The following is a 72,089-nucleotide window of genomic DNA, read 5'->3' on the forward strand; positions in this document are numbered from 1 at the left end:
TGAGGCCAAAACAGATCACCAACTTCTTAATTGTCCCTTCATCCCAATATTTAAAAAAAAAGAAATAGTTTAAAACTCTCAAAATAACTTTTGCCAGACAATTTGTAGTTCACCCATATAACTCTATCTGGACAATACTCACTTGGATGTCTTGGGCTAAATCACCTTATCAGTGACTTTGAGGCACTGTCAATTTCTTAAGCCACAGATGTAGAGAGTTAAATAATCATCTTACAACATGAAAGAGAGATCTACTGTACAATTTAGTGCCTCGGGTAGTCAGTCAAATTATTACTGGCTCTAATTATCACCCCCATAGCTGTTAAATTCTTTACCTGCAGCAGAGTAGAACTGCAGAGGTGAGAAATTCTTTCCTGCCTTTGAAAATGCCAAGGAAAAAACCCAAAGGAGTAACTTCCAATATGAACCTTAGAAATCAAACCTACACTGTACACAAAGACAGGACAGGCAAAGGGAAAAGCACAGAAAACATGGAAAATAACTTATTGGAAAGTCAAAGTCTAATGTTGATTTTATTTAGAAATTACCTCCTACTGTGACTTGGGTGTGGGAATTTGGGGGCTGTAGCATTCCAAAGCAGCAAATGGTGGCAAGGAAGGGAAAAAAGCAGAGGAGTAAAAAGAAGTGGAGGGTAGCCAGTCCCGATAGTGTTTTTGACTCATTCAAGCTAAATTAAGATATGAACAGGGAAAGTTGTGTTGTCAATCAGAAACACAGAGAAACAGAAAGGATAGAAGGAAGGAGATAGAGAAGGTACAGAGAGAAGATAAGATCCTGTAGAAGGACTCTTAAGCAGAGAGGGAAAGCTGATTTGATGATTACCACTATCTTTTAAAGAAAGATTTAAATGAACCCTGTAAAGGAGGAGCCCTTCCCACCTTTTCTGTGAATGACCTACCTTACCAAATACTTCTCCCTCCCACCCCAAACTCATCATCTGAACGTCCCATTAGCATCAGTCTCATAGGAGACATCAGCATCCTAACTAAATTAAGAAAATATACAGGGCCAGCAGACTCCCCAGCTACCCAGAGATCTCTCATTTTCAATCAACATTGCCCTCTGACCTATGACTGCGAACTTTCACTTTCCATCTCCACTCAAGCCTGCGGTAGACACTCAAAAGATGATCTGGTGAGTCAAATGGACTATGAAGAGAAACATTGGAAAGATGATGGAAAACCAAAATCTCTGAGTTCTCACCTCCAAACTCCTGAAATGTGATGATATCCCAGGAAGCTTCAGCCCAAGATGGAAGCACAAAAAGTAAGGAGGTGGAGAAGAGAGAGAAGAAAGGAAAGAAAAAGAAATAAGAGAAAGAAAAAACTTGAATGCATATTCACAAGGGAAAAGATTAGTGGTATGTGTGGTTACCTGAGTCCAAGTCTATATGAAAAACTGAAATGATTTTTTAACTCTGTACATGTTATAATAAGAGACAAAGTGTCATCAACATATGACAAATGACCCTAATTTTCCTTATTAGTGTGTTTGTATTTCTTTTTTTTTTTTTTAATTTTATTTTGTCGATATACATTGTAGCTGATTATTGCTCCCCATCACCAAAACCTCCCTCCCTTCTCCCTCCCCCCCCCCCAACAATGTCCTTTCTGTTTGCTTGTCGTATCAACTTCAAATAATTGTGGTTGTTATATCTTCTTCCCCCCCCCCCCCCGGTTTGTGTGTGTGTGTGTGTGTGTGTGTGTGTGTGTGTGTGTGTGTGTGTGTGTGAATTTATATATTAATTTTTAGCTCCCTCCAATAAGTGAGAACATGTGGTATTTCTCTTTCTGTGCCTGACTCGTTTCACTTAATATAATTCTCTCAAGGTCCATCCATGTTGTTGCAAATGGCAGTATTTCATTCGTTTTTATAGCTGAGTAGTATTCCATTGTGTAGATGTACCACATTTTCCGTATCCACTCATCTGATGATGGGCATTTGGGCTGGTTCCAACTCTTGGCTATTGTAAAGAGTGCTGCGATGAACATTGGGGAACAGGTATACCTTCAACTTGATGATTTCCATTCCTCTGGGTATATTCCCAACAGTGGGATGGCTGGGTCGTATGGTAGATCTATTTGCAATTGTTTAAGGAACCTCCATACCATTTTCCATAGAGGCTGCACCATTTTGCAGTCCCACCAACAATGTATGAGAGTTCCTTTTTCTCCGCAACCTCGCCAGCACTTATCGTTCAGAGTCTTTTGGATTTTAGCCATCCTAACTGGGGTTAGATGGTATCTCAGTGTGGTTTTGATTTGCATTTCCCGGATGCTGAGTGATGTTGAGCATTTTTTCATATCTCTGTTGGCCATTTGTATATCTTCCTTAGAGAAATGCCTACTTAGCTCTTTTGCCCATTTTTTAATTGGGTTGCTTGTTTTCTTCTTGTAAAGTTGTTTGAGTTCCTTATATATTCTGGATATTAATCCTTTGTCAGATGTATATTTTGCAAATATTTTCTCCCACTAGTGTGTTTGTATTTCTACAAGGAGTTCAATTTCTATCCTGTGAGCATTTTCAGCATCTGTCCAGAAACCAGGCAGAGAATAATATTGGATAAGATCAAAGTATGAAAATTGACACCCTAGAAGATTATCTACTGGGGAAGATGATAATATCATGGGCTGTGGCAGCAGATTTTTCTCGGCTGCTGTGCCCACTGGCATGACAGACATAAAGCAGTATCCCCATGCTGATTTCTTAAGTCATCTGAGCCACATGACATGGAAATCAGTGTGTGCCAAGTTAATTTCTATTTAGGGGTACAATTAGATCATTTCTTCTTCTAACTTTGCTGATTTGGGGTGAGGGTGGGGGAAGAAGTCCTTATACTACTGATTTGCCATGTAACTAGATTTATCATAATGATCTAGGGTTTCTTCTATAATTATGTCCCAGGGCTTAAAATCCAGAAATTATAATAATTAACAAAAGCAATTATATGTTTTTGCTTCCGTATCTCAAGACTGAATAGAATGTAACAGAGTTCTTGATGCTGAAGTAGGAGATGTACCAGAGGATGACAGATAGCTCTGCTGTGGCTGCGTGTTAACAGCAGCGACGCAGAGTCGTAAACCACAGGAAGGGATGCAGAAGAGAGCTGGGATAGTTAACAGCATGGATTTGGAAGCCATAGGGCCTATCCTGCCTTTTGCTCACTGTGTGGCCTCCAAGGTTCATTTTCTTTATTTGTCAAAGTTAAGGTAAGATAGTATTTACTTTATTTGGGTTGGGGGAAATAAATTAAACAATATATGTGAAAGTCGTAGTTGCTGGTCCATGGTATGTGCTCAGTATTAGTTACTATTACTGTGTCACTCAGGGTTCTGGCGAGAAACAGAGGGACAACTGGAGGAGACTCTAATGAAAGGATTTTTTACCAAGGTGATAGGGCGGGGTATAGGGAAAGCTTGGGGATAGTGCAGAAACTCAGGGCTAGTAGTGGCTGCACCTGTTACAACCCCTCAGCCTGGAGGAACCCAGGAAGACCATGCAGAAGGACATCTAACAGGAGCTGCGATTCCCCCCAAGGAAGAAGCCAGAAAATAAACACCCCAACCTCACTCTCTACCTTCCCTCCAGTCCTCTGAGGGGACATTGGCCAACACCGCAAAAGGACAGAGGGTAAGTCCTTCCACATAGTCTACACAGTTCAGCCTCCAGAGGCTCAGACCAGGGGGAGGAGGCGAGGAGGAGACAAACGGAAGATATCAGCACAAGCACAGTATTTTGGAGGCTGTAACATTAAACGACCAAGTTCAGTCATTTACTGAGTGCTTAAAACAGTGTCTAGCGTGTGATGGCTGCCCAAGAACTATTTTTAAATGGTTAGATAAATTACCTTGAGTCAGATTCTGATTCCTTTATGTATATCCTGCTTTTTCCAGAATATGTTCGACAGGTAAATCATTTCTAAGGGGTCAATCCATCCGAAAGTTTAAAGTTAAGTTTAAACTTTAGTTGGAAAATACAGTCCATCCCAGAGGGTATCATAGGTCTGGGGCCCCTGGGATCAGGAAGAAGGTATTTCACGGAGGGCTTTACAAACGGGCTGAGGATGGACATCCCCTCACCCAACACACACGCACGCACGCACACACGCACGCACACACACACGCACACGCACACATGCATGCACACCCAAACACGCACACGCGGACACACACACATGCGGACACACACGCGCGTGCACACACGCGCACGCACACACACGCACGCACACACACACGCACACATGCACGCACACCCAAACACGCGCACACACGCGCGCGCGCACACACACGCACGTGCACACACACACAAACGCACACACACACACACACACACTCGGCTGCAATGCTGACAAAGCCTGGGTGTGTTTTCAGCCTCTCAAGCTATAACGTGTGGATGGAAGACTCATCACGGTCACACCAGCTGAGCCAGTGACTGCAAATCCCAGCCCGCTCAGCTCAGTGTCCTCTGTGAGGACAGGAAGGGGAAGTCGCCGCTGCTGCCTTCGGAGTCAAGGCTGACAGACGATTCACATGAAAAAACAACACCCATGTAACGCTATAGCTCGGTCTGGTGGGTGCTGGAGTAAAAACATTATTCAAGAAGATAAACAAGTGGGGCTAATTGTACTACTTGGCACAGCAAGAGTCTTGAACTAATTAAACACAAATAAAGCCCTGCACAAAGAAACCCAGGCGAACTTTGAGATTTACTTGAATTCTACGTGTACATTAGTCCATTGTTTAATTTTTGTTTTTAAGTGGGTGCACAGAGTACAACTTTAGGAAGGGGAGGGGTGGACATGAGGGTGAAGAGTGCTAGGACCGATCTCACACATGGACCATGCTTCCTGCTAACATCTGTAGCACAAACTACCGCAACTCAGGGAGGGGGACTGTCCCTATCTCTCTAGCCACTTCCTCACCTCACCAGACCCATTGGAGAATCTCGGACTGTGGGAAGGATTCTTCCCAAACAGTAGGGGGAGAAAAATCAAAAAGAAAAAAAAAATGTAGGTCTTCTAGTCTATAAACCATATACTGTAACCTACATCCATGTAATCTCTGCAAGCAAATGGCTATTACAGAAGGAACCGTATCTTTGCATTTCCGCAACCTCCGGGCTTTATTTTTTTTTTTTTTTTTTTTTTTTTTTTTGGTCGTTTTTTCGTGACCGGCACTCAGCCAGTGAGTACACCGGTCAGTCCCATATAGGATCCGAACCCGAGGCGGGAGCGCCGCCGCGCTGCCAGCGCAGCACTCTACCAAGTGCGCCACAGGCTCGGCCCGACCTCCGGGCTTTAAAGATAACAATGACAGCCATCAACGTTGTGCTGTTTAACAACACCAGGCCTCTTCGATCTGGGTTGTTAAGGCCCTCTCTTGCTCTAATGGATTTCAATCATTTCCAGCACTATCTCCTGGCCCTCCTGTGACTCCACGCTCTTTATGGAGAGGAAGGAAACGAACACTTTCAATATTTGCCTTCTTAACCTCCCTTTACCACTCACCTTGACCTACAGCACTTCCTCCTTAAAAAATATAAAGATTTCACACCAATATTTCAACAAAGTACCAAGACTCAGTTTTAAAAAATAAATTTAAAATTTTAGAATAGCTTTAGGGTTTCAGAAAAGTTGCTCAGATGGTACAAAGAGTGCCCTCCTACCCTGGCCCAGTCTCGCGGTTGTTAAGATCGCACCCATGATCCATTTGTCACAACAATGAACCAGTGTTGACCAGGGGACAGAGCGTCAGTCTGGAGAAACATGTTTCAGCCTTATTTCTGTTCTGCCTGAGAAAAACCACTCAGCCTTTTTTGGGGCTTAAGTTCTATTTCCTGTTAAATGAAGAAATTGAATTAGATGATTTCTGAAACTCCTTCCAGCTTGAAATTCTACAATTCTGGAACACCTGAAAACATTTTAATGGTTTCATAGCAAAAATCCAAATGCCAGGTTGGAGGATTATAATTCTGGCATTGTTGCAAGGTTTTAAACTAGTTTTTGGGTTTCTCAGTTTCCAAACTTCCCTAGAGGAAGTGAATAGTACCAACAGGTCTAAGAAGCATCACATGCACAAATATCTTCACTTAAAGACTTTGGCTAAAATTTATAAAATTAACAATATCAATAACAGCACAGAATACCAGGGATTCTCATTTAATATTGACTTGAATTGTCCCATTCTCTTAGGGTCTTCTAAAGATTTTTTGTGTGTCATTTCATTTCCTTTTATTACTAACCCAGAAAGGAATTTAATGTTGATATTTTGTTTCTTTTTATTTTTCTTTAAAAAAAATAGACTGTAAATTCCAGTCAAAAGTTTAGTTTAAATTATTCAGCATTGATACAATAGTGCAAAAACATCACACTAAAATTTTAATTACAATATAAAAGTCAAATTTTTTTGGACTAACTATGGACAAAATACCAATACCTTATCAAGAGTTAGGAACTGTTATAAAGGTAATGCACATTCAGCATGTACAAAATTTTTAAAAGCCACCACGTGAAAGCATTCCAAAGCTAGGAAACTTGAGGGCAAAGTAGGAGAAACAACATTTTCACTAACTTGAAGAAAAGAAAGAGCTCAGTTAGAGTGCAGTGTTATAACACCAAGGTCAAGGGTTCAAATCCCCAAATAGGCCAGCTGCCAAGAAAAAAAAAAAAGAAAAATATATTTGGTTTTCATAACAAATGAGCATATTTTTGGAACTGGAGGCCATATAGGAAGAACACCATATCACTGTCCAAGAAATGGAGTTTGTGACAGTTAGAAGGGAAAATTCCAACTCTTTCAAGGCCTCTCCTATGTCCTCAAAGGGAATATGCATTTGAGAATTTTTTTAAGTGATATGCACTGCCTGTGGAAATGAAAACACTTTTTCTTTGAGTGAGCTCTTTGAACAATCTCCCTCCACACAAAAAACTTGTGTGCATGTGTATGTTATAATATAATATAGATATTATATATTATAAATAATGAATACATTATATAATATATACAATAATATATAATGTATACAATAATATATAATATGTATGATATACACAATATATAATATACACACATATGTATATACATAATACATAACATAAACATATGTATATATATAACTTTTGCTCATGAGTACACTCAAACTTATTCCTAATGCCACAGCACATCCAAGTCAGGGAGTACTATTTAATTTAATCCTAACCATGCTGGCAAATTTAACAAACAAGACACAGACAGTAATGACCATCATGTATAGTCTAATCTGTTCAATTCATGTTCCCAAATATTCTTCAGTTTTACAGGCTTAGCATCTAGGAGGGCCACAGAGTAAAAGGGAAAGTTTGTGTATTCTGGAAATAGATCTAGGTCCTATTATTTACTGGTTGTATAATATTGGACATTGAATTTCCTCTAAAAATTGGGAACAGTGAATCCCTCACAGGGTTCTTGTAAAACCTAAATACAAGCATGTCACATGCCTGACAGAGTGGCCCGCAGAAGGATGGTGTTTTTATTACCTTTCTCCACTTCTCATACTCATCATTTAATTAATGATGTAAACACTAGCAGAGATCGGGCTGAATACCTCTCAGGTTTCGTGGTATGCTTACCTCTCCCTCCTTACTAGTTTTTATCTTCTTATTAATTTATGAATGCTTCACAGAAAACTCTCAGAGAAAACAAAGATTCACGCTCTATCTCAATATTGCACAAAGACTTAATTAACTTTTTAAAAGTTCTTCCTCTAGAGACAGGGCATAACTTTGAAACAAATACTAAATATTTTTTTTATTTAGTTATAATCATTAATTATATTTACTATGCACCATAGGAGCTGTGGATTAAAAATCACAATGGAATAAATTACATGTTGAATTAAATTTCTCCAGATAACAACGTCACAATTTTTTTTTTTTTTTTTTTTTTTACAACGTCACAATTTTGAAACACAATACCTGAGGCCCTGAGGTTTTAAATATAACTTCAAAGACTGGCCGGTTAGCTCACTTTGTTAGAGCGTGGTGCTGAAACACCAAGGTCAAGGGTTCGGTTTCCCATACCAGCCAGCCGCCAAAAAATAAAAATAATAATAGTAACTTCAAGAACAAGAATTCAACCAACAACCAATTTCTCATAATAAAAGGGACAATGAGATAGCATGAAAATCCACATATATTCCAAAGTTTGGAATCCACAGATATTCCAAAGTTTTTCCTTTTATTACTTTTTTTAATAAAGTAATGAAAATAACTGATTGGAATACCACATTTTTTCTTTTAGGTGATAAGGAGTTTCAAAATGGTCACTTTTAAGTGATAAGAAGTTTCAAAAAGCAAAAGAGAAAAAAGTAAACTTTCTACGCAATACATTAAAAAACTTTAATTTTTTTATTGTTAATTAAAAAAATAAGCAAAAATTAAACCTTACAGAAAAATACGAAGAAGTAGGGACAAATCTGAAATGCTAACACCTGGAGCTAACCATTGTTAACATTTTGGTGATCATCTTTCTGGATAAATCTCACTGTCCACATAAATGAGATCACACTACTTACACTATCACTTGCAATTTACACTTACCATGTTTGGGACATTTTCAAGGTCAATAAGTATAGATTTTTAAGAACATTTTAACACCTACCTCATAGTTATTTCATTGTAGCTATTTTTTGACATGATTTATATAACCAAATCCTCTTTGTTGGAGACTTTTAGTTTCTTTCCCCAATTTTTTGCTTTTAAAATAATGCTGCAATTAACAACTTTATGTAGACAGCTTTTGGCTTGTACTTTCCTCGAAGATGGATTACTAGGCACAGTGTTACACACATTTTACATTTTGGTACATATTTCCAAAAGGGCCTGTTAGAAAAGCTTATACCAATTTACTCTAAGCATTGGAGAAGAATTCAACCAACAGCTACTACAAGTTTTTTTAAAAAGTGAATTAGAGGGACTGGCTGGTTGCTCATTTGGTTAGAGTGTGGTGCTGATAACACCAAGGTTCAGGGTTCAATTCCTGTATCGGCCAGCTGCCAAAAAAAAATTAAATTTAAATTTAAAAAGTACATTGCAGTGTTGGGGTTTTAGGATGAAGGATAAAGTAATAAGGTTTGATAGAGTAACACAAAAGGTTTGATTTGCCCATTTCTTGCCCCCTCTTAAAATCGGGTCATATTAAATGTCATTGAATAGATACAACAGCAATAAAAATAGCTTTAGCTACATTTCAAGGACAATATAATGGGAGGTACTGATAATAACAACTTCCATTTGGATTGTACTTAGCAATTACAGAATACTTTTACTACCTACTTGATGGTTTCAGAAATTCTGTGAGATGAGCCAAGAAGGAATCATCCACATTATTTTACAGATAAAGAAACAGAAGGCAAGAGATATAATGTCCCAATATCACACTGCCAGGAAATGTCAGCCATGGGGCCAGCCATGGCGCTCTGATTCCTGACTCTCTCTTCTCTGCACTGGGCCGCTCCTTTGTAACTGCTGCACTATGGCCTCTACTCTAACACAGGGGACAGTGGGAGGGTGGCCACGATGGAGCTGGTGCCCAGGCGCTAGTGTCAACCTAGTCCCTATACCAATACCCCTTGAAAGAGATCTGCGTACTCCCCTTTCCCAGCGTAGGTCCCCCTGGGGGAATCAGTACCATATAACACTGAAGTGATGTTGCAGGGACCTTCCTCATAGGAATCTGGCCTTTCCTTCAGTCAACAGATTTGGGGTCTACATACAGGTTAGGTAGAGAAATTGGGCAGAGAATCCTGGCTTTCCATGGGAGAACCTAACGTTAGCTTTCTGTTCATCCTTTCTTGACTTTTTTTGATTATAGAAGAGGTCTTCAAAAAGTTCATGGAAGGATTCGTATTATCTTTTGATTTAATTTTTCCATAAACTTTTTGAAACTACAACCTTGTATATTTTAAGCAGTACCCTTTTAGGCTGGGCAATAAGATATCAAATCCGCAGGGTCTTGTGAGTCAAGCCTGGGGTTGTCGTTCCAATCCTTGCTGCTCATTATGATAATTACTTACATTTCTTTCTGAAAGGTTAATATAGCCACCTGCCATCTGTTATTAGGAGACCCTATCATCCCCATTGTAAGCAGAAAGTAGCATCTCCTATCATCAACCCAAGCCTACAGAGGGCACCTATCACTGGGCTTCTCAACAATGCTGTTGCCCCTCAGGTGGAGATTAGCTTCAGCCTTATTCTTTGAGAGCTCTGGAGCATGTATTATACTGAAGAACGTCACCCTCTCCCTGCAGCTTTGAGGCAAGTGTCAAAGGCCTTTTGAAACCCCACTTAAACTGGGGACTGTCTGATGCTACATCTGGTGTGGGGGCAGCATAACCTTCTAGGACAGGCAATTGCCATTTGCCTAAGAGCAATTCTCCAGAAAAGGTAGAAGATGCCTGTTAGCACAACTCACAACAGCTAAGGTTGAATGAATTAGCTCTGTAAAGGGATCTAGGTGGGGCATCAATAGGATGCACTATATTCACAGTTGGCACTTTGGAGAGTGCTGAGGAAACCACACAGTAATCTTGAAAACTAGTAAATAAAGGCAAAGAAACTAAGCATTTATCCTGCCTTTCCTATAGGATCGTACCACTGGGTAATCAAATAGTTGATGGAAGTAAGTCTCTCTTTAAATAAGTATTATAGCTAATAAATGAAGAAAAATGGAAAAATTAGTATATGAAGGGACTTCAAAAAGTTCATGGAAAAATGGACATAAAAGATAAAACTAAAAAATATAAACTTTATTTATCACCATAAGCTCCATCAATTTCAAGACACTTTTGTAAGTGATGATACCAGCCATTTAGTCCATCACTAGCAAACTTGGGGGCCTGGGGATTTAACCATGTCAGTATAGTCTTTTTTACATTATTAACTGAAGAAAAATCAGTACACTTTAAAGATTTTTTTTTAATTAGGGGAAAAAAAGAAGTCGGAAGGAGTCACATCAGAATTGTAAGGTGGATGCCTAATGAATTCCCATTGAAGTTCATGCAAAATTGTCCTTGTTTGATGAGAGGAATGAGCAGGAACATTGTCATGGTGGAGAAAGACTATCTGATGATGCTTTTCTGGTTATTTTTATGCTAAAGCTTTGGCTAACTTTCTCGAAACACTCTCATAACAAGCAGATGTTATTAGCTTTAGCCCTCCAGAAGGTCAACAAGCAAAATGCCTTGAGCATTTGAAAAACTGTTGCCATGACCTATACTCTTGACCAATCTGCTTTTGCTTTTACTGGACGACTTCCACTCTTGGTAGCCATGGCTTTGATTGTGCTCTGTCTTTAAGACTGTAGCGGTAAAGTATGTTTCATCTCCTGGTTCAATTCTCTGAGGAAATGCTTCTGGACCTGGATCTCACTTGTTTAAAATTTCTATGGAAAGCTCTGCTCTTGTCTCCAGCTGATCTGGGTGCAACAGTTTTGGCACCTTCGAGTGGAAAGTTTGCTCAACTTTAATTTTTCAGTCAGAATTGTGTAAGCTGAACCAATCAAGACATCTATGGTGTTGGCTATTATTTCTGCTGTTAATCATTGGTCCTCTTCATGTACGGCACAAACAAGATTAATGTTTTCCTTGGAAATAGATATGGATGGTCTGCTGCTGTGGGTTTCCTCTTCAACATTGTTTTGTCTCTTTTTAAAACAAGCTATCCATTGGTAAACTGCTGATTTCTTTGGAGCCTTGTTGCCATTTTATAGAGCATGAATGATTTCACCATTCTTTCACCCAAGCTTCACCATAAATTGGATGTTTATTTTTGCTTCAATTTTAGCACTAATTCATGCTGCTCTGAGGGGGGCTCTTTTCAAAGTAATGTCATTCTTCTTAGTGCCTCAAACTAGATCCTGTTCAGACATGTGATAACAAGTTAGTACAAGTTTATTTTGGAGCAAAAAAAAATATTTGCAATCCATGCATATTTCCATAATACTCATTTTTCATGACTTTTTGATGACCACTCAAATCACCATTTTGTAACTTCTATTAAATTAATAGATCTAAGAATTAAGCATCAAAGCTACAAACATCATAGAAAGAGTGACAACCAATATTATGTATCTCATAATGGAAGTAAGACATAATTACCTATGAAGTATTCTTACCAATAACATAGACCCAGACTCTGATGAGGCCTCTAGATCCAACTGCCAATTTACAGAGAATATAGGTACTTTTTAAACAATATCTCAGCAAAATTCAGAATATGAGAAAATACACTGGATCAATGAACTTCTTTTTTCCCAGAAAATAAATTTCAAGAAAAAAGATGAAGGAAAACCCTATATATATTTAAAGAGACTTAAAATCATATCAATTACAAGGTATGAACCTTATTTCAATTCTCAACTGGACAAATTGTAAACAAACAAACCATTCTGGGCTCCTTGCTGTTCTTCTAACAGGCCAAGCACACTCCTGACTCAGTGCCTTTCCACTTGCTGTTCCCTGTGCCAGAAATCCTCTTCCCCAGATATCTGCATGGCCACCTGAGGACTGCTCAGCAGTGAGGACTGCTTTGAGGTTTACTCTGAGAGTCACTCTCTTAGGGAAGCCTTCCCTTTGTCCCCATCTAAAAGTTCAACCCTCCCATTCTCAACTTTCCATATCTTCCTTGCTTACTTGATTTTTTCACCTTAGCATGTATCACTATGTAATGTTCTTTATACTTGACTTATTTATCTTGTTTATTGAATATCTCCCCAACTAGAATGGAGGACAAAAAAAAAAATTTGTCTCTTTTGTCCACCTAAAAAAATTCCTAGCTTATGTTATGTCCTCAGTAAATATTTGTTGAATATTGAATGATTATGAATGAATTCTAGAAAAATTGTATTTATAGAAAAGCAAATCCCAAAATATACCATATTACAGAGTGTAAGACAACTAAATATATATGTGTGTGCACCCATATGCACATGCAGGGAAATGACACAAACAAAACTTACCAGGTTGTTACCACAGTCAGAGTGAGACATAGGGACAAGTGGATCTTAACTTTGTAGGAAGAAGTAGGTTATTGTTAATATTCTTTATCTCATGTTGCTAGTGGATTCATAGGTTTTTATTATATTTTTATTTATTAAGAACTAAAATAAAACCAACATAGAATGATAAATTCTAGCAGACATATCATTCATAAAAATGAATTTTTAGGGAAGTATTATTTACAAATATTAATATAAATCCTAAATTAAGTACTATTTTTAACTCTTGTAGCATCTTAATAAGAATAATATACTACATTTGAGAAAGCTTTAACCCAGGAATACAAAGTTAGATGAGAGTTAAGAAGTCTATTCATATAATTCAATGGAGAAAAAAAAATAAAGTTCTCCCCGTATATGCTACAAAAGCATTTGATAAAATTCAACATTTATCCCTGATAATTTTTCTTTTTTTTTTTTTTAACAAATCAACAACTTTCTCAACAAATCTGATTTATATACAAATACAATGTGTGGCTCAGAGATTTAATTTTAAGGTAGCAGAATTGAATCAGCATATTTTATTTTGCTCCTTCACAAAAGGTTTTTGTTTTTGTTTTGTTTTTTCCATAAACTGAAATGATGTCTGAGCCAGTGTTCCTTAGAAAACAGAGACTGGGGCAAAGCTTTTTTGAGGGATACAATCCTTAAGCAGCAAGAGATAGAGGAAAGGGAAGTGGGCAGGGAAAACGGGAAAACAAATAAAGAAGGTGCATTGCCAAACTGCTCACGACTTCACAAGAAAACACGACCAATTGCTCCATCACCTCACTTACATCCAGAGAGCCTGATGGAGCCACTGTTCTCAGAAGCAGTTCCCCCTTCCCATCTCAGGTCTCTCACTGGGTCTAAGAGGTCAGCCACCCAGAATGTTAACGCTCCCTCCCTCACCCACACAGACTTCTAGGTTATTGATGGAGTTTGGATGTATTGTTCCCTCCAAAACTCATGTGGAAATTTGACCTCCAATGTGGCCTGTTGGAAACTGATTGAGTCATGGGGGCGGATCCCTCATGAATGGATTAATGCTCTCGCTGGGGGAGGGGGGATTAACAAGTGAGTTCTCACTCTATTAGTTCCCGCGAGAGCTTGTTGCTTAAAAAGAACCTGGCACCTTCTCTCTCTCTCTCTCTTGCTTCCTGTCGCCATGTGATCTGCTTGTACCCACTGGTTGCCTGCCACTTTCCACCATGAGTAGAAGCAGCCTGAGGCCCATGCCAGATGCAGCTGTCCCAGAATCGTAAGCCAAATAAACCTCTTTTCCTTATAAATTACCCAGTCTCAGGTATTCTGTTATAGCAACACAAAACGGACTAAAGCAGTTATATTACCCAGCCCCACTGGGGCAGCAGCTGAAGAAGTGAGATCCTGCGTCCTGCAGCACTATGTTTCCTCTGAATCATGAGGAACCAGAATATCTGTGGCTCAGCGGCAGCAGGGACAAGGAAGACTGTGCCAAAGCCTGATCTTCATCCCAGACCAGGCTGAGACAGTAAGAAGTGTCAGGAGACTGAGCGGGCAAGGCAGCCACTATGGCTCCCCATTGACCAAGAAGAAGAGGCCCAAGGGATCCAGTGGAGACTTAAAAAAAATCTGCGACGTGCATAAATTTTGTACAAACAGAGAGAATAGAAAAGAAGATCAAAAATAAGATAAAATCGGGAAACCAAATAGATTCATGGTATCTAACTCAGCAGATAAAAGATGGCTAAACCCTAAATTGGCAGTGTGGAGAGCCAGAGGGGAAAAATCACTGGGGCAAATTGATGCCCTGGGCACCTAGGAAAGATAAGATGTAGACAGTGCCCACCTCCTCTCAGCTGAGATTTTCCTGGCTGCCCATCACCTTCCCTGCCATCATCTAGGGACAACTTCCTGAGAAACAGCTTCACACCACAGAATTCTCAAAAAGCTCAGGAACTGATATCAGTGGTTCCCCATGGAATTGGGTTGAAAGTTAATGATAGGAAGAGGAGAGATTGAGTGAAAATTTCTTGAAAAGCAGTTAGATTTTTAAATTTCCTTCTCAACTCAAAGCTGCTGGGTGACTACCCCATCCCTTTCTCAAAAGAAGTCAGAGTGTAGTATCTGAAGAGGAATAGGTGGTTTCCTGACTGGGAAGCACCGTTGAACAGTGGGCTACTATACCAGAAACAGGACTGAATTAATTTAAGTCTATTGAGTGACAAATGCTAAGACTGCCAGCAGATTGGCAAAGATTAAGCATTTGATGAAACTCAATGTTGGCAACAATTTGGAAAAACTGACATTTTCATACACTATTGATAGGGTATCAATTGGTGGTACATTTTAAACGGTGATTTGGAAATAGTCAAAATTTTATGTGATATACTCTATGACTCAACAATCCTAAGAATTTGCCTTAAGGCAGCTATCGAATGTATATATGTATATATCAAATGTATATATGTATAGATACTACTTGATCCATATCAGGAAGGAAGAAGTTAAATTTGCAGGTGACATGATCTTGTACATAGAAAACCCTAAAGACTCTATCAAAAAAACCATTAGAACTGGTAAACCAATTCAGGAAAGTTTCAGGATATAAAATTAATACTCAAAAATCAGTAGCATATTTTGTACACTAACAACAAATTATCCAAAAAAAAAAAAGAAAGAAATTTTTAAAAATCCCAGTCATAATAGCTACAAAAAATTAAATATTTAGTAATAAGTTTAACCAAGGTGATAAAAGATCTATACACTAAAAACTATAAAACCTTGATGAAAGAAAATGATAAAGAAACAAATAAATGGAAAGATATCCTATGTTCATGGTTTGGAAGAATTAATATTGTTAAAATGTTCATACAACCCAAAGCAATCTACAAATTCAATGCAATCCCTATCGATATTCCAATGACATTTTTCATAAACATAGAAAAAAAGCCTTAAAATTGATATGGAAAAAGCCCCCAAAGCCCCCAAATAGCCAAGGCAACCTTCAGCAAAAAGAACAAAGCTGGAGGCATCACACTACCTGATTTGAAAATCTACTACAAACTACAGTCATGAGTCTCTTAACAACAGAAATGCATCACTTGGTGATTTAATCATTGTGTGAACGTAATAGAGTGTACTTACACAAATCTAGGTGGTATAGCCTACTACACACCTCCAATTTCATTATAATCTTATGGGATCACCATCATATATGTGCTCCAATGTTGACTGAAATGCTGTTATGTGGCACATGACTGTTTAGTAATCAAAACAGCATGGTACTAGCACTGAGACAGACACATAGAACAATGGAACAGAATAGAGAGCCCAGAAATAAATCCACACATTTACAGTCAATTGATTTTCAGCAAGATGTCAAGAACACACAATGGGGAAAGGACAGTCTTTTTTATAAATGGTGCTAGAAAAAAATGGATATTCACATGCACAAGAATGAAATTAGACCCTTATTTCACAACTTCTATAAAAATCAACTCAATATGGATTAAATACTTAAAGGTAAGACTTGAAACTGTAAAACTACTAAATGAAAACATAGAGAGAAAATTCCATGACATCGGTCTAAGCAAAGATTTTTTGAATATGACCCAAAAAGCACAGGTAACAAAAGCAAAAATAGACAAATGGGATCACATCAAACTAGAAAGCTTAACAACAGCAAAAGAAACAATGAAGTGAAGGGATAACCTACATCATAAGAAAATATATTTGCAAATCACATATCTGATAAAGGGTTAATAACCAAACTGTATAAGGAACTCAAACAACCCAATATTAAGAAAACAAATAACCCAATGAAAAAATGGGCAAGGACCAGAATAGACAATTCTCAAAACAAGATATACAAATGGTCAACAAGTATATGAAAAAATTCTCAATATCACTAATCATCAGGTAGATGCAAATTAAAACCACAGTGAGATACCACCTCACACCTTTTAGAATGGCTATTATCAAAAAGACAAAAGATAGCAAGTGTTGGCAAGGATATGGAGAAAAGGAAACCCTTGTACACTGTTGCTAAGAATGTAAATTAATACAGCCATTATTGAAAACAGTATGGAGTTCCTCAGAAAATTAAATATAGAACTACCCTATCCAGCAATCCTACTACTGGGTATATATCCAAAGGACATGATATCACTATGTCAAAGAGATAACTGCACTGTCATGTGCATTGTAGCATTATTCATAACAGTCAAGACATGAAATCAATCAATAAAGAAAGGAAATGTTGTGTATATGTACACTATTAAGTTTTTTTTTTAAAAGGAAATCCTGTCATTTACAACAACATGGATGAACCTGGAGAACATTATGTTAAGTGAAATAAGACAGACACAGAGAAACAAATACCACACGATCCCCATCATATGTAGAGTATAACAAAGTTAAACTCATAGAAACAAAGAGAAAAATGGTGGTACAGGGGCAAGACTAGCACCTAAGAAGACAAACTCTGGCAGGAGTGTTTTTGTAAAGAGACATAGTACCTACCATGGTTCAAGAAAATGGCCAGCATAAGAGGCCAAGAATAGAAACATATTTAATAAGGTATATCCACAGTGATGACAAATGTGGAGCAGAAATCCATGAGATGTCAATTCAAAGGTAGTAGGGCCCTCCAAGAACTGGAATTATTGAAGTGGGCTGTGGCCTCAGAGTGCAGAAAAGCAAAAGCAAGACAAGGCCTGGTCTTAGGATAGATTTGGATTTGGAAGAGTAACTAGGGTGTCAAAATAGAAAGAAAGAGGAGGCAAGGCAGAAAACCAATTATGTTACTGAGATTGGACTCAGACATATCAACTAAGTTACTGTGTGAGGCCACCACAAATTGACAGAAGCTGGAACTTAGAAGCCCTGGTGCAGTACTGGGCCACTACATCCTTGATTGGAGACACAAAGAGCATGATTCTATATCTATCTGATAAGGGTGTTGTTAGAAGTAAAGTTCAGTGCCTGGGCCATGGTAAGCACTGAAAAATCATTAGCTTTTAGAGAGTGGAAGTCATCATAATGTGGTTTGAGATTGTTCACCTCTTTCTATTCTGCAATACTTAACTGCTCTGTGAAGAGGGGCCCTTTCCCAGTATTGATAAAAGACCAAGCCTACAGTTGAGGAGCTCAATGGATCTAGTCATCAGGACTGGCATAGGTAGAGGTGGTGTGAAAGGCAAGTGCTTATAATTTCTCTCTTGATTAACAAAAGAAACTGTTCCCTCCTATTGAATAATGAGAAGCTGCATTGCCTTGTTATATTTCCCCTCTCTGTTCAGTTGCCAGGAAACTTAAAACCAAGCTTAATGCACAAAGGAGAGAGGCTGTCCCTCTCCCCCACCTACCTTCCTATTCCCTCTTCTACCATTTTTTTAGTTGCTTGAATTTTATTCCCTTTAATAAATTTTAATTGTAACTTGTGCCAAATCCTTTTGAAAAATAGAAATAGGAAGATAGTAAATAAAATCAAACAAAAATTTACTTATAGTTTAAAAAAAATTACCTCTTTAGTTGAGAAATCTCCCATATTTAGGACATTGTTGTTAAAGATTTTTGAAGTTAACATGCTTCCCATAACTATAGGCATAAGCTAGCTTTTAAAATTCATTCTTTTGTTCATTTATTCATGCACTCAAAAAACAGTGTTAGCCTATCAAAATCCCAATGAAGTTTTTTGAAGAAATAGAAAAATTCATCCTAAAATTCATATAGAATCTCAAGGGGACCTTGAATAGCAAAAACAATCTTGAAAAAGAACAAAATTAGAGGTTTCATACTTTCTGATTTTAAAAGTTACTATAAAGCTATGGTAATCAAAACAGTGTGGTACTTGCATAAAGATAGTCATATAGACCAATGGAACAGAATAGAAAGCCCAGAAATAAACTCTTACATATATGGTCAAATGATTTTTGATAAAAGTACCAAGATCATTCAATGGGAAAGGACAGTCTCTTCAACAAATGATGTTAAGAATATTAAATATACACACGCAAAAAAATAAAATCAGATCCTTACTTTACACCATATACAAATATGAAGTCAAAATAGATCAAAGACTTAAATGTAAAATCTAAAACTGTAAAACTTTTAGAAGAAAACAGGGTAAACTGCATGACATTGGACTTCACAATGATTTATCAGTCATGGCACCAAAAAACACAGGAAACAAAGGAAAAATAGAAAAAATTGAATTACATCAAAATCTAAAACTTCTATGCATCAAAGGACACAATCAATAGAGTGAAGAGGCAACCCACAGAATGGGAGAAAATATTTGCAAATCATATATCTCATAAGGGATTAATATCCAGAATATATAAAGAACTCCTACAACTCAGTGTCAAAAAAATTTTCTTTTAATGGGTAAAGAATATGAATGAATATTTTTCCAACGAAGATATAAAAATGATCAATAAGTACATAAAAAGATGCTCAACATCATTAATCATTGCAGAAATGCAAATCAAAACCACTATGACAGAAGGATGACATCAGCAAGATGACCAACTGGAAGACCCTAGTGCTTGTCCCCACACAAAGACAGTCAAATAACAAATAAACAACTATATTTTGATGAAAAATAATAATAATAACTAAAAGAAAGCACTAGAGTACATCAAAGAAGTAAAAGAAACCCTGATGAGTGTGGAAACTCAGGATGGCTGCATAGAAAATGGGAGAAAACACAAGGCCTTAACCACCCCATCACCCAGCCAGGATCAGCTGAGAACCAGGAGGAAATTGCCTCTATGGGTGAAAAGCAAGAGGATCCCACCAGCACATATCAACACCTTGGACACTTGCAATCGTCACCATTGGGGACACCTACAGTCCTCACAGCCTCTAAGCCCATCTGAGGGAGCTACCTGGAGTCCACACAGCTGTGCTCCCTCCAGAGAAAAACCCAATGCTGTGTCCCATCCCCTGCTGCCCTACTGTGATACACCATCTTGGAACTTGAACTACTGCTGGAGTGTGTCTTGCTCTGGGGGTGAGTGGCCTTGGTACCCTTTCATCCCGAGGCTAAGCTGGCACCAAACTACCTTTACCCAATGGCTCAACATTCCCAAGCCAAGCTCTGAGCAACTGTTACACACTAGCCCACGGGCTAATTAGCAATGGAGCCACTCCACTCACCCTTCTCAGTCATGCTGTACTCCTTGCTCTCAGTCTGGAGCTGAAGCTATGTACTCAGTCCTGGGGCATCTCCATCCACCCTTTCCAGTCACCACTACACCTTGCCCTTAGGGGCCTGAGCTGAAGCTGCACACTGCCTCCCAAGGTAGCTGTTTTGACACAGCATCTCCATCCACCTCTCCTAGTTGCTCCTGTGCCTTGCCCTTCAGGGACTGAGCTAACGCTGCACACTCCCTTCTGGGAAAAAGGTGCTTTGGTGGATCCTCCTTATCTGCCTCTCCCAGTTGCAGCTGCACACACACATACACCCCTCCCCCTGGCTGGAGCTGAAGCTGCACATACTTCCTGGAGAAACAATGCCTTAAAGAAACTGATCCATCTACCCTGGCCAGTAGTTGGAATAGCCCCATAGAGTCTGAGCTACTGAAACATCCCTCTTCCTGAGGAGTAGAGTCAGCACTGTGGTGCTCCCTGTCCCCCAGTGTCCAAACAACATCTGCACTCTGCCATTCTGGGGCCCCCGTTACACTGTACCTGGCCTCACAAAGTCTGGGATACTGTCAAGTCCCACCATTGCAGCATCTAGAGTCACCACTACATGGTCCCTCATCCCCTGAGACCCAAGTTGTCACTGAGCCCTATTGGCTCTGATTATCAAATTGCAGTTGTACCCTGCTCCCCAGACCCAAATCTCCAGTGCACCCATGCTTCCCAGAGCTGGGCCAGTAGTGTGCCCTGCCACTTAGGGTGAGAGTCATATCTACAACCCAACCCCATGGGTCCAAACTGCTAAGGTGTTCCTCAGAGTCACAGGTCCTTGCTCTGTGGGAAATCTACATCCAACCCTAAACTTGAAGACAGGTCATTTGAAATTACCCAGTCAGTATGAAAAAAATGAAAAAGAGGAAATAAAACCTACAGGACTTTAGGACATCATTAAGCAAACAGATGTCTACATTACAGGAGTTCCAGAAAGAGGAGAGGTGGAAAAGGGTGTAGAAAACCTATTTGAAGAAATAACAGCTGAAAACATCCTAAGTCTTGGAATGGAGGTCCCTAAATAGATTCAACCCAAAAAGTCCTCTCTGTGGCACACTATAATCAAATTGCCAGAGTTCAAAGACAATGAGAGAATTCTAGTTACATATAAGGGAGAAGAGAAAATGTCAAGAGAAAACAAGAGAACAGCAAGAGAAAATGTCAAGTTACATATAAGGGAATCCCCAACAGGCTAATAGCAGATTTCTCATCAGAAACGCCCAGGAGAGAAGGGGATAATATATTTAAAGTGCTGAAAGAACAGAACTTCCAAATGAGAATACTACATCCAACAAAGCTATCCTTCAGAAATGAAGGACAAATAACGTCTTTCCTAGACAAGCAAAAACTGAGGGAATTCATTACAACTAGACTGGCCTTACAAGAAATGCTCCAGGGAGTCTTACATCTGAAAGTAAAAGGATTAAAACTATCATCACAAAAACACACAAAAGTATTAAACTCACTGGTACAGCAGATACACAAATGGAAAAGAAACTAATCAAATCTAATCACCACAGAAAACCACCAAACAAAATGATAAACAATAAGAGAGGAAGAAAGGAACAAAAGTTATGCAAAATAACCAGAAAAAAAAATGACAAAATGATAGGAATAGGTCCTTACCTGTCAATAATAACCTTGAATGTAAACAGAATGAATTCCCCGATTAAAATATACAGTATACACTGCCTACAAGAAACTCACTCACCTGTAAAGACACACATACACTGATACACTGAAAGGGAAGGGATGGAAAAGGATACCTTACTCAAACGGAAATCAAAACAGGAGTAGCTATACTGATATCAGATAAAACAGATTTTATATCAACACTGTAAAAAGAGATAAGTAAGGTCATTATATAATGATAAAGGGACCAATTTGGCAAGAGGATATAGCAATTGTAAATATATATGCACCCAACATTGGAATGCACAGATTATAAAGCAAATATCATCAGATTTAAGGGAAGAGATAGACTCCAATCTAATAATAGTTGAGGACTTCAATACGTCACTTTCAGCTATGAACAGATCGTCTTCAACCCCTCACTTTCAACTACAATCATCATCTTGATCATCAGGCAAGAACAACACACACACAAAAATACCCATTAGATTTAAACTGCACTTTAGACCAAATGGACCTTATATACATTTACAGAACATTTCATCCAACAGCTACAGTATACACATTCTCCAGGGGATCATTCTCCAGGATTAACCATATGTTGGGCCACAAAACTAGTCTCGACAAATTTTTAAAAATTGAAATCATATCAAATATCTTTTTCTGACCACAATGGAATACAACTAGAAATCAGTAATAAAATAATTTTTGAAACTGTACAAATACATGGAAGTTAAATGACATGCTCCTGAACAATGAAAACATTAAGAAAGAAATATAAAAATATCTTGAAATAAATGAAAATAGAAACACAAAACAGCCAAAGCAGTATTAAGAGGGAAGTCTATAGCAATGAACATCTACATTTTAAGAGTGGAAAGATTTCAAATAAACCATCTAACAATGTGCCTCAAGGAACTAGAAAAGCAGGAACAAATCAAACCAAAAATTAGTGGAAGAAAAGAAATAATAAAAATCAGAGAACAGATAAACAAAATTGAGACTAAAAAAATACAACAGCTCAATGAAACAAAGAGTTGATTTCTTGAAAACATAAAAATATTGACAAAACATTAGCTAGACTACCTAAGAGAAAAGAGAAATGACTGAAATAAATGAAATCAGAAATGAAAAGGGAAACATTACAATTGATACCACAGAAATACAAACGATCATGAGAGCCTATTACGAGCATCTACAAAATAATAAATTGGAAAATTAGAAAAGATGGATAAATTCCTGGACACATACAACCTACCAATATTGAACCAAGAAGAGATAGAAAACCTGAATAGACCAGTTATAACAAGATTGAATTAGCAATAAAAAGTCTCTCATAAAAGAAAAGCTCAGAACCTTATGGCTTCGGTGCTGAATTCTACCAAACATCTAAAGAAGAACTGATGCCAGTTCTTCTCAAACTCTTCCAGAAAACTGAAGCAAAGGGAATTCTTCTAAAGTGTTCTATTAGACCATATTGCCCTGACATCAAAACAAGACAAAGACACAACACAACAACACCAAGAAAAGAAACCTATATAGGCCAATATCCCTGACGGAAACAAATGCAAAAATCCTCAACAAAATATTAGCAAGCTGAATTCAGCAGCATATTGAAGGGATCATTAACCGTGATCAAGCTGGATTTATCCCAGGGATTCAAAAATGGCTCACCATAGGAAAATCAATAAACGTGGTATATCGCATCAGTAAAATGAAGGGAAAAAAACATGATCACTTAAATAGATGCATAAAAAGCATTTGATAAAATCCAACAAATTCATGGTAAAAACACTCAACAAATTAGGTCCAAATGGAATGTACCTCCACACAATAAAGGCAATATATGACAAAGCCACAGCTAACATCATACTTTCAGCTTTTCCTCTTAGAACTGGAACAAGACAAGAATGCCTTCTCTCATCACTCTTACTCAACTTAGTACTGGAAGTCCTAGAAGTAGGCAAGAGAAAGAAATAAAGGGCATCAAAATTGGAAAGAAGTAAGTCAAATTGTCCTTATTTGCAGATAACATGTTCTTATATATATATACAAAAAAAAAACCTAAAAGTTTTGCCAGAAAACTCTAGAACTAAATTCAGTAAAGTTGCAGGATACAAAATCAACATACAAAAAATCAGTAGTGTTTCTATACTCCGAAAATGAACTAGCTGAAAAAGAAATCAAGAAGGCATACCCAGCTACAATAGCTATAAAAAGAAAAAAATAACAAGAAATAAATTTAACCAAGAAGGTGAAAGATCTCAACAGGAAAACTATCAAGTTCTGATGAAAGATATTTAAGAGAATACACAAAAAAAGAAAACGTTCATGGATTGGAAGCATTAACATTTGAAAATGACCACACTACCAAAATCAACCTACAGATTCAGTGCAATCCCTATCAAAATACCAATAACATTCTTCACAGAAATGTAAAAAACAATCCTAAAATTCCTAGGAAACCACAAAAGACACCAAATAGCCAAAGCAATCCTGAGAAAAAAGAACAAAGCTAGAGGCATCATACTATGTGACTTCAAAAATATACTACAAAGCTATACCAAAACAGCATGGTACTGTCATAAAAACAGACACATAAACCAACGGAACAGAATAGAGAGCCCAGAAATAAATTCACATATTTACAGTCAAGTGATTTTTGATAAACACACCTAGAGTGTTCATTGGGGAAAAGACAGTCTCTTCAATAAATGGTTCTACGAAAACCATATGGATAATATTCAGAAGAATGAAACTAGATCCCTGTCTCTCCCTAGATCTCCCTAGATCTCTCACCATGTGCCAAAACTAACTCAAAATGGATTAGAGACTTAAATGTAAGACCCAAACTATGAAACTACTAGAAGAAAACACAGGGAAAATGCTTCAGGACATTAGTCTGGGCAAAAATTTATGGAGAAGATCTCAAAAGCACAGGCAACAAAAGCAAAAATAGACAAATAGGATTATATCAAATTAAAAATCTTCTACACAACAAAGGAAACAGTCAACAGAGTGAAGAAACAACCTTCAGAGTGGGAGAAAATATTTGCAAACTATTCATCTGACAAGGGATTAATATCCAGAGTATACAAGGAACTCAAACAACTCAACAGCAAAAAAAACAAATAATCCAATTAAAATACAGGCAAATGAGTTGAGTAGACATCTCTCAGAAGAAGACATATCAATGGCCAACAGGTATATAAAAAAATGCTCAATATCACTAATTATCAGAGAAATGCAAGCCAAGACAACAATGAGATGTCATCTCATCCCAATTAGAGTGCTCGTCATCAAAAAGACAAAAGATAAATGCTGGTAAAGGTATGGAGAAAGGGGAACTCTTGTACGCTCTTGGTGGGAATGTAAATTAGTAAATTAGTTTTATGGAAAACAGTATGAGGTTTCCTCCAAACACTAAAAATGGAATTAACACATAATCCAGCAATAATACTACTGGATGTATATTCAAAGGAAATGAAATCAATATGTTGAAGAGATAGCTACACTTCTGTGTTTATTGCAGCATTATTCACAACAGCCAAAGTATGAAATCAACTTAAATGTCTATCAACGCATTAATGGATAAAGAAAATGAAATATGTACATACACACAATGTAATACTATTCATCCATTAAAAAGGAAAGAAATCCTGTCATTCACGGCAACACGGATGAGCTTGGAGGATGTTACATTAAATGAAATAAGCCAGGCACAGAAAGAGAAATACCACATGTTCTCATATGTGGAAGCTATTAAAGTCGATCTCATAGAAGTAGATAGTAGAAGAATAGTGGTTACTAGAGGCTGGGAAGGGAAAGTGAAGGGGGACAGGGTGAGGGTGGTCAATAGATACAAAATTACAGCTAGATAAGAGGAATAAGTTCTAGTGTTCCATAGCACTTTTACTATAATTAACAACAATTATTGTATATTTTCAGTTAACTAGCAGAGGATTTTGAATATTCCCAACACAAAAATATAAATGTTTGAGGTGATGGAAATGCTAATTACACTAATTTGATCAGTGCCTATTGTATACATGTACCAAAACATCACACTACCCATAAATATATACAATTATTGTGTCAATTTTTAGAATTCACAAATAAAGAAAGTATAAGATACCACCACACATTTATTATAATGACTATTATTTAAAACACACACACACAATAACAAGTGTTAGGAATGATGTGGAGAAATTGGAACCTTGTACACTGCTGGTAGGAATATAAAATAGTACAGCCACTATGGAAAACAGTATGACACCTCCTCAAAGAATTAAAACAGAATTACCATATGATCTAGCAATTCCACTCTAGGTATATATCCAAGCGAATTGAAAGCAGGGACTCAAATAGAAATTTGTACACCCATGTTCATAGCAGCAGTATTCACAGTGGCCAAAAGATGGACAAACCCGAGTTTCCACTCACAGATGAAGGAAATGTGGTATATAAATACAATGGAATATTATTCAGTCTTTAAAAGGAAGGAAATTCTGACACATGCTACAACATGGATGAACCTTGAAGATATTATGTGAAAGAAAATAAGACAGTCACAAAAGGACAAATACTATATGATTCTACTCATAGGAAGTAATTGGAGTAGTCAAATTCATAGAGACAGAAAGTAGAATGGTGGTTGCCAGGGACTGGGAGGCGGAATGCAGAGCTACTTGGAGTGCAGGTGTCCCTTCAACGTGATGATTTCCATTCCTTTGGGTATATACCCAGAAGTGCTACTGCTAGATCATATAGTAGATCTATTTGTAGTTGTTTGAGCAAACTCCATACTGTTTTCCATAATGGCTGCACTAATTTACAGTCCCCCCAACAGCATAGGAGGATTCCCCTCTCTCCACATCCTTGCCAGTATTTGTTATTCTCAGACTTTTTGATTATAGCCAGTGTAATTGGGGTGAGATGATATCTCATTGTGGTTTTAATTTGCATTTCCCTGATGATTAGTGATGTGGAGAATTTTTTCAAGTACCTGTTGTCTATTTGTATGTCTTTCTTTGAAAAATGTCTATTCAGCTCCTTTGCCCATATTTTTAATTGGGTTGTTTGTGGTTTTTTTACTGTGTAGTTGTTTGAGTTCCTTGTATATTCTAGATATTAATCCCTTGTCAGACACATAGTTTGCAAATATTTTCTCCCATTCCGTACACTGTCATTTCATGCTGTTGATTGTTTCCTTTGCTGTGTAGAAGCTTTTTAGTTTGATATAATCCATTTATTTTTTTTCTTTTGTTGCTTGTGCTTTTTGGGTGTTATTCATAAAGTCTTTTCCCAGTCCTACTTCTTGAAGTGTTTCCCCTATGTTTTCCTTCAGTAGTTTCATAGTTTTAGGTCTCATACTTAAGTCTTTTAATCCATTTTGAGTTTGATTTTGATATATGACAAAAGGTGCAGGTTTAGTTCATTCTTCTGCATATGGATGTCCAATTTTCCCAGCACCATTTATTGAAGAGGCTGTCTTTTCCCCAATGTATGTTTTTGTTGCCTTTGTCAAAGATTAGTTGGCTGTAAGTCTGAAAGGTTCTCTATTTTGCTCCATTTGTCCGAGTGTCTATTTTTATGCCAGTACCATGCTGTTTTGGTTACTGTACCTCTGTAGTATTATTTGAAGTTGGTTAGTGTTATGCCTCTGGCTTTATATTTTTTGCTCAGGATTTCTTTGGCTATTTTGGGTCTTTTGCTGTTCCATATGAATGTTAGGATTGCTTTTTCTATTTCTGTGAAGAATGTCATTGGTATTTTGATGGGAATTCCTTTGAAACTGTAGATCACTTTGAGTAGTGTGGACATTTTCATAATGTTGATTCTTCCAATCCAAGAGCGTGGAATATCTTTCCACCATTTTGTGTCTAATTTTTTTCAGTAATGATTTGTGATACAAAAGATCAATGAAAGAAAAGTTGGTTTTTGAAAAGATAAACAAAATAGACAAGCCATTAGCTAGGTTAACAAAAAAAGAGTGAGAAAGAAGACCCAAGTAACAAAAATCAGAAATGAAAAAGGAGACATTTCAACTGATACCACAGAAATAAAAAGAATAATTAGAGACAGTTACAAACAACTATACGCCAACAAATTTGAAAGCCTGGAGGAAATGGATAATTTTCTGGACATATACAAACTGCCAAGACTGAACCAAAAAGAAATAGAAAACCTGAATAGACCAATAACAAGCAATGAGATTGAAGCATTAATCAGTAGTCTCCCAACAAAGAAAAGCCCAGGACCAGATGGCTTTTCTGCTGAATTCTACCAAGCTTTAAAAGAGCAACTAATACCAATTCTCTTCAAACTACTTCACAAAATTGAAACAGAGGCCACTCTCTCAAAATCATTCCATGAGGCCAGCATCACCTTGATACCAAAACCAGACAAAGTACAACAAAAAAAGGAGCAAGCTTTGAATGTTTCTTTTGACAACACAAATTGCATGGATTTTATGATCCAAGAAATAGAACTGACTGTTCTTTATTTTGCAAGCTTTTCTTCCCTAAGAACAGGGTCAACTTATTATTCACTTTAAAATTCACCTTTTTTTTTTTACAATAAACCAATTTTATAAACCAGTGTTTCTTAAGCATTAACATGCATGCGAGAAATCTGGGTTCTTAACAAATTGCAGCTGCTGATTTCAGTGTGGATCTGGGAAGGACCTGAAATGCTGCTTTTTGAACAAGACCCCATGTGAGGCTGATGCTGCTGGTCCAGGACATTTTGAGAAGCAAGGTCATGGTCAAGAACTGCATGTACATCCCTTCCCACCTCTTGCAGTCACAGCTACACACATGTCTGCTCTTCCATCTTCCATGCTGGTTAAAACTAGTATTGCTCTGCCCAACATACTAAATACAAAATCTTACAGTTTTTGTCAAAGTAAAGAAATGTTTCCAGGTGGTGGGGGCTCCTTTTAAGTTTGGATGGACTTTATTTCTAATTACATGGCTTTCATAAAGAAAGCCTTAAGGGTAAGATTAGTTTTAAGTTCATCAAATGTTTTCACTCAGGGAAAATTAAGTGTTGCCTGAGACAGGTACTTAATTGCACCATAACAGAAAAAGGGCTTGATTTTCCCCCCAGTGCATTATAATTAAATCTGTGCATATTCTTCAGTTTGTGAAAGGTCACAGGGGGAAGCTGAATTTTTAAGTGTTTGAGGTTTCTTTTTTTAAGTTTAATTAATAAAACGAATCAAATTGTCTTGTTTGGAAACAAACATCAGCCCCTGAATGAGAAACATCAGTGTATTGGCACAAAGAAGGACTTTCATAATTTGTCATAATGAAAACTCTGCATAATTTGCCATTTTTTGTTTGCCCTGACTTGTTAAATGAGCAAAGATTATTAAATCTCAACAGATTTATCTACCCACGTCAAAACCCACATTATGCAGCACAAGGCCTTCCCAGAAAGAGATGATTCTTTCCTGGAAGATTATTTAGTACTTTCAAGAGAATATACATTCCAAGACCACATCAATACTTCTAAGAATCAAAGACTGTCTGTGATACATACAGTTTTCGTTTTTCTGATTATAACTTTTTAAATCTTTGCATCAAGTCTGAGAATTGCGATCAGCAGAAAATGCATCTGCAGTTTTGCTCCCACAAGCTACAAAAGATCATTAACTATTGTACTTAGTTTTTCCATTTTGACGGGTGGACCAGAAATTTGCAGGCCAATTCCCTATTATTAAGTTGTACTTTTTCTTCCATTATTTTATAACATTTTGGTCAAGCTGTCATCAGAGGCACCATCCAATCCAACACAGGTTTAAATTCAGGCCCATAGATGTAGCTGAGATCAAGGGATCAAGATTCGCAAGTGGCATTAATCCAGTCTCACATTTTCCCTTCAAATAAAGCTAGTTCCAGAAAAGCCCATAAGATATGTAGCAAATTCCAGTGTAACCACAGATCTTCTCACTAACTCTCCTTGTTAATCCCTGAAAACTCTTTGGATGGCCAGCCAGCAGAGATAGCACAATATTCTTGCCCAGTGGGCTAATAGCTCATAATTGTGATCGTCTCTTATTTTTCATTCTGTGACTTTAATTGAAATGATACTTTTATCAAAGTCTGTCATTTCTTTCTGACCAGCCATGCAAATAATTATATTGTCCAGGATATTAAAGGAAACAGGCCAACCCAAAAGGAAATCAGGCAGAGGCTTGAGGGAATCTGGTCAAGATTTTAAACACAATAACCTCTGCCTTTTCCCTCACTGTCTTTCTCTCAGGTTTCTGTGAGAATCTTTTAGGTTTATTATAACCCCAGGAGAGAAGCAGAGCAGGCAAAATAACCGACACGATGAAAATTAAATGAAGAAAATTACCTTTGGTGGCCCACAGATTGAATGGACTGTGGTGTGTTACCCTGAGGGGTCCCTGTGATGACCAAAATATTTCCACTGAAAGTCCCCGTAGGTTTTCCTCTTCTTCCCACCGGCTCTCTAAAGTGTTGAGAGCCAGGCCACGGCATCACTGAAGGGCAGTCTTCCAACTTACTTCAGCTTAGGGACATCCTAGGAGTCACTTTCCTCCTGAAGGAAACTCAGGTGGTGACAGACTCTTCAATCACTGTGCAGCAGCCATCAGCGTACCTGTCTCAGGGTAGTGACATACAGAAAGGTCCCTCTTCTGGCCTGTGCACAGTCACTACCATCTCTCAAAAACAGTTGATTTCTTAACTAACTCATGAAAACTGAAAAGTACAGCCCCTTCATACCTTTACTTCTTAATTTACCATCTACCTCCCTGTAGCTATAGACCTTTCCAGAAATACTGTCCACTTCACTCCTAAAACGTTTTTCAGATGACAACACATTCTTTCTCTTTCATCAATCTAATAAAAGTTGTGATTCAACAAGGGATCTCTTTCTAGTCTAGCCTTTAAAATTTCTTAGTTACATTAATTACACTAATAAAAGCAATGAGCAGTTTTCATATTTGCAGAGAATTGCTGAAAACATAGAGACCACCCTCCCTTGTACAAAGAAAGGGATTTTTCCACTTCAAGGTTATTTTCCTGAATAGTTTAGGCATGAAACCCAGACCTTGCAGAGCCTTGGACCTTTCCAGGCTCCCCTCCTTCACGCCTGCTGTACAGAGCTTTGTGTCAGTCACTGTGGTCCTCCTGCTGGCATCGGACACTCAGCCTCGGCTTGCTCCCAAGCCTGTCAACACTACTCCCAATAACTGCCAGAGAAACCATATGGTCCCTCCACACCCTCCTCCCCTTGGGGCCAAGCTTATTATCTCCTCAACTTAGCCATGGCAGCCCAAGCAGGAAAGGAACAGAAGAGCAAGTCTGGGGCCTGAGCTTGGGTTGCTCCTGTTTGCTGCTATTGAATGGCCAGCGAGAGACAGGAGAAGTTCTCTTTGAAGAACACTTGGCAAAAAGGTGTTTCAACTGCTGTGAATGAAGTTTAACTCATTTGTAATTCAGTTACTGGGTTAGATGAATTCAGATCTACACTCTGATGTCAGAAATACCCAGGAAATGTCTTCTAATTCTAATAGTGTTGTGCATGAAATCATTTCAATGCTTAGGTACTAAATAGCCTTTTAAGAGTATGGTGGCTTCTTTACTATATCTTTACCTCAGAGGAGAAAGACTGCATACCGTTTGGAAGTATCTCTGAAAGCTGCTGTTTTCTCTCTCTCTCTCTCTTTTTTTTTTTTTGCATCTGGCCACTACAGGGATCCGAACCTGTGACCTTGGTGTTATAAGGCTGCTCTCTATGGAAGCTGCTATTGAAAGGTGGCATAGTAAGGTAACTTCCTAAGTTAAAGAGAAAAATGTTACCTGGGCAAAATGTTGCCAGAGTTTTTAAAAACATTATGATCTTCCTATCTCAAAAAAAAAAAAAGAGTTCTGTGTAATTTTTTTTAAAAAACCGCATTCAGCTCAGATTCAGAAAGGAGGTTTTCGCAGGAACCAAACTCCATCTGAAAAACTGCTATTAACTATCAGTCTATCCATCTAGCCACTCTTATTCGTATTAGAATGCACACTTCGTTGCTGTCCCCAGCTATCAGAATTTCATTTTGAAAAGAGATACTTATACCGTGTACTGAAAGACAAAATTGGAGATTCAATATTATTTTTATGAGAGAGACATGACTTGAAAATCCAGATGTCTGACCAGACCACTGCTTTGGGATTTGATCTGAACTAATATTTCCACCACATGCTCTTCATCCAACCCACTCAACACCTCATGTACTGAAAAGTCCTATTAAAAATGCTGTGTTGAAGGGACTTTTCTAAAATGCTGAGAGACCACAGCCTGTATCTGGATGGCCTGTCTGCTCCCCATACTCACCCGTCTTCATTATGAAAAGATGCCAGAAATAGCATTCCTACAGGATTTCCAGTACAAAAACCACAAGAATGCTCTTTCTCATGGTATGGCAATTGTGCAACAAGATGGTGTCATCTGGAAAATTACAGTCTTGGAGACAAATATTTTTCCCCTCTCTAATGATTTAAAATAGACAGGGTGTCGCCCAACAATTATGTTTTCCTCTCTCCAAGATGGAGGACTTCTCTTGAAAAACTTCCCCTGGGTGCAGCAACCTTCCCTGCTGGAACCCTGTAAAGATAAACACCCACAAAACTCCCTGGACAGTCCTCCAAGGATTTTGGAAACAACTCAAAGCCTGTGCATCAAAAGGAAGGCATATTAGAATATACCACTAAATATAAAAAATTTTTTTTTATTTCACATGGGAGCAATTCATACTTATAATGAACTTTCCACAGAGCTTAAATTTGCATATTAAGAGAAGTATTAGCATTCTTTTAACAGTTGTTATGTAACATTTATTTCAGATACAATCTGTACAAAAAAGAATACTTGAAGAACTAGTAACCTAATTAGGAGACATTATGTATAAAGCATTTTTAGGGATTAAGAGCATGTGAATAAAATCCCAGAAGTACACATAATGTGTTCCATAAAGGCACATGTGCCTGATTCATAGCCGTATTCCCTCTACCTACTCAGGTTGGACACATAACAGATGTTTAATGAACATTTGTGGGAAGAAAGGAAAGGAGACAGTGGCAGAGAGGGAAGAGGAAAGAAAGATTAAGAATGCAAAGTGACTGAGCTCGACATGGTAGCAAATAAACCTTCTGCAACCCAGGGCTCAAGATCTCCACTGGTTAGAAAAACTGTCTCAGGCATTTGATTTCACTTGAATCAGGACTCCACTCTTCTCCCTGAAACAGGGGCTATTTTTTCTCTGTGGTGGCAAATAAGGCTGAGACTGTCAGGAGAACCGCCACATCCATTCAGGCTCCCCTTTTCAGGGCATTTTCTATTCTTCCTACACAGCATCAAGTGACCTTGCAATTATTTGCACCTGCCTAAAGACTACATGAATATCCTGGCTCTCAATTTCCAGAGTCCTCTCTGATTTTGATTGTGTTTACATAGGTTAGACAAAGTTTTTAATGTTTAAAGGGTCATAAATAAATAACCAAAAGTGTGGGGAGGGGGTTGTTTTGCTTTCTGTTTTGTTTTTAGAAAAGAGAGAATCTTACTTCAAAAAGAGTGAGAGTTCATAAGAAGGGATTTGTTTCTAATTTTTAGCCTCTTAGCTACCAATTATTTCTTGTATGTCTTGGAATGCTTTAATCTCTCACCTCAATGGCTAAGGGTTTATTGAGCTCCCACAAGCCAAAATACAGAAACCAAACTGATTGGAACCAGTGCAACACCAGCTCACTTGCAAGTACACACAAGTTATCACACAGATACAGCCATTTGAGTGAGGTCCCTCTGCAATGTCTCACACACACACACACACACACACACACACACACACACACACACACACACACACACACACACACACACAGTCTATGACAGCCACTTTGGCTTTGGAGGGCTCCCCGTGTGGAAATCGCCTCTTGTCTTCAGAGTCAATACATTGTCTTGGCAGTGTCCACAGCGGCCATCTGGAATCTCTGGAGAATGACTAGATGGACATCTCTGGAATGGCACCGTGTCAAGCTTTTACCTTGACATTGGCCGAGAGAGAAAAGGAAGTTGTTTAATGATCAAGAACCCAAAAAATCAAATAACCTAAAATATATTTCCTGGCAAGCTTTGCCTTCTACAAAGCAGCTGAAGGATGATAACAGGGTGTGGAGAGATGGAATCAGCAGTTAAGTGAATATCCGTCTGTCACTAGCTGTCATTACATAGCATTAGAGACCAGCGTCTGGCCAGCTTGGCACTGTGTCTTCCCACATCACCCCACTGGCAAGATGCTTCCCCAAGGCCCATGGCCTCCAGCCACACCACTCTGGCCTGCGGTTCCATCACATCTTACAAACTGTAAAGGGGCTGGACAGTACTTGGATGAGATCTGGGGGTCAATTTGGACTGGATTCAGGGCCAGTTCAACAAGGTTTTGCACAACTTCTTTCTCATTTTCCTCTCCTCTTACTTCTTTGCCCTTCTGGTCGCTGTATTGTGAGCAGCCTTTTTTCTCCCAGATCCAGATGAGCTTATGTTTTCCTAAATTCTTCTCACCCTTACCATCTCCCAAAGTCTTCCTTTCTCTGCCATTTCGATGTTTCCTCTCTTGCTGCACTTATATTTCTTTAAACCCAGCATGAATTGGCTGCCAGCAAAACAAACAGATGCAGTTAACAGAATCATAAATCACCAAGCTGGAGAGAGATAACCTTCGCAATTCAGGAAACCATCTCCCGGTTGATTTCAGAGAAGGAGATAGGAGAACAGGGCTTTCATTTCACTTAAAAGCTCTCTTCCCCTAACAAGCGCTCTGGGATTAAGTAGGAAGGAAGTGTGTTACTCAGATCAGATATTCAGACTGAGCACAGATACAGTGAATCAATACCTCCTCCCCTGTATGCGCCTTACTTACTAAATCTGAAAAACAAATACCACTCTTACACCTCCTGTAGTTATGAAGAAATAGTGAAAATGATTTCCATGTGTTTGGGTACATAACAGTAGTCACATATCAAGACTCACCAAAGCCATTTTTCAGCAAAAGTACATCGTGAATTCTAACTTTGCTCATGCACACACATACATGAGCACACACACAGACACAGGGACACACCTTTCCAATTCCACAATATGAACCCCAGAAAATGTCACTCTCATCCACCCAGCTGTGCAAGCCACCCCAATCGTCATCAGCTTCTGTTGATTATACCTACTAAACGTTTCTCATTTCTATAGTCTCTCTCCAGTGCCACCAACTTTGGGCAGTCCAGGGTTGTCAAACTCTTCCATAAAGAGCCAGATAGTATATATTCGAGGCTTTGTGGGTCAATGAGGTTTTGTTGCAACTACTCAACTCTGCTACAATTGTGCAAAAGCAGCTGTGGACAAAAGGCAAGCAAATGAACAGGCAGCAGACCGGATCTGGCCCAGAGGCCGGAGCTGCATCCTGTCCAATGTGTCATCCCCAGATCCTGGCCCAGAGCATGACACATAGTAGGTACTCCACGCATATTTATTGAACCAAATTGTTAACAGTTGTTATCCAGTGGTGACTATTGAAGACTTTTTAATTTATACAATTTTATATCATTTGGAGTTTTTTAAGGGAGCATATTTCTTTTCTAATCTGAAAAAAATAAATCCGTATTCAAACTTAAATTAATATAGAAATAAGGTAAAATGTGCATTTTAAGGCACAGAATTGGATAATAAAGGTACTGATGAACAAAATAACTTGAAATTAATTAGCTGTTTATATGAGAAAGAAAAAAATTCTAAAATATAAAAACTTCTAATAAATGCAACCATGAAGCAACAAGTTTCTGGTTCCTGCCTTCAAGTTATCATCAGTCACTGTAAGTCGGATCAAGTGGTATTTAGGTCTCTATCTGATGCATCTAGTATTTTGAGTAGAGTTACTACTTAGTAACTCAGAGAAAAAAACTCTATGAAAATCAAATGAGTGATAAATCAAAAATAATCAAACTCATAGAAGCAGAGAGTGAAATGATAGTTGTCAGAGGCTGGAGGTAGGGAGAATCAAGGAGATATTAGTCAAAGGATACAAAATTTCAGTTATTCAATATGAGTAGGTCCTAGAGATCTACTGTGCAGCATGGTGCCTATAGTTAGCAATAGGGTATTGCATGCTTAAAAGTTTGCTAAGAGGATGGATCTTATGTTGTGTTCTTATCAATAATAATAATAATAAGACAGTGGGAGGAAACTTTTGGAGGTGATGAATGTGTTTATGGCATAGATTGCAATGATGGCTTCATGGGTATATACTTGTCTCCAAACTCAACAAATTGTGTACCTTGACTATGTACAGCTTTTTGCATGCCAAAATATAAACAGTTCTACTCAAAAAATCAAATGAAATAAAATAAAACAAAAATTGAAATCTTTCCCCTCCAGGACAATTATTGAACAGCTTACCTTCAGACCTCTAATACTGCTACTCCTTCAACATAACCCAGGATTATACGTTACAGAGACTGGTAGGAGAATCAAAATTACTATTTCTGGAAGCTTGATTGTACTGCTACCAAATCACTTGCATACTGTGAGATGTTTTTATTCCTGTGGAAGGAGCCACCTTCTAACTGTATTCTCTCTTATTTCCCTTATTCTTTTGATTCTACTCATTGTTTTCATCTTCTCATTATTTCTAGTGCACTGATTTTCCAATCTATTTTTCCTAGAAGCAAATTTAATAGGCATTCACACCAAGTTGGGGAATTTAATGGCTCTCTCCCGGACCACACCCAAAACCACTACCACCCCATAAAATGTTGCTGCTATTACCTTCTCACCATTCAGGCCATTTCTCAACTTTGTCACTTATTCTCTGTTTCGGACTTTCATCCTAGCCAAGTCGCCCTAGTTTTCATCTCATTAAATGTGTGGGTAGATTTTCCCCTGACTCCCCTGGCCTTTCAAAGGGACAACTCACTAGGAAAGTCTGCCTGGGCTTTGTCTTCTTCCTGAGAGTCTGCATCTTGGACTAACTCCCTTCACTGCACATAGAGTATATTAGTCTGTTTCCTTTGCTTATAACAGAGTACCTGAAACTGGGTAATTTATGAAGAAAATAAAATTTATTTCTTACAGTTTCAGAGGCTCAGAAGTCCAAAGTCCTGGAACCACATCTGGTGAGGGCTGTCTTCCTGGAGTGGTGACTCTCTACAGCCACTCAGGGTATCACATGGCAAGCATGGGCTGAGCAAGAGAGCTAACCTCTTCATTTGCTCTCCTAATAAAGCCATCAGAACCATGCCCAAGACAACTTATTACTCCATGAATGGATCAACCCATTCGTGAGAGCACAGTTCTCACAATCCAATCACCTCTTAAAGGCCCCACCTTTCAATTGCCATAATAGGATTTCTTACCCTCTTAACACTGTTATAATGAAGATCAAGTTTTCAATACATGAACTTTTTTTCTATGGGGACACATTTGACCCATAGTATGTAATGACCTATAGTCAAGAAGTATCCTAGGCTTGGGCTAGAGTTCCCTGTAGTAACCCATTCAGGACCACAGGAACTTGGATTCCCTTTTGTCTAGGAGAGATGATAAGATCACTTAGAAAAATTAATCTTCTAAGATGTTACTAAATTATTTCATCTGGGTTCAAATATATCCTCATAAACCATATTTTGTCACTGAATGACCACCATCACTCAGAAACACTCAAAAATTTTTTTTATTTGGCCAAAGAGCTGACATAAAAACATTTAAGAGAATGCAAAACAAGGAAGAGAATTCAGTGCCTCCCAAACTCATCTCAAGGAAACCTATCTTGTTCCAGGATTAGATTTTGATCAGGGCGAGGCCTATATGTCTGATCTTTTTTAAAATACCAAAATGGCCTTGGGAAGTAGCATAGAGATTGAGGTTTTTTTCCTTAGGAAGACCTATAAATCAGTCTAATTATTTTGTGATGTAACATCTCAGTCAGTCAGTACCTGCTGAGTGCTTGCTTCGTGTGTGTTACAGTCCCAGACTGTTCCACCCTCACTTCTGATGGACACAACTTACTAAGAGGTTGGACCAGGCTGGACAAAGCTATCCCCCTCGGGGAGGTAATCCATGAGCTCAGGAGAGGACAGGAGGACAAAAACAAAACTTCGACATGCCTCTGAATGATAAAAAGGGCTTGAGGGTAGCAGCCCAATCCCTCATGCAGTTTCCTGGTCGAAATTGCCTTCGCCGGTCCCTTTGCCCCGACCTCTCCGTCTGTCCCAGCTGGAGGTGGTCTTGGATTCTGCTGTACAGGGAGCTGAAGGGAAAATAAAATAGGGATGGTTAACAACACTTGAATGTTCATAACACAACCTCTTTTTTAAGAAACAGAAGTTCAAAATCCGGGGCCTTCCAGCTGGGCTGAGTACAGCTGTTGTACCCTGAGTCCATGCCATCCCTTTGAAACAAAAAACAAAGCAGCAGTAATAAAAATAAAATTCGTACTTAAAAAAAAATGTTGGTCCCTTCCCACTCATGTTTATGTATAAACCAAACACCAGCAAAAACAAACTAGTGGTTCAACTGGCATTTTAGTTATGAGCCATTGCATTAACCAAACAAGCTATGGGACACCCACAGGCATCTCTTATTTTTATGGTGCTGGATGGCAGGAAGGTCCAGGTAGGTGTCCAGGTATCTCACTGCTCACAGAGAGGCCTGCAACCTTCACCATTTCCACAGAAATTAATCTCAAAAAAAATGATAAGAAGGTTTAGAGTCTTCAGGAGGAGAAACTCCTTCCAAGCTCAGGCTTCAAAACTTTTTTTGGAGAGAAATAAAAACTCCAAAGCATGATCGTATGACGGGGTTGATGCTATTTTAAACTACCGTTTCATACTCTGATCACTTAATTCAGTTAATTCTCATCTCTGCAAACAGGTCCTTCTCTCTTGTGGGAGATACGAGTGGGTCAATGCCTGTTTGAAAACCTGTTCTTTCCAGGGCTGCCTTTGTTTTTGCAGGCTGCTGGATAAGGGGATTTCCTAACTGACTTAGGAAAATGTGGCTCAAGCCCATGAAACCATGTTCTACTTATTATTAAGCTCAGAGTGTTGGAGAGAAAGTGTGACAACCTCCGGCTGTCCACAGCTGGCCTTTGAAAAACAGCTTCTTGGCATTAAATGCAGAGTCTACAAGCACCTGGCCAGGGGCATTCTGGGAAGGCACCTGTGTCAAGCAGAGCCCAGAAGGGACGGAAAGATGCGCACTCAAGGGACGTGAACCTGCGGTTTTGACAGGCGTACCCAGTCCCATTAGGGTTAAGAAGTCAATGGAAAAATGATCCTTCCTCCGTTACTTTTATTTTGTTTTTGTTAAAATGGCTTTTGGAAAAATTAAACATCTGGACCTCTTTATGGAAATAGTTGTTATGGTCACCGGAAAAAAAAAATTATGTATTTTTTTTTTCATAGAATTTGAATCAATTTGGTCAGGGAAGGTCTGGGGGTGTAGAAAGCCCCAATGCAGGGTGGCTGCTTCTCTAGCCTTCAAACACTTTGAAAATAACCCTTCTGCTGAGTACATTCTGGGGCATTGGACTAACAAAGCATTTGTTCCACAGTCCTGAGAGGCAGCATTTAATAGCTGTCTCCAGCAGGAAGGCTGGGCTGCACCAGCCAAGACACAAGCCCCACTTCCCTAGGCAGGGAAAGTCCCTCTTTGGTTTGAAGTTGGTTGTTCGTGTTGCTAAGTTGCTGGCATAATATTTCTTTTTTCTTGAAGTTGATGTTTCATATTTGGGAAGGGGAGAGGAAAACAATATATTTGTGCTATTTTTCAATTGCTATATTTCTTTGGTGGAATACATTTTTTAAGGGAGACATTTGGGGAGAATTTTGTATCCTTTCACCACCATTATTTCTGAAAAGAGGTTGTGGAAGGACGAGGCTTTTTACCCTTATGTGTACTACACTCTTTCATCCTGAGTTCTGGGTTTAAGGAAAAGGAGACGCCTTTTTAAAACCTTCCTAAAGGGGAAGTGTTGTATTTTAATCAGATCCGAAGTCCCCACTTCTTTCTTGCAGACTAACTCTGAGGTCCTTTTTTTTTTTTTTTTCTTAATTGTACATATGCATGGGGTACAGCATTGAATATCCACACCTGTGTGCAATATGTGATGCTCAAATCAGGATAATTAGTACAGTCAACATTACACATTGTAATCATTTTTTGTAGCCCTTTACCAATTTCTTGCTAATCCTCCCACCCCTCCCCATTTTGAGAGGTGAAGTCATCATTTCTCAACCCAGATCCAAAGAGAAGCTATGACAAGTAAGCTCCAGAAAGACAGGAAACTTGTTCATTCTTTTGCATTCTCCTCTCATTTCCTCCATGTATGTTTTACACACAGTAAATACTCAGTAAAGCTTAATTTAAAACACACAAGTTCATTGGGTAATCAAATGCACAGAACTTTTTGCATGGAATTCATTATTTTTGGTTCCATTTTTGTTTTTTAAACTTGTCTCCAAAACAGAAATGGCTGGAGCTCCACGAACCCATGTTTTCCTTCTTGAAAGTTCCCTATCAGTCAATGTGAAATAATATGCATTACCAAAAGGCCTAATACCATCTTTGAACAAAAGTTCTTATTTGCCTATGATCTTGCTTTTCGACCTCATTTTTTTTTTTTTAATTTTCTGTTTGTAAATGTGTTCTATTAAAATGCAAATATTCCTGGGGAAAATAACGCCGTATTAATAATCACCCCTTAAGCTGAGATTGGTTGAAAGATGGTTAAGAACAAATCACTATGGGAAAAAGTAAGGTGAGGGTCGAAACAGAAACAGGGTAGCAGGCAGGGGCCCAGGTGCCAGGGTTTAGCGAACAGGGAAAAGGCCACTCGAAGGAGAAACAGGACGGTTTCTAAAGCTCCATTTCACATAATTTACACTTTACAAAACTGACAGCTGTGGTAGAAGCTAGTTTTGCTCTTACCCAGAGGGTAAGGAACACTTTGAACTCCTTAGAAAAAAAGATTTTAGTAAATACAAAATATGACTATCATTACACCTGTTTCCTAGAATAGATGAGGGACTTTTTATCCAGGTGTCTCTTATCCCTTGGTATCTCCTGCGTCAAGGGCGTTCATTTATAATCCCATGTCTTTTTTGAGAGATTACAGATGGGTAGTACTGAGAGAAGATGGCAGAGGATAAGACAGAAAATATGGCAGCAGATGAGAAAGAATACAAGCAGTTTGTACATTTCAAATCGTTCGCCCTCAGCAGACAGGGAAGAACAGGAAGGCTGTCTTAGTTTGGATTCTTCCAGAGAAGCAGATCTTGAGACAGGGAGTGCAAGTGGGTTTATTTGGGAGGTGATGCCAAGAAGTACCACTCAGGGAATGCGAAGAGGGCACGGAAGTACAGAAGGCAAAGTGCACAATCAAGGGTTTATTACTGTGAGCAGCCGAGGGTCAGTCCTGCTGGGTAACTCCAGGAGACAGAGTAGAATATGCCTCCAAGTCACTCCACGTGAGATATGAGGCATCTGGGATAACCATCGTCCATGCCTGAGGGCTGCTCCCAGAGACACTAACTTCCTGACACTTCTGGGCTTCGCTCCTGGTGGGCTGGGAGGCAGAGAGTCCCAGGGGCTTGAAGCAGGTGTGTACCAGAGCACTGAGTGCTGAGGACATGTGGCATGGGTAGCGGTGTGTGGAAATCCAGAGCCAACTGGGCCCACAAAAGGCATGATAAGGCCCTGTGGCACTTATGCAGCAGACACAGAGCCCTAACCAATAAGTGGCTTATATCAATTCAGAGTCTTCAAATTCAGAAAATTCCTAATTTTTTGCTCTCTGAAACTCTCCTCGGCTTACTTGGCTTCACCCAGACACTACAACAATGACTCCCAAGTCTGCTTCTGCCATCTGTACTTCTCTGCTGAATCCTTGTTCCATGTTTCTATCTGCTTAATGGGCATCTCCATCTGGACAAGAGCATTTCAAACTCAACATGCCTTAAATTCTCTTCTCCCCAAAACCCATTTCTCCTCTCATCCATCCTGTCTCAGTAATGGCGCCACCATCCAGCCTTTCACTCAAGTTAGAAACTTTGAAGTCATCTTGATCTTTCATTGTTTTGTTCCCTGCCAATCCAGTCACCAACTCTGGACAGTCATCTCACAAATATCTTTTAATCCATCCTACTCCCTCCAGCTTCTCTGCCACTGTGATTTTTTGTCATCGTTTGTCACCTGAATTATTACAACGTCCTACTAACTGGCTCTCCCTCTGTCCAATCTATCCTCTACACTGCTACCAAAAAGATAATTTTAAAACCTTCATCTGATTGCATTTATCTTTGTGTAAAAACTTTCAATGAGTTCTGTTTGCCTCAGGACAAAGTCCAAACTTAATAAATATGGAAGGCTCCTGACAATCTGACTCTAATCTACCTCTCCAGCTTTATCTTTTGCTCTGTCCCTCCTTCAAGTCAAGGTTTTTAATTGCAAGTAACATAAATCAACTCTAGATGATTTAAGAAGTAAAACAACTTACTGAAAGTACATTGGGGAGCTCACCAAATCTCTGCAAATGCTGAAGACCAGCCTCAGAAGACAGCTGGGAACAGGTGGGAACAGAGGGAGGCCAGGCAGCCAGAACCACAGTCAAAACCATTCTACCAAACCAGACCATGGAAAACAGAGCCTCTTGCAGCAAACACTCAACACCAAAGCTGGTACCCAAGACAGCCTTGGGCACCAGGCACTGCTGCTGGTTCCTCTATGACTGTTGGATGTTGCTGCCATTGCAGCCACCTCCAGAATAAATTCTCTACCACCTTTCTTAACTGCATCACTCGGTCCAGACTCACAATGCTCTGAATGTGACTAATGGGCTGCCCTGTGAAGTCACATTACTGGGCCCTAACTGCCAGGAGGGCCAAAGCAACAAGCAGGTGGCTTTCTTAGCCTTGTAGTGGGAGGTGGACTCAGCTTCCCTCCAAGGTTCATGAGAAGACAAAAAAAAATGGATTTATATGCTGGACAGTTTCTAAAAAATGACAACTGTCAACAAAAATACTTTTATTGCCATTCTTAGACTTCAAAAAACAAAAATAGTGTATCTACCTAACACAACGCAACTGTGTCTATACAAATATGCACAGCCTCTCTGTAAAAGGAGGCAACCCAAACCCACATTAGTACTAAACTTAATAGTGATATATCCAACTACATATTGCCTAGTCCATGAAGTTGTGCAGTGTTCAACCTGCACAACCTTATGGAAGTATTCCTTCCTTGTGTAACAAAATTTCTAAACCAACAAAACCAACAGTCTCAAGGACAAGATGCATAGATTTTTCAAGTTAGTCATTACTTAGAGTAAAAAGCATCACTCCCAATTTTGTCTCTTATTTTCCTGACATATCTTCAAGCTATGGGAGAAACAGCTCAATCCATTGACTATTTTATGTTATGCCATGGCTAGGCCTTCCATAGTCTACAAGAAATAAAATGTAGATAGAGGTAACTGTGAAGTAGCAAGAAACTCTTACATGGTAGCAAGGCTGACCCTTGAGTGCTGGTGTGGCCCGTTCCTCAGGGAACTGCTCTACCCACACTAATGCTTCATCTTGTGCATATCCTTGTGAGTCCAGTGCTTGTGTCTAGTGCAGTAGTAAGCCAACGTGAATACAGCCTTAGACTGAGTCCCAGTGGCCACTTTTATCAATCTTTGAACCCTGAGCAAACTTTATGGTCTTGACTGGCCCAGCTGCCTCAGGACATACACAACAGCATATGAGATATCACCCAATCCTGCAAGGTGTCATGTACAATCTGTGATCATGGGGTACATAATAAGACAAGAAATCATTGTCTTTCTTCTTTCACTGTAAAGTGAGGTCCTTGGTCAGAAGCAATGTCATGTGGACTACCACGACAGTGTGTAAGGCATTCAGTAAATTCAAAGACGGTGTCAGAAACATGGTGGATGGTGACAGCAAATCCAAAATAGGTGACTATTCTACTGAGGACAAATCACTGCCCTTTCTATACAGAAAATTATGTGAGCTGAGCCAGATCAGTAGAGATGGTCCAGGTTTATACAAGCACCTTGCTCTCAGTTGATGTTACTTTCACTCTGTTTTTATACTGAGCTAGCAGACCCTGTGCAGTGGGCACAGATGAGATACTAGAAGACACTTATTCATCTTAAAGGTACTTAAACAAAGTTCAGTGCACACTGCAGGAAGTTCTCATTCAGCACTCAAAGACCTATCTTATTGCCGTGAAAGAATCTTCTTCTTGTACCATAGTAACAGGGGTCTGAGTTTTTATTTCCTGCTGCATCATTGGGCCTACTTGAGATTTTAGTGCAGCATATATGGCTTTGGCCAACTGCAGGGTTCAATGTAATTCCCAGTTGGCTGGCCCCTCAGTTTAGATGCTTGGGGCTGGTTTCTGCTGCTGACAATCTCAGTGCTCAAAAGGGACATAGCCAGGTCAGCCTTAAAAAGGGAAGACCATTCTGTGGAATCTATGACCCATTCATAGCCTCCATCACTGTCTCTATGGCTACTTTGTTCATGAGCCCATTGGACTAGCACTGGGGGAGATGGAAAGAGAGGCTGACTGACCCACAACATCAATCATTTGGTTCACCTGATTATTAAGAGATCTCTTCACATCCTTCTTCCCAGGACTGCTACTCAACCAGTATATATCAGTAGGTCTAGCTAAGTTATCAAACTATTGAAGTATTTCCATACAGTTGGCAAATAGCAGCCACCATGAGCCACCATCATGCTCACTCCCTGCACTTTGCCCTGGTTTCCCCTGTTTCAGAAGCCCCAGGTCACCAGCAAGTAGAGCACCTGACCCTGGCCCCTGCCAGCCTGCAGATCCTCCAGCCAGCTCACCAGGGCTCCTCAGACTGTTGCCCAGTCCTGCATACTTTCCTAGCTAGACCAGGGCCAGATCCAGGAGTGGGCGCTGCTGCTGGTGGGGTGCTGACACCTCAGCAGGTAAATACCTGCAGCCCACATGGGCTCCCTGAGACTGTAGCTGCTCGCTGCTGACTAGTTTTCTTCTAGAATTTCCCTCACGTGGCTGATCACGAGAGCTGAAGCCTATACTGTGTGTACGATGCTAATTGTTAAATGTTTTTAGATCACTCCCCCAACCACCTATTCCCCAAACCTATTTCTCATTAAATTTCTGATCTTGATAATTCCAAATCAATAAGCATCTGGTCAAATCAATAACCTCTGCTTGTCAGTTCTGCCTTCTTCCCTTACCATCGATTTGTGTTGATATTTCCTGTAAGCCATCTATTATTCCAAACAAATTGAGCAAGATGCTCTGCTCAATATTCTGCCCCCAAAGAGGTTCAGCTTGTCCCTTCCTCACCGTTGTTCAGAGCCATGTCCTAGAGGGGCCTAATATGCCTGGTGTTGGCATACTAGGCAAAGCCATCTAAAAACCAGATGTAAATTATTTCCTCCTCAGTCAACTGGTCCTAGGAAACTCCCAATGTCGCTATAGGTGTGGATGGAGGGAGTGGTTGACGAGTGACAGGAGCAGGCACATGACGAGTGTAAGCACCTACAAATGCTACTTACTTGTGTCTTCGGAGCCTGCTTAAACTCCTTCCTGCATCCAGAGCTCCATTTGATGACGGAATGCTCTTAGGTACATCTAACCGATAGCAAAATCAGTTCAAAAAGGGCAGCTCAGATGGGAAGGTAACCTGCTGCCCCATGGTCAGGTATTCAGTCTCTATCAGGGCTCTATAGCTGGCCTAAAGCCTTTCCTAAAAAGGAAAATGTCACTTGCAGAAGAAAGCACAGTTTATTCTGAATTTCTTCGGTCAATCCTATAAGGTTCCATTGCAGCGTCTGATACTCAAACATCCATTGGGAGAAGGACCAGGTGGCAGAACTGCTTGTTCTGTGCCATGGCCTAGCTGGGGAGTGTTCCTTGTTCTGGGCTCCATTTAAGGTTGTTAGCTGTTTGGGTCACTTGGTAAATGGTCACAGCCACACATCCAAATGTTGCATGTTTTCTCCAAACTTAAAGAGGCTGCCAAGTGTTGTGCTTCTGACTTAAAGTTTATACACTTAGGTTTCATTTTGGAGGAGCTATTCGACATGCCTCCTGACCACTGGACTCCAGAAATGACACTGAGTGCAGTCCTGTGTTATGGTCATTATCTCTCACTTTGCAACAGGGATGTATCTTGTTACCTCCCACTGTTCAGGACAATCAGATGCTGTAATCAATGCGTGGCCCAGTAGATGTTGAAGGACAGTGACATGATTAAGATCCCCAAAGACTAACTTGCACCTCACAGCCAGAGTTGATGAAACCTTGAGGCAACCAGAGGAATGCAAGCTTTTTATGGTACTGTCTGCTTACCAGACTCCAGAAGTAAGTACTGGACAGTTTAACAACTGCATAACAGGTATTAAGGGCTGCATTATTCTGAACAAAGACATCACCAGTAACGGCAACCAGAATTGAAGTCAACTTTTCTTCAAAATCCATCCCTATTCTGCACAAGCCAGACAGGCAAGGTGAAGGGATATATACATCATTCAAGTTGCCCCAGGAAGCAGTTTTCCTTTTGGTCTATTATTTATTGTTACTATTTTACTTTCGATTTACTATTTACTTGGCCCTTCATATCAAAATAGCCAGTGTGGGAACTCTGCCTGATGTTAAAAATATCTACTTTAGCGATGTACTTATAATCTAGAAAAATAAGCTCAGTGTGATTTAGTGTCCATCTGGGCCTAACATTTTTTCATCTGATGCCCACAACATTTCACTCTGACTGGTAGACCACAGTGGGGTCACTGGTCACATAAATTGGTAGTAACTCAAAGTCAGGTCCAATAATCTCAAACAGCCTTGTAATCACTTTCCCTGATTCACAGTTACCCAATAAACAGACACAGTGTCCTTTAAGGAGAGCTAGCAGGAAGATTCTCGGTATGCATTTTTTTTTTTTTCTTTTTATTATCCATCTTCAAGAGCACCAGCCTCCTCTTTGCCCCAGGGGCTCTGGGCTGTTAACTGACCCAGGTCTGGGAATTGGGAGGGCCAGAGTGATCTCTATCAGGGTGGTCAGGTCTGATCACTACCCATCTATTGATTAGACGCAGAGTTTTTCTGTTATACAAATAAAGCAGAATATTAGTAGACTGCCCATCTACCTCAGACCTAGGAACCACGTGATCCATTAATCATTCCGAGGAACATTCTGGTAACCATGTGCATTGCGATTTAAATGCCTTTACCTGGACTCTGCCATCCTGAGATCTTCCATTCTCACGGAAACACAGGAGCCCATTTTAAATACAGAATTTCCCACTAGCATTCCTGGCCGACAAAAACCGTTCACTAAAGTACCTTTCAAAATAACTACAATGATGTTTTTATTAAGGCCTTGATAAAGGAAGCAACTTCTGGAGTATCTTGTGAGAGGAAAGTCACATGTGATAAATCCATTCCAACACTCCTTATCATCCTAGGTCTTAGGATTCCTTCCACTATATTATACCAAAGAATTTATGACATCTTCATTTTATCCAAAATAGGACATTGTTCAGTCCAAATTTTTGTCGCTCAAGTGTGCAGTCAATAAGAATTCACCCTAGGCAATTGAATTTTGACGCTCTCACCATCTTAAGAAATTTAGATTGATTTAAAATTATACTCTTCTCTCCTTAGTTTAGCCCCTTTAGAATCCATGCCCACACATATTCTACAGATTTTGGCTGATATAATTTAGAAAAAAGTCTTACTTTGTTGGTATGTAACATTCTCCCTCTGAGTGTGAGTTTGTATTTTGCCCCTAGTCATGCTAGGATTTAACTTTGGTTATAGATCTAGAGAAAACGAATAGCAGATGAGGGGCACAGGAGGATAAATGGTTTCTTCTTGAAGTTAATCCCTTAGGTAAGAGAGTTATATGATCTAAGAAGGGACAGCCTTATCAGAAAATGAAGAAGAAATTTCTTTGGGTTCTGTAGTGTAAAAGTCCAACATGGGTCTCAATGAGCTAAAATCAAGGTGTTGGCAGGCTGTGTTCCCTTCTGTTGGCTCCAGGAAAGAATCCACTTCCTTGCCTTCTTCAGGTCCTAAGGACCACCCACATTTGTTACCTGTGGCCCCCTTCCTCCATCTTCAAAGCCAGCAATGTTGCATCTCTCTTTGACCTTTTTTCCATAGTCACATCTCCTTCTTATATATCTGTGAGAGTTTCTTAGCTTTTAAGAATTCATGTGATTAGATTGAACCTTCTTAAATAACTGAGGATGGGCTCTCGCTCTCAAGGTCCTTGACCTTAATCTCATCTGCAAAGTCTATTTTTCTATGAAAGGCAACATATTCACAGGTTCTAAGGATTAGGACATGGACAACTTTGGGGTATTACTTTATCTACCACAGCTGGAAAATGGAACTTAGCTGAGGTTAGGTATTCAACACACCCTGAATTCTCCTTTCAGCTTTCTGGATCCCATTATTTCCCAATGTACATCTCTATTATCAAATAAGAGATATGAGAAGGTTGCAAATTCAACCAATGTTGTAATTTGGTAACACACAGGATAAAACTAGGTTTGGTTTGTAGCAACCTCAGCTCTGGAGCTGCAAGGGGTGAGAAAATATTTTAGCACAGTCATAGAAATTCTCTGAATTTCAGGCTGTGGTTCTAGGCCAATAATATATGGACTTGAGCTTCATATTTTCTTTCTATAAGCTGTTCTGGACCACTACAAGCAAACCTTTCACTTTGTGGCCGTTGAATTTCTCATACCCTTCATTTTGGCCTATAGCAGTGGTTTTCAATGCATATTTTATTCCGGATTATTACAAATCATAATTTAGCTACTTCTCTATTGCACTGCATGAGCTACAGTTTACTATCTCTTCAATTCTAGCTATATTTTTCACTGCTTTTAGCCCAACAAGAGCCAAACTCCCTGAGAGTATGTGGCTATTCCTTGCACTATTAGCCAGAGTTCTTAAAGGTAAGCAACAGAAAGCAACTTTGATTTAAGCCAAAAATAAACTTATTAAGCAATGTGGGGTTGCTTCCAGAATTGCTGGAGAGTCTTGAAAACCAGGCTTAGTAAACTAGCAGAAATCAAGATTGCCAAGAAAGCCAGAATCACAGCCAAAATTACCCCACAGAACCTGTCTGGTGATGAATATAGTGGTACAGTCACTACCACCACCACTGGCCACTGGATGCTACCACTAACATCCCTAACGCTGCAGTATTTCTTCCCTGGAATGAATTCCTGCCCTCCTAGTTTCTTTGCTTCACTAGATCAGGATTCAAAGTCCGAGGAGAGCATCGAACTGGCCAAATCTAGACCGTATTCTTGTTTCCCAGTTTCCCGGAAAAATAGACAAGCAAAGAGCTAGCCTCTTTGGATTAACACACTTCTCCTGGGATTAACACATTTCTCCTTGGATTAACACACTTCTCTTTGGATTAACACACTTGTTCATACTTCTAAATGGAATCTTATCATATCGTATTTTAATAACATATGTATTCATCTTCCCCTCTATACCAATACTAAAGGACAGATAGCACATATTAACTTGGTGCCCCCAGAAGCTGCCATAGTACCTAGCACCCAGCTGGCTTTCGATATACGTAGAATAAATAAAACAGTAAATAGGTAAACTAATCCAGGGTTTTCTTATAAACTTAAAAAAAAATAATAATAGACCAGGGAAATGAGGAATCAAGGATGAAGGGTGTAGATGGTTATAGGGAGAAGCAAGTCTGTCTCATGTGGCTTGGGGGAAGGGGGCATGGGGAGTAGGATACATGTATCTGTGCATGTGTAGGTATATCAGGTGGGCGTTACAGAAAGAGTCAGACACAGGGCCAGCCCAGGGTCCTGAGGGATGGATCTGGGGACTGACCCCTCCTCCCACAACCAGCCACACTGCCACTGCCACAAGCCCACCTCGGGTCCTGAGGTATGGAGCTGGGAACCAACCCTTCCTCCCACAACCAGGCAAGGAGCATGCCAAAAATACCACTTCCATGTGGGTGGCCCACCGCAGCCAACACAATAGCCACGGCTGCTGCAAAAGCGGCTAGATGCCACAACCACCATGCAGATGGTCCGCCAGCCACTCGAGTGCATTGACACAAAGAGAGTCACCAGTGGGGACCAAAGAAAAGAAAAGGACATCTCTCTCCACAAAGCCCATTCCAGAGTGACAGAAGAAGCATCTGCTCTACAATAACAGTGGGGACCTGATCACACCTCTCACAGCACCGGACAGATTATCTAGGCAACAAATCAACAGAGTAACTGTTACTCTTTCAGAAGGAAAGAAGAAATCTAGGGTTATCAGAGGTGGGAGAGGGGAGGGAGAGAGGGCTGGGGAGAGACTGAATAAGGAGGCATAAAGAATAAGTATGATTTGTAATAATATATATGCTAATAATAATTTTAAAAGAGGTAGAAACAAAGTAAGAGAAAGTAAGAAACTGAAAAGAGCAATGAACACTAAACTCAGCCAGGACATTATGTATTAGCACAATTCCAAAATCCCAAGTAATCTGGAAAAAAAATTACTCAAAACCTAAAGAAATTATCATGTAGGTAAGTAATAACAGCCCATGGCATTGATGTTATACTTTTGGGAACTATTAGCACCCAAGGCCCTCAGATTATGATTCCAAAAACAAAGTTGTTGTCTTCATGCAGCTCCCTACTCAGAAACCTTCAATGGCTCACCAATGCCAGAGAATAAAATCCACGTTCCTTACCGCAGTATTCAAGGCCTGCGTTATCAATCTTCCCAAGTGAAGAGCTGACATTCTTCTCCAGAATTACCTCCCTTGTTTCTCTCTGTGGGTTGACTAAAGCTGTTTCCCTTTCCCCTTTCTGAAAAGACCTTCCTTGCTTCTTTCATTATAAAACTCTAATTATTCTCCAAGACCCTAATTAAGACTCTCCTTCTTCATCCCAACTTTACCAGCCCTCCCTCTTCTTAGAATTCCTATAGTAATATCTCCAGTGCACCCATTTTGCCCGGAATCATGTAGCCCCTTGGCACAGTAAAGTGGTTCAGCATTTGGGTCGTGCGTGCTACCACTGCATTATGACCAGAAAATCCAATTGCAAGATTACGACTTCTTCCTTCTTGTAGGCTCATGTTTTGACAATACTAAACCTAAGCTTAATTAAATAAATGACAGTATCGATATAATTGTATTCATATACATGAAAAGGAGTGAGAAAATTTCACTCAGTGGTGTTCAGTGGGCTCTGCTTAAAAGATACTCTTTCCTAACATTGTGATTCTTTCCAAAGTCACCTGCAGCGCATTGCAGCAGGATCACATAGAGCGATCACTTGGAGAGGACTTCAGAATGAGGAGAGAGACATTTTCTGAGCCTGGCAGCTGTAAATGGTCAAGAAGCAAGACCACAGGCCTCTCCACCTGTCCCTACTGGCCTCCCTAACCGGGACGAAATTGGAGGGAACTCTAGGTTTTGGCTCCCTGGATGGTTTAATAGGGCTGTAGAAGGACTTCAAGATGATTCTCATAAAAGCTGTTTTCCTTGTGATTAAGTTGTATTTGCCTGTTAACTACGTGGTAAACAAACCCTCAGCTCCCACCATATGGTTACAGTGTCGCCTCGTGTTAATTGGGACTTGGAGGGTAGCAGGCTGGCAAGGCCGCCCAGGACAGGAAGCCAAGAAGCCCAACATGGTTATCAGTCCTGTTGACACGAGCTGAGCCGTGTGTGGTTGTGTGGCATGTCCAGCAGGTCTTGCTGGGGTTTTCCCGGCTATGAAAGGCCTGCTGTTTGAAACACCTGGCCTGGAGTCAAACAAGGGCTTCAGATCAGGACTCACTGCCTCAGCCCCACCCTCTCCAAGCACGGTCTCCCACCTGGGCAGGGGGCAGGGCAAACCAAACACGTCTGATCCTGTACTGGGTTCAAGGCTGAAGAGAAAAGGAAAGACAAGGAATGAAACAGGCTGCACCTGGAGCTTATCTGCCCTTCTTAACACCCCACCACAACCTCAGCGGAGACAGAAAAAATCCCTTTCCCTGTCACAGGCATGAGAAGCACCGAAATCCACTCCCTCTGTGTCACTTATCAGAACCAAACTCAGACACACTCAATCCCTGACATAAGGCTGCCAGGGGATCAAATGGGTGGGAGAGACTTGCTGGGAAATTCCTCCCAGCCAGTGGATACGTGACTGGGGGAGAAATTGGGGCAGTTCCCAGTGTAACTTACTACCCCTCCCCCAGGGGCAATCACTGTCAAATATGATTTATTTTAAATATTTTTTAATTATTTTAGCCAATGGGGTGTGTATGTGTGTGTGTTAGAGAGAGAGAGAGAAGAGCATGTGTGTGTTTTTAATCATTTGCGGTTAAGTCTGAGTTCACAAGAGCCTTTGAGTTCAGTAGAGTCCAACCGCCAAACCCACACCCAAATATTTTGTAGATAACAGAAGAGCCATTGCCGGGTTATGCTCGTATGTACACAGACAAGCTTTGTGGCTGTGTGGTGAGGACCCTGAAGTGGGAGCTGGGATGTGAGGACCTTCCAGCAACAGCCACAGCAAGTCATTCAGCTGCATCTCAAGAAATAACGTTTGGAGAAAACGCCATGAAAACCATTCACTCTTCTTAGTAAATGAATATAATTAAGTGTCTAATGGGTACTGTGTTTAAGTGCTGTTGAACAGGGTCAGCAGTTATTATTAGGTTTAAGGTTGTTCTTCTAACTCCACGTGAAATGCTCACGAGACTGGAAGCAATTACGCCAGTGTGTCAACTGTGGTTAATTCTGAGCGTTGGGAATACGAGTGAGTGCCGTTTTCTCCTCGTACTTTTCTACAGTTTAGGCATGTGTATAAATAAATAAATAATTGTATTACCGATGATTTATTTACAAGCTATCTACTCGAATAAAGGGAACTGCTTACCAAAAAATTCTATAAATAATAAATAATTTTAAATGCTTACTGTATGAATACATGAATGAATGAATGAATGAGCAAACAAACCCAGGTAGGTCTACTGGAAAATAGGTTTAGCTCCTGTTTTCACAATGCTTTTATTCCTAAAGAGATAAGATGGATAACAACAATCCCAAGCATCTGTTTACCAGATGAGCAGCAGAAGAGCCTGGCTGGTCATATTCACCTGTAAGAAGGGACCTACCTTGTACAACAAAATTCACCAGAATGTAAACTCCATGAGGGCAGGGACTCTATTTGTTCCCTGCTGAATATCCTGTGTCTAGAATAGTGTCCAGTGCATGGAACGTGCTCAATAAATAATTTTAAATGATGAGTGAATTCATTTCCTTTGAAATCTAAAGAGAAGGGGAAATGGCTTTCAAATAACAAATTGTAAGATTTAGATAAGATGGATAAAAAATATTCCTGACTATGAAGAATTTGAAACATTATTAAAGATATCAACGTAAGCTATGGGATTTGCAACCCCTGGAGCTTTATAAGAAAAGAGATTGTCTAAAATACTCGTTATAGAGCTGGCTGGTTAGCTTAGTTGGTTAGAGCGAGGTGCTGATAACACCAGGGTCAAGGGTTCAGGTCTCCATACCAGCCAGCTGCCAAAAAAATAAAATAAAATATGTGTTATGATAGTAGCAGTAAGATCAGAAAGTCCTATATACAAGCCAAAGAGGTGTCTGTATTCCCTTCTTTGCTCTTATTTTGGTTTAAAAGGTGGCTAAGGGTGTCCTGGCTAGTGTTCAGAGACTAAGGCGATGGCTAGTTCGTTGCAAATTGTTTCTCCTCTCAACCCATACTTTGAAATGGCTCCAAGTTGAATCTTTATCTTAATAAACTTGACAGAATTATTTAAAATCTCAACAAACTAGATAGGATCATGTAAGGCTTTATGATCTCTTCAGTCAGTAGAACAATATCAGTTATTAAGTAAAGGTATAAGAGACATACAAAAGCTAAGCTGTCAAAAATATGATTGAAAGGTTTAAAATAAATGTACCTGGTTATGTGGCTTCCTAGACCATGGCACACACAAAGACATTTTGCAGTGTCCCTCTGATACATTTCTTCTTACTTGAAAGGTCTTGTCTGAGCAGTTCAAGTTTGTGGGGCCTTCTACAATGGGCATGAAGCCTGCTGTTATGTCTTTAATAAGTCCCCAGGACCTCACTTTGAAGTGATGACTCACAAAGAATATTTTGTCAGGCCAACTGGGCCATAAAAACATTAAGTGTGGTTTTAAGCAGTAAAGGTTTTTATTATCTTGCTCACTTCCTGTCATGAAGCGCTGCATTAAATTGTACTTTAAAGGGATTAATGACCTGCCTGCTATGTTTCACAAGAAATTCATTATTATAAATATTCTAGAAGCATTGATATTAACACCAGGGTTAATTAAAAAATGGAGGTGCTCAAAAAATGTTCACTAAACGGAATTGTAGCATGATAGTGTTGGGGTGAAAATTCAGTTGAATTGTTTTTATCCAGAAGCTGTCAGACTTTATCCTGTCATCATGGAATTGCTAAGGCTACCATCAGAATGCAACAAATTCCTTCCTTAGACCTCTTATCCTCAGCAGGGCAAGATACTGTTTCAGCCAGTTGTAACCCAATGTAATTATCTCCCCTGTTTTAGGCCACTTAGCTGACACCATTGACCAAATCCCCTTCAGAAGACATTGTCTTTTAAAAATCCAGAAGGAAAGAAAATAAAATCATTTGCCATCTTGGTTTTAATTGTGTAAGACTTACAATTTGCTAACTGGATAATCTCCCCAACCATCAATCCACTTTTGTTGTTTGCCAAATGCAGTCTACTACTTTCAGGTCACGTTGTCTTAAGCCATTTCAGTCTTCTTAGAATCAAGGCTTCAGGCCCCACTTTCAGATCCAGTGGGAACAGCAAATGAGCATTTTAGTGCCTGCCTCATTCAACCCCTCCATAGATTCAATACTTGTCTTTCATATTCCCCTGCCTATTCAGCTTCCACTTCTGGACGATGAGAATGTTGCTATAGATTGCTTAAGCTAACTAAGATAAATGATGTTTCACAGTACTTTGCTAAATGCCAAGTCTTTTGAAAACAGCTAAATAGTCTGCATGTATTACAATTCTTAGGCCCCAACTTTGGCAGTATTTCAAATGTGATATTTCTATTTGTGTTGCAACTAGAAAGGGCTGAAACATGTACATTTGATTGGCGAGGTTTAGAAAAAAGACCTGGTACATACATGTTCTTCATTAAATACTGCATTATCGCACCCCTCTGCAGAAAAGCTATTTAAAAGGACTTCCAGAAGAGGGCAATGTTCCTGAGGTTAATTTTGCTAATAAATCTTCCAAACACCAAAAATTCACACTAACTCCACTTTATTTATTCAAAAGCGCTCTCATGCTGAAGTCTGAGAACTGATGACTTTAGGAAAACATTGGATTTGTACCGATTCCCCTTATAAATATGACTGTAATTTTCCCTTTTCTTGAGAAATCTGAAACTATTCTATCTGTTTGACATAAGTCTTCTTTGGGGCCTAAGGTTTCTGGGAAATGCCTTTGTGCCATGCCAGAATTTTGGTTTAACTGTGCTGACAATTCATAAACTTTTGAGACTGGTTTGCCCCTTGAGACTGAAATATTGATGTTATTTTAGATGGGTGCTTGGCTACGAAGATTACCATTTGATCTGCAAAGAAAAGGCCTTAGGAAAACACACTTGATTGTTCTTTTCTCTCTCAAATGCTTAAGTCAAGTTGACTCCTGAAGTTATGGGCCATAAATCACTCTGTTGACTGCCCTGCAAATTTGAGATGTGAGACCCTGAGTCTTCCCAGGAACCTGGAGTAAGGAACTAAACATTTCCCCACTGAAAACTGCATGATTATCTTAGGAACTTTTCCGAGCAAGAAACTGTTCAAACTTGATTGGAAGAAAAAAAAAAAAAATCACCTTCTTCCTAGAAAGATTTCTTAAGTCCACTCCAAAGAATCGTATCCCAAAATACCCTATGGAAACCATTTTGAGAGAGTCCTAATTACGAGAATTCAGAAGAGTTTTTGGTGGCAAGTGTACTCTGTTTCTCATGAAGTGCACAGTCTGTACTAGCCAGGCACTTTATAATAAAAAGTGACTTGCCAATAGCACTGGCACATCCCAAGGAGAATTTTGCCTGAAATCTCAAAGAGGCGAAGCCAGCTTCCATTAACCTCTCCAACCCTATAAAATTATCACCTGGGTGGACATCTATTTATTTGTTTGCTTTGTTTTGCCTGCCAACATCCCTTCCCCTTTCTCTTGGCTAAGAATGCTCAAGCAATGGACATGTGATTCCAGTTTGGACAATCAAATTTCTCTTCTCAGAACTTGACATGCCAGTGAAGTGACATAGAATAGGAATGGTTGGGGTGCAATTCTTTCAAAATGGCCCACTGAAGACACTTCCTGTTAGTTCCTGCTGCTTAGATCCTTGGAGTTTCCCTGGTCTCTGCCCTTTCTGAGACCTGGACACTCAGCTTGTCATTGGATTTTGTGAGTTTAAGCTAACCACAGTTGGTTTCTGTTGTGTGCTACCAAAGAGTCCTAAATGAAACATCTCCTGAATATAAAGGAATTCTATGAATCCCTATGGGTGAAAAACCACTTGGACTGTTACACCATATCCTGCTGGACAGAAAACAAAAACAAAGCCTTCTAAAAAATAGCCTATAAAAGGCATTCGGTTCCACGTTGTAAGAGCAAAGATATTCCCAATTCCTTCTCAAAAACAACTAGAAAAATAGGAAATAGATACAATAGTATATATTGTCAACGAAACTAAAATCAGCTATAGCCCTGAACCAAAATGGTATGGGTGAGTAAGAGAACTATAAATTAAACTAAAAGCTGAAAGGAGGAAAGTCAAACCCAGTACTGATAAAGGTGGGGTGCAAGGACTAGAGGGGAGCTATGGCTTTGAGAATCAAACCCTGGAAAACCCCAGAATTCAAGGCACCTGTTAGAGATGAGGCGAAGAAACTGAAAAGGTCTGTCTGAAAGTCTGTATAAGAAAAATCTATCTTATACCCTAGTCCCACCCCCACCCTATACTGTCAGAAATTCTCCCTCTCGAACCCCCACCACAGGAGACAAAGGGTTTTCTCTCTAGCTATGTTTTCCTTTGGAGAATATTAGCCAGAAAGGCTCCAGCTGTGAAGCACAGAAAAAGGTAGGGTGACGTTCTGCATAAACAGACAACGCCTTCAGATGCTTCTCTGCCCTGATGGTGGGGACGAGAGGACCGGAAGTAAGAAAATGCCCAACAGCTTTGACTGTGCAGGCAAATGAATTGACAAGCTTTTTATGAAGCTGTTGGAAGGTATGAGAAGACATCACATATGATCTTAGAAAATTAAACAGATGAAGAAATGAAGTCACTATAATAATATTAAGTCCAAGAAGAAGAAAAAGTTGTATAGAGGAAAAATAACCATAGCATACTATATGGCTTAGTGGAAAAATATTAACACAGTCATAACAATGGAAAGACTGAATATTACATTTGAGCAGAAATTGAGGACTGGATAGAAGGAAGTCAGTATAAAATATAAAAAAATTGATAAATAAAAGATTGAAATACAGGGTTAATGTGAAAAGATGCAAATATGAGTTCAAAAGTTACTTCTGGGGATCAGGATAAGGGATGGAAAACAAGCAACTACTGTTTTCTGTAATAAGCCATTTAACATTTTTTGACTGTTTAAACTACTTGTAGATAATACGTTGATAAAAATCTAGACCAGCTTTTTCAGTCCACCAGAATTAGCTGGAAGGTAAATAATGTCATGAGACACAAATGAATTTTATGAAACAGCAACTGCAAATTGTTAGAATTATAACTGAATCCCAGAGCTCTCAGTTTCTTTATGCACAATAAATAGTGTGATGATAAAAATTCTTTAAACATATTGTACTGACAGATACCTTTTGAAACTCTGAATTTAAAGTATTTGGATAGTGGGTTATGCATTAAATAATATTGGAATTCAAAGCCCTTTTAAAAATTAAAATTAGCTTATTTCTGAGATAAGTAGAAACCCCTACTGATTGTATCACAGAGACAAAATGAAATACCATATTTGTACTTATTTTGCTTAACACTAGGGTTTTTAATTTAAGTTATTTCATTAAAAAGTCAGCAAAACTAAAAATGTAATACATTCAAATACAACATTTATAAAATAAAATCATCTCCAGTAAAATTTATTTATGTAAATGTAACATCAAATACATATAATCCTTCTAAAATAAAGTACTAGCAAATAATATACATAAAAATAAACTCATGTTCAAAAACAAAGTCACTAACATGAAAATGTAAACACGTAATGAATAGTAAAAAGTTAATAAGGAATTAACATTATTTAATATTTTCAAATGCTATCTTTGGAAAAAAGCAGTGTATCATCTTTAAATCATACATAAAATTTCACCCAAGGGCTGGCCAGTTAGCTCACTTGGTTAGAGTGTGGTGCTGATAACACCAAGGTCAAGGGTTCAGATCCCTGTATTGGCCAGCTGTCCCACAAAAAAAAATTTCACACAAATGTTCCAGCTGCTGAAAAAAGCTCTTATGACTGTAACAGTCTGGGGACTAGTGAGGAGATAATAATGAGCCAACTGCAAATGTGTCCTTTGGTTCTTCAAATAATACCATCTCTTATTTAATTATTTCAAGGAGATCTTTTTGAAAGCTTTTTTTGCAATTTTTTATAGGTAGCAACCTGTAGATTTTGTTTCACAGAATGCATTTATGATTTATTTCATCTTTGTTTTATACATTTAGAGTTTAATACTACTGTGCTCATCTTCCACTAGATTGAAAACACTGAAGAATGAGAAATATTTTTGCAATAGAAGCTTGCAATGCCACAATACAGTTGCTTATTGCATCTTGCTCAGAACAGATCTGTCTAGACTCATAGACTATGCATCCAATTGTCTTTTTATTTCAATTGAAAAAAATGAGTCATTGTTTTTAATCTTGAGACATAATTGATTTGGATGTCAGCCTTTTAAAACAATAAATGACATTACTACAACAAGTGAAATGTGATGATTTGATACTTAAAAATGGTAGAGTATATCATACTGAAAACTGATAATGCAATCCCTAGTAGAAAGAAAACTCAAAGAGTTCTGTATACAGGCTTTCAGTTTATTTATATATATATATATAGATAGATAGATAGATAGATAGATAGATAGATAGATAGATAGATAGATAGATAGATAGATAGATATATCTATATCTATATCTATATCTATATATATATATATATATTTGAACCATTCACCTTCATCCATAATACAATAACTTTTCAAAAGCTAATTTATAAATGTCAATTTGTATCACACACTAACATCCAATAAATAAGAAATTATCAGAATATATATACAGATTTAAGGAGAAAGAAATGTATGGTTTTGCCTGATCATAATTACTTAGGGAAAACAGTAATTCAAAATTCCTGTAACCATAGTGGGAGTATATTCAAAAGGTGGTTTTGCTGGTGATTACTTGATGTTAATCTGCCAATATACTACTAAAAGCCTTCATCTAAGAGAGTCTAAGAGTTCTGCTTCCTTGAAATCACTAGGTATGTGTTGACTCTATGCAGCAGGAAGAGATTAGATTTAGAAACCAGTGATGGTCTCTAGTCCCTCCTCATAGTCTCTTTAAGGTCTCCGTTCCTCAATTTCCTATGTGTTAAATAGTGGGAAACTTGTCAACCTATTGTCTTTCTTTATGTCACACTGAAAAATAAAATTTATGAAGCTCTTTGTGTAGTTTGGTATACGAATGATCTGAGTGGACAATTCCCTATCAGATTTTAGCGGTCACAAAAATTCTGCCCTTCAAACTACCTATGTTAATCAATTGTCACAAGAATCAAAGTTCATCACCAGGCATTTGCTTTTGGAGATAAACACTGTCTTCTGCATTCAATACTCTTCACACCTATGAAACCCCCTGGGGAGGAAGGCATAATCAGTCACTGTTATCTTAGTGTGGGCTTGTGTTTTAGATGATGACAGAAAAGAGGGACATGAGGACTTGGGGCAGCAGCACAGAATAATACCACTCAGTGTGAGAGAAGCAAGGCAGGAAGGTGGGGTGGAGAGACCAAAGCTCATCTAGCCCAGCTTTCTCTCTTGCTTAGTTCTATGCTGCTCTCTACATGAAACCTCAACCCTATTTATACTGGGTTAATTTCTACTCTATTGATCTTTGGAAAAGTCAACTGCCCACTGCTGACGTTGAACCAACATAACCCGGAAGTTAATGAGGTCTCTTCCCAAATCACAATGGGAAAGAGAAGCCACCTTAGAACACTGAAACTGACCGCACTGAGTCCTAAAGCAAAGGGCTGCAGAATGAATGAATGCGTGGAGTAGTGAATTAATGGTTTGGCACTACACACTTGAGGTTAGGGAGGCTACAATGCTTCTCATGGATGTGCCCAAGCTTCCAGTCTGTCTTGATGCTTTTTCGTTTTATACATTCAGGCTTTGGCACACAAAAGCAGTGGACTGCTCCTCAAGGCGGTCTTGTAAGTGGGAAATATTTCCTTTTCACTCTCTCCTGACTAAACACCCAGGACAGCCTAATCAGAGAGCACTTCTGTTTACTGGACTTAAAGATAAAAAAGGAGCCTCAAGAACAGATCTTGATTTCCGTAAGGTTAAGAAGTGTGGCAAAAAGTTGTAAATATAATTAATTTTTGAAAAAGTGATTTTACACAACAGACAAATCTGTGGGGAACAACCTCTCCATCTGTGGGGTGGCACTCTGCCTAAATCTCTCTGAGGATCACTGGTTTGTTGTTCATTAGATACATACAGACATATAATTTGAGTTTGAAATGTTCAAACACGATTCTGTGGGATAAGGTTGGTCTTGGCATATTTCATTCCATTTCATTGTGTGATTCCAACTCTAGAAATAATCATCAGAGCACTTTACTAGATTCTTCCTAAGGGAATACATGAATAAGAGGGGTGGGAATGAGACCAGGGCGAGGTGAAATATCAGGGAAGTCATTAACCCAGGGGGTTAGCCAGAAAAAACTCAGAGGTGCCACAGACCCCAGATGATGTGGAATAATCTTTCCTAAAGCTGGGTTAAATTCAGAGTCAAAAAATTATCCTTATGGCAATTCTCTGGGAGAAAGAGAGAGAGAGAGAGGGGAGAGAGAGAAATCCAAACATACCCCCTAGGCAAGTGTTTAGTTATCTGGTGGGTAATCCAATTACTTCACCATATGCCAGGAATGTCTCTATAGACCTCAAGGGGGTTGGTAGGGGGAAGGATACTGAGCTGACCCAGATTCTCTTTCAGGTTAAGAAATCAGAGTGACAGAAAGATCACTTAGAGTTCCATATATGAAATGTGAGACATATATGCTAACCTAAATTATATATGAGCTTTTTGTCTCCAGACCTAGCAACATGTGTAACTCACACACTTGTACCCCACTTACTGATGGCAAACCAGTTTCTACCCTACTGCAATTCTGATCTCATCCCTTTTTTCTCCCCGCCTTAAATCAGGTTTATTGCTTTAAGAATAATCAAAGCAAAAGGAAAACTGGGTGGTCATGAGACATTTAAACTCCTTGCTCCTAGTTCTCTGCTGGTGCCTTTTTGACAGCTTTCAAGGCTGTGCCCCAAACATTGCATTTCATCAACATCACTCCTTCCAGACCCAAGGTCTGAATTTACACACCAGGCAGAAGTGTTTCTTCGCCTGGGGATTCTCAGGATGCCAGGCTTGGCCAAATGGGAATGGCTTTCCTTCTAGACCACAGTCTTGTGGCCCACCTTGGAGGCTGAAATAAAACTACTGTACTCAGCCTCCCAACCTCACCCGATGCCCACTAATAACATCTGCTTTATAGCCATCATTCCTGCAACCTGCTCTCTGCTTGGCTCTCTCGCTCTCTCCGAGAGGATGTGCTCTACTATGCGGCAGGTCTGGTGGAAAGTTGACAGTCTCCAAGCCAAGAGCAAAACCAGCCAGCGCTGGATAAATGACTTGAAGTGCTTTCTCAAGGGACCCTTTCCAGGCTCAGGAGCCCTTCTTAACCAGATTTGGCCTGTGCTGGCAGACAGCCTTGTTCAGGAGCACATTAAAAATCAAAATACAGACACCGTTTGGAAAGCATAGAAAGCTTGACTCTAACATCTTATGTATTAAAACATTGTTACATAAAAATGACCGCAAAGCTCCAAATTCATACTTTCCTACCTTGTGAGACCAGTTGCCACCAGGAATAAACCCGTGAAAGTGTGAGGCTGACTGTGGAGCCTCAAGAGGCCTGGGGATAAGGCCGGAGCCACATTCCAGGCCTTGGGGGCAAGATCAATGCCTGGCCCTTGAGAGCAGCCCAATCTGGAGTGAAGTGGGTGAGCCGGAGCTCTCCTCTCACCACATGAGTCTGGGGGCAAACACCAGCCCGCGCCAGGGTGGAACCGATAGTCTCTTCCGAGACCCCTTTCATCTACCTCATAAAGCCCCAGACAAATTGGCACAGCTCATAGTTTTTAATGAAGCGTGGGCTCCTGGCTGGAGCCAAAGGGGCAGTACAGACTCAGAATGAGGCTCTTTCATACCCTCTGAGATGGTGATATAGAAGGCCAGGCTTCTGGAATAACTCTGCTGAGGAACTCAGTACCTGTCATGTAACTGACTTCATTTTTCCTCATCAAATCTCAGTGACATCCAAAATGGATAATTTCTATCTTTGTTTTGAAGCATATCTGAAGCAGGGCGTGGAATAATGTGGGTAACCAGCCAAGACTGGAGCTAGAACGCAAATCTCCAGAGTACTGACTATGTGAGGACATTTGGGCACCTGGAAGCTTGACATGCATTGCCTCCTTCAGTCATGACAACATGCCTGCGAGAAACCTACCATTTCTCCTTTTTACACATGAGGAACCCCAAATACAGAGATTTTAAGGTCATACAGTTAGTCCCATTCTGCCCTGCCTCAGTAAACACAATGTCTTTGGAATTGTCCAAATGTCAATGAATAAAATGTGATGTGCATGTTTGAACACTTGGAAGACAAAGTATTTTAGAGTCAACTGGGCCTTGTTTAAATCATGACTCTAATACTTGTTAGCTGTGTGATCCTGAGAAACCTCAGTTTCTTCATTTATAAAATGGGGGCACGTAAAGATTCAGGACCTCTGCACTGGTCAATAGAAAACAATAGAATACAATGTACAGGGTGCCATCAGGAATTGTGCAATTTAATGTTCCTGCCAAAACATCAGCAATACCAAATTGTTAATAAATTCTGTTTGCCTTTTCTCCTCCAGAGACAGCATGGTATCATGAAAAGAAGGGGCACTTTGGAATCAGGCATTCTTAGAGCTGAGTCATGGTTCCTCCATGTACCGGCTGTGTGACCTGGGGTCACAAGCCCTCTGTGCCTCCACTTCCCCATCTGGAATTGGTAATAGATTGGGAATAAACATGTTCATCTGGAAGAATTGTAAAGATTTTGGTACTTTTAAGTGGAGTATCATAACAAAAACCTAAAATGTGAGAATGGCTTTGCAACTGAACACTGGGTGGAAACTAGAAAAGCTGTAAGGATTTTGAGGAGAGTGTTAGTAATATATTAAAGTGCACTGTTTATATAATTCTGGACTTTGGCTGTTTGCTGAAAATTTAAAGGAAATTGAGGAAAATCTTATTGGAAACTGGAATAAAGGGGAGTCTTGTTATATACGGGCAGAAAATGTAGCAACACTGTCATTTGCAGTTATGTGGAAAGTAGAAAATGTACCCAATGAACTGGGCGATCTAGCTGAGGCTATTTCCATTCCAGCCAGAGTGTTAAAGTGCCACCTCATTTCTTCTTCATGCTTACATGACATAAGACTGTTATATAAATGACTTTTAAACTGCACAAGCCGGGAATTATTAAACACAATGGTTTTGAAAATTCTCAGCTCTTTCAGATGACAAACGACATAGAAAGAAAGGGTTTTCCAGCAAAAATCAAATCCAGGTCACCATCAGGAAGACACTGTACCTCCAGTAAAAGCCCTGTAAAGGTTTTAAGGGTCTGAGTCACAAATTCATTCAATTAAATAGGACTTTAAGAAGTTTAAGAACATTTTTCCTCAGCAGAAACGTATAGTTAAAAAGGGACTTCTCTCAAAGAGATTTATGCATTTCTATCTAATGGAGTAAACCCGATAGGATTCACAGAAGACCCATAAAGTTGTTTTTCTTTATTGAAACATAATTGATTGTACAAATCTGTGTACAATTATTGAATATCCGTGCCTGGGTGCAATATGTGAAGCTCAAATTAGGATAATTAGTATATTCGACATTACACAGTGTAATCGTTTTTTGTGGCCCTTTACCAACTTCTCACTAAGCTCCCTCCCCCTCTCCCTTTCCCACCTCTGTTGTCATGAAGTTTTTTAAAGAATAATATCAGCAGAAACACTTCTAGCTTTGGCTGAAAGGCGCAAAGAGGACAAAATGAAAACAGGCCATTGGACCCCAAACATTCTATAGATAAGAAGTAGGTTGAGAAAAATACAGAGCTGCAAACACAAGGTTATTTTCATGAAAGAAGGATGACTCCGAGGACAGAACCAAGACTCCAGAAGGCAGAGCCAAGAGTGACGTAGAGTAATTCCCAGTCAGGAGGATAACTGACATGCAATCAAGGAACTTCCAAGTTTGCCCGGCTTGGAACCGCTAGGGATTCCTGTGCTCCTCCCTTTCTCCCCATTGTTGAGAAAAAATCTCTCTAGTGGTTATCCTATGCCTATTTAACATTGTATGTTGATGGGGGGGAGGGGGGAGGGAGAAGGGAGGGAGGTTTTGGTGATGGGGAGCAATAATCAGCCACAATGTATATCGACAAAATAAAATTTAAAAAATAAAAAATAAAAAAAAAATAAAGTCACCAAAAAAAAAAAACCACAACATTGTATGTTGAGTGTATGGGGCAGACAACTTGTCCACAAGTTTACAGATAGAGAGGAAGGGTCCTCAAGGAACTGCACGTAGGAAACCAGCCTGATGAGCCTCGTCTGCAGTCAATCCTGATTTAGATGACAATACTCTAGACTCTGAGTTGAAGCTATTATGGGATGAGACTTTAAGGAAACTTAGGAGGGGATGAGAGTATTTTGCATGTAGAAGGAATATAAATCATTACAACCCAAAAGAAGGACTGTGGTAGCCAGTCTCCAAGATGGCCCTGTGCTATGATTGAATGTTTGTCTTCTCCAAAGTTCATGTTGGAATGTAATCCCCATTATAGTTGTACTAAGAGGGTGGTATATCAAACTATGGTATTTGAAAATTGAAGGCTTTAAGAGGTGAATGGACTAATGGGCTGTCATGAGAGTAGACTGGTGGCTGTATAAGGAGAGCAAGTGAGCACATGAGAATGCTCAGCCCTCTCGCCGTGTGATACCCTGCACCACCTTGGGACTTTGCAGAGAACCCCCAGGAAGATGAAGGCCCTCACCGTATGTACCTCCTGGACCTTGGCCTTCCCAGCCTCCAAAACTGTAAGAAATAAATTTCATTTCTCTATAAATTGCCCAGTTTCAGGAATTCTGTTATAAGTGACAGAAAATGGATTAATATACCCCCTACATTCACATCTTTGTATAGTCCCCCGCTACATTGTACCAGAATTTGTCTGTGTGACCAACAGAATATGGTAGAAGTGATGTTATATCACTGCTGAGATTAGGTTATAAAAACACTGTGGCTTCTGTCTTGTTCTCTCTTGGATCCCTCATTCTGGAAAAAGCCAACTGCCATGTCAAGAGCAGCTCTATGAAAAGGCACACTTGGTGAAAAACTGAAGCCTCCAGCCAAGAGCCATGTGAATGAACTTGGAAGTGGATTCTCCAGACCAGTCAAGTTTTCAGACAACTACAGCCCCTGCCAACATCTTGACTGGAACCACACAAGAAACTCTGAGCCAAAATCATCAAGCAAAGTTGCTCTTGGATTCCTGACCCTCAGAAAATATATGAATAATAAATATTTGTTTATTAGAAAATAATAAATGACAATAAATATTTATTTATTAAGCTGATAAGTTTTGGGGTAATTTGTTATATAGCAATAGATAACAAATGCAGATAGCTAATATAGAAAAACTTCCTTGAAATGTTGCATTAATATGGTAAACACAACAAATGTCTGTGTAGTTAAAAGTATATATTATCTAAAGATGAATTTTAATAACAGATATGGAATATGGTAATCAAGACTTATTTGTTACATGTCACCCTATGCATGTAAAGGACATCAACATATAGAAAATGCTTTCAAGAGTCAAGGTGTCATTCCTGGAGAAAGGAGCACAGATCTATAACCAATCAGTCTTCAGGGAGGTAAAAATCTTTTGCTTTAAACAGCATGCCAAGAATGTACACCTCATACACTCCTATTGATATACATCTGGTGCCAGAAGAGCTCTATAATAGGGAAAAATGCTAGTGTTTATTATTTTGCATGCTCCCCGCCCGGTGGTAAGGGGAAGACTGGATTTTAATCCACTTAAGACAAAGGGATGAATGAAAACAGGATGGGCATGTGAGTTACCATAACTCAAATACTGGGTCCCCAGCATTTGGAAAGGGTTTTCAAACCCAGTAGGACAGTCAGTCAGGGTGGAGCCTGAGCAAAGAGATTGACAGGGGACTGGAAGAACCTAAAAAGAGGGAATTCTGTGAACCAAAGTTTCCATTATATTGAGGATAACTGAGGCATCTCCCTAGTGTCCGACTGTGACAAAACAAGCTGGAGCTGACTGTAACTAAATAAAGCAACAGGAAAGGGAGGACATCCTTGTTAGCAATCCTCAGTTTCAGTGGGATGTTTTGACTACAGAGAGAGTAGCACTCACCACTGAGAACTGACAAGAACTAATCTTCTTTAGTCAAAATACATCTCCTTGGGATCTTCAATTTCAGAAAACTGTCTGCTGCCTCATTCTGACCACATGAGAACCGGGGATCGTTGGACCAAATCTGTTTTTGACCCCACCCACAGAGAAGCTTAGATGTCCTTCTCTTTCATTACTCTTTTTCTCCCTTTCTTTTTAAAGTGAGTTTAGTGCCAGCGAGAGGAGCCAGATGGAAACTAAAGCTCTCTGTTTATGACTGAACAGGTACACCACAGACAGCAGTGTAAATGTTCCACCCCACAGCCTCCCACACACCCAGACTACCCCAAGCCCCACCTGGGAGGACCAGCTTCTAGCAGGGGGATGATGGTTCCATTTCTACGCTTATTGAGCCTTGTGATATTTGCTTAAGGACAACATTTGAATAGAGGCCCCTCAGAAAACTCACATTTCCATATTTACTGGGGGATTTTTGTTTATTACAAATGAGGTTAAGAAACCATTCTGTATACTTGCTAAGTGAAAATAAGCAGGCTACCTAAGAGCATGCCAGTAATCATAATACTAATAACCATTTTTTAGCATTTACTCTACATCAGGACCTGCACTGGGCACATGAGGTCAATACAGATGAATATATGATGAGCGTTATAATTCCTGTCTTTCAGATGACAGAATGAGGTGCAGAGGTCAAATAACCACCCAGCTCTGGGGAGAAGGGTAAGGGTGCAGTGGGAGGCATCTTGTACCTATTTATACACCTAGAAATTTTTTTACCATATACATATACTATTTTCATGATGTGAGGAGAAAGTTGCAGTTTTTAGAAAAGCATTTGCTTGAAGTCACAGAGCTAGTAAGTGACCCGGCCAAACCTCAGAGCCTGGTTTATCGGCTCCCCAGCATAGGCTCTTCATCACTCTGCTATGACCGTATTGTGGGAAAAAGGAATCTATAGCCATTGACCAACATGTGCATGTTAGTTATCTCTGGGAAGCACTAGTAGGGACAATTCTGAGAGTGAAAGGGAGTGCTAATTGGATTGGGACTGTTATAGGTGCACTAGGATGTATGGCTTCATTGTGGGTGACTATTTCCATTATGCTTTATATATCAAATGTTCTGCCTTGAGCATGTGTCTTAGTCCATTTAGTGTTGCTACAACAGAACACCTGAGGCTCCATCATTTAAAAAGAAAAGAGGTTTATTTAGCTCATGATTCTGGTGGCTGAAAAGTCCAAAAGCATGGTGCCAGCATCTGCTCAGCTACTGCTGACGGCCGCGTGCCACACCACAGCACGGCAGGGAAGCAGAAGGAGAAGCAGGTGTTGCAAAAAGAGAGCAAACAAGCGAGACCACCTCACTTTGTAACAACGTGCTCTCGTGGAAACTAATCTATTCCCACAAGAACCAATCCAGTTTCTTGAGAAAGAGATTAGTCCATCCTAACAAACTAATCACCTCTTAAAGGCTCCACCTCCCAACACTGCCACATTGGGGACCAAGCCTCAATATGAGTTTTAGGTGGGGACAAACCATATTCAAACCATAGCAGCATATATCATTTTACTAAGTAGCGAAACAGCACTGTGTACCTTTGTTTTTTTTAATGAAAGAAACCTTGTAGTTTTAACTCTCGTGGGTCTGTATTCTCTTCGTTCAAATCACAAATTAAAATATACATAATTCAAATTACTTACAACCACAGTCATAGAGAACTGACAAACATAATGTGGCAATCGTTATTATTGAAATGCTAATGTTTTAGAAAAGTGATTGGAAGCCACCCTGTAGGTTACCCCTCATCAGCACAGGGGAGCACCCCTGGAATCGTGGCTTTCCCCATACAGGTGGCAAACCCAGAGGTTATGTAACACCACCCCAGAGGTTACTCTGCAAGTTAGTCAGTTTCTGCTCCACCTATTGCTGACTTCCGCTGTTCCTCCAAGTTGAAAGACAGTTTCCAGTTCTCTGCGACTATTCATAACTTTCTCCAAAAAAACAAAACCCAGCTTCGGAAGAACATACGTGTTACCTTGGCCACATCATGTACCAATACACAAACACCATTGACTTCTAGGCAAGACTATCAGTAAATAATGTAACTTGACTCAAAACAGAACATGAACATTTCTCAGTTAAGGACAGCCTCGTCTGGACCAGTTCAGATGACTAAGGAACCTCAGGAAGTGGAACCGTGAATCAGAAAGAGACCTCCTTTCCTCTGACTCAATGCTGAGCTCATGAGCCCAGGTGGCATCGGGGGATGCTGTGTTCCTGGAGGTGCTAAACTCCTCACAAATACACAGGAACCAAAGAACAACTTTTGACCTTTGCTTCTGCTCCATAAATCAGGCTCTGTGATCACAGTGTACTAATTGCTTTACATATATTATTTAATCTTATAATAGCATGTGTTCCAAATTACTGACCTATTTTAAAGAGGAAGAAACTGAAGGACAGAGAGCTTGCTAAATTCGCACAACCAAGTTTGCACATTACCAGCACTCTTTCTGATATAGGTTGAGCATCCTTAATCCAAAAATCTGAAATCCAAAATGCTCCAAAATCTGAAGCTTTTTGAGTACCAACATGACACAAGTGGAAAATTCCATACCACTAGTTCCAAGCATTTTGGAATAAAGGATACTCAACCCGTAATAGTGACAATGAAAATGACATTGTTAACACTGCAGAAAAATGCCTATAGATGACATGGTGAAAATATGTGATGGGCTTAATGAAGGACTAAAGCAGCGTGCATTCATAACAGAACAAGAAATCATGCCAGTTTATAAAATCAGAGAGAGTTCTAAGACAAAAATCATTAATAATCAGGCAGATGGCTGTGGAGGAAACATTTTCGAAAGCTACCCAGTAGAATGCCTCCTCATTCCCAGAGGACCCACTTCCTGGTCCTTTTCACCTAAAAAACAAAATACAGTGTACAGTAACCTTTTAATCAAAACACACTGCGGTGGGTGGAAACTAAAAGCCTGCTGTTGGTGCTAGTGTTTAACAGCTCATACAGGTATTCTAATGATGCGACTGTGCTTAGTTACCCTAAACACAAAATTTTTTCACTGTATTAATGGTATGCCATATTTTTTACTGTTAAGTACTTATGTGTGAATAAGTAAAAGAAAATGATTGCTTATCAGTAGCATATAAAGTCAGAGTCAGGAACAATGGTGACACCAAACAACGACACATCGTCCACCTGGGTGGCCAAGACAGTGACCCCATTGCTTTCTGATGGTTCAATGTGCATAATGTGTTTTATGCACAAAATTATTAAAAATAGTGTATTACATTACCTTCAGTAATGTGTATAAGGGGTACACATAAAACAAATGGATTTTGTGTTTAGATTTGGGTCCCATCCCCAATTTATCTCATTATGCATATGAAAATATTCCAAAACTCAGAAAAATTTGAAATCTGAAACACTTCTGGTCCTAAGCTTTTCGAATAAGGGATACTCAACCTATATATTACACTTCCTCCCAATAAGGAACAATAGCATGAATTTAAACGGTGTAAAACATTCTGCAAGCTTCCTATTCATAATTTTTATTATGGTCTTTGTCACTTCAATTTAGATAAGGTCTATTAATAGTAATAGAGCTTTTAAATACTCATTTTATTTCTTCCACTCTATTCACAAACTTGGGAAAATTAGAGTATTATCTCTTTTTCTCTCATATACATTCTCGATATACATTAGACAGTCTAATACATATTAGTGAATTACAAAGGGAATAAGCAGTGTACTTTTTCAGAAGGTGTATTAACTCCAGCTTCAAAGGCAGTGCATGTTTCTTTGGGTCCGCTGCACAGGAACGAGAGAGCCGCAGTGTTCCACAGCTGCCCCTGTGGTTACGTAGTCTGGAATTTGTCTGGCTCACTCCTCAAAAGCAGTTTGGAGCCTCTCAATTTAGGTGCAATGCTTGCAATTTGGATTTTGACCACTAGGTGGGTGGTAATGCTTTGTATATTAATGGTTTTGCTGAATAACTAGTAAGCTTTTCCCAGCAACTGATAAACATTTAAGTTTATAAAGTCAGTTATACCAGCTTTAATTAAAGACTATGAGCTCCACTGAAAAACAAGTCTTTATAATTTAAATAAGGTGAGAGAACAATAAAACTATGTGGTATAAAAAATTTAGTTTATAATACAAAATCCCACTTAATTATGCCATTTTGTAAAAGTAACTTCTTTTTAAAAAATCATATGAATTAACTAATCTTATTTGGGGGCAAAAAGAAACCTTTTTAAATTGCTATAATTTAATGCCTTTCTCACTAAAATTCAATTACTGCTTATTATTGCTGAATCTAATCTTGGCTTTACTTTTTCTATTGTTAAAAGGGAAAATTTAACTTTTTTCTATGTCCCCCCCCCCCCCCCAGTTGTCAGGAGAGTCTCAGATTGCAAATGCAACCAAGGTTAGAAGCCTCTACAGCCTCTCATGCTATAGCTAATCCACATACAGTTAACTCCTGGAAAGATCTTCCTTCTCAGTCCCCCCTCAATCTGGCATGGTTATTACGTGGCACAAGACTTCTTTAAGGAAGAAACAGGTGTTTCTTTGATTTGTTCCACTTCCCGGTGATTAGCCCCGTGACTGTCTTTGCCAATCATGAATGATTTCTTTCTCCAACAAACTCCCTTCCATTCTAATTCCCAGACCTTTGAATCCTAGAACCAGCATAAAACTACAATAATAATAAAATATATAAGTAACACATTGTGCTTAAATTATATCAGTCACTGTGTAAAGCATTTTACACTATGACATACCCAATATTAAAGATTATCGGTAAAACACCCCTAAATAGCTTCATACCTCGTTTTAAATGCTTTGCAAAACATCTATTGAATGACGCCATCTTTTGTGGGGGCAGTGGGGCCCTGGCTGGTACGGGGATGCAAACCCTTGACCTGGGTGTTCTAACTCCACATTCCAACAAATTGAGCTCACTGGCCACCCCAAAAATGGATCTCCTCCCCCCTCCTTTGACAGTTGGCCAATATAGGAATTGAACCTTGGACTTGGTGTTATCAGCAACGTACTCTAACCAACTGAGCTAACAGGCCAGCCCAAATAATGCTATCTTTAAACAGAGATATATATTCACACACATATATATTCATAAGCATAATTATGTAATCACATAGACACACCTCTTCCTGGTATACTGTTTTCCCAAGTGGCTTGTGGCTCTTTGAAAGG

This window comes from Cynocephalus volans, chromosome 12, assembly GCF_027409185.1.
Source record: "Cynocephalus volans isolate mCynVol1 chromosome 12, mCynVol1.pri, whole genome shotgun sequence".
NCBI lineage: Eukaryota > Metazoa > Chordata > Mammalia > Dermoptera > Cynocephalidae > Cynocephalus > Cynocephalus volans.